Here is a 72,089-nt window from a genome sequence, read left to right on the forward strand (position 1 = left end):
AAGAGGGATGCTCCAGACCTCTGATCATCCTTGTGGCCCTCCCCTGGACCCTTTCCAGTAGTTCCTTATCTTTCTTGTACTGAAGAGCCCAGCACTGGACACAGTACTCCAGATGTGACCTCACTAGGTCAAGCAGAAGGGAAAGATCACCTCCCTCTAACCTGCAGGCCACACTCCAGGATATTCTTGTCCCTCCTGGCCACAAGGACACACTGCCAGTTCATAGACAGCTCATCAGCCACCAATACTCCCAGGTCCTTCTCAGCTGAACTGCTCTCTACTAGGTCAGCCACCAACAGTGCTGCTGCTGTAGGCTTCAGCAAGAAGAAATGTGCCAATGCCCTGGAAGAAAATCTTATGATGCTACACACAGGTCCAGCATGATACAACAGCAGAGCAAGGTGACTGGGAAAGATAATCCTCGTGGATAACATGTAGGCATTACGCTCTGGGTGAATTCACAATTAACTGCAAGTTTTGTGTGAAAATACTCTGCCAAATATGTAAGTAGAAATTACCAGCAATAACAAAAGATAGTGTCTGGCTTCAGTTGATTCCAAATGTTTAGACACTTCAGGGGACACCTGTCTCAATATTTGTTTCAGCTGTCACTTGGTAGGGCTGTTACAGATTTTACGTTTCATCTGTTGATTCTGAAATATTTGCAGTATGATGCCCTAAGCAAAGCTATGGATTGCTCACCCTTGCCTTATTTATATAGCTAAACCTAGATCCCACCTCATTAAAACATGCTAAGATCACTGAAGGTAAAGAGTTAATTCATGGAATCCTACAATGGTTTGGGTTGGAAGGGACCTGAAAGATCATCTAGTTCCACCTCTCTGCCATGGGCAGACACCTTCCACTAGACCAGGTTGCTCAAAGCCTCATCCAGCCTGGCCTTGAACAGTGCCAGGGATGGGGTAGCTACACATTCTCATTTAAAACTCTGAATCAGAACAAACAAGCCCCCAAACCCTTAAGCAGCAGCCTGTTATTACAAAGCATACCTAGAGGCCTGTATTTGCTGTCAGCCAAGCTACAACACTTCCTCAAGGAATTGCTCTAAATCTGAGCTAATCATTTGTAACATGAAGTGGTGACAGTAACATCATAAACAGAACAATCCAAACTGACACATACACAGAAAAATATCCTGGTTTGAAATGTGCCAGAAAATAGACTGTTGTAAAGCTACAGGTAGATATTCTATGAGTAAAAACTTCACCTTGGGTTTTTCTTTAGGTTTAAGGACCTGATGAAAAACTACAATCCAGTCCTTTACTGAGGCTTATGGGAGAATATAAACATATACTTTTTGGTTCTTATTCAATTCAGAATATTTCTGTAGACTTAATGGAATTGTAGTTCATCTGAAGATGGAAATACAAAATCAAAGACCCCAGCATTTCCGGTTCTAGACATCTAAATTCTCTTCATAGTGTCACTCTTGTGAGGTATCTACAATACCACGTATTTTCCCTTTATAACCTACATGTCAAATAAAGCCAAATTAACTAATGGGAAGTGATACTAACAAAGCATAGAGTAAAAGGAGAGCATCACCTGAAAAATTCAGACTTTATGCTCAAACCCCTTTTGGAGCAAGAGCTTTGTTATCAGGACAGAAATCATACATAGCTAAAGCTGAATATTAGATTAATGTCATTTTAAGACTGTAGATCAGAGAAAGCAACAAGATGCAAAATTTGGAGAAAGCAGAGCTATTTCACACCTTCAGCAGTTACCTTCACATTTAAATGCTGAATTATATATGGCTGGCATTTAGATGCAAAAATGTTCCCTTACCACTTCTCCAAACAACAGGGAAGTTTGTATAATTACAGATTTGCTGGCTGGCTTGCCACCTGCAGGGATGTCAAACAGGAAGGGGAACAGCCTTTGTACATCTGTGACAATCTGCACACTGGTGAGTTCAGAAACAGTCTATACAAAGGAGGCAGGGTACTACAGTATGCTACACTAGTTCTGATAGCATTGCAAAAATAATAAAAGGCAGTTTTAAAGCTAACTCACTGGTCTTATCTTGTGTGCATTTGTGACTTTAATGAGTCAAGCAGATATTTTATTCACCTGTTATTGGAAAGAATGAAGTGAAAAAAAGGCACAAGCAAAATATAACCAACCTTCTTCCAACTTCTTAACCCTGACTTCCTGCAAGCCCATTTGAGAGGCTCCACAGGTGAACTCTAACTCAGGAAATGTTTCAAGTCAAACACATCCTACCCAATGTGAATCATTAGGGAAGACCAATGACAGGAAAACAACTGAAAGGCTGTTTTTGCTCTTTGCACCATCTGGAAGCAATCTCCATCTGCAGATCACATGAACTTAAGTTTTGCAGGAGCCTCCTCCTCATCAAACATTATCAGTATGTTTACCACAGTAAGCAAGCATTCTGGGGAATTCTTCTTACCCTGCATGTAGCCAAATAAAGGCAACACAAATGACATCGCACTTGATTGCATGCAGGTTTATATAATTCCAAGGCTGTTTTCAAATCTGTCCACTCAATAAGCTCTGCATGAGTAAGAACACCATCAGCTGTGTTCCCTTACTGTGCTGCCCTGCTTCACAGAAGTTGTAGTTCATCTGACTTACACTATTCTTTCCTTTACCCCAATAACCCTAACTGAACTACATCCAATTTGGCCTTTAGATTGTGATTTACCTAAGGGTTTATCTTCTTTTTGAAATGCCTAGTGCTAAATTCAGGACACAGTGTGCTGCATTTGTAATTTTCTTCATAGTAGCTGGTATGGGATTATGTTTTGGATTTCTGCTGGAAACAGTGTTGATAATTTGGATGTTTAGTTATTGCTGAGCAGTGATTACACATCATCAAGGCCGACTGGGTTTCTCATACTGCCCCACCAAGCAGGCTGGGAGTGCAGAAGGGAGGAGACACAGCAACAACAGCTGACCTTAACTGACACAGGAGCTATCCTGTACTGTCTGCTTGGCATATAAAGCTGGAAGAAGAAGGAAGGGGAAGAATGTTCAGAGTTACAGCATTCTTCTTCCCAAGTAACTGTTAAGCATGCTGGAGCTTTGCTTGCCTGGAGGTGGCTGAACACCTGCCTGCACATGGAAAGTGCTGAATGAATTCCCTGCTCCACTTGTGTGTGTGGCTTTTGCTTTACCTATTAAACTGTCTTTACCTTAATCCATGAGTTTTCTCACTTTTCTGTTTTTCTCCCCCACCCCACCGGATCAGGGAGGGGGGGTGCGGGGGGAACAACAACAGTGAGTGGGTAGCTGTGTGGAGCTCAGCTGCTGACAACACTGCAGACCAGAACCATGGAGAAAGACTCAGAGTCCACCACAGCTCCTGTACTACCTGGCATACTGGATAACATGGTCTGTGATCCAGGAGTAAGGTGCTGCTGCAATTTTCAGGGTCACTGTTATCTATCAAGAGCTACTGCTTCTTCCAGGAATGCAAAGAGAAGGGAGTACATACAACAATTCAGACGTGCTCCTGGCACGTCAAACACATTGAGACCCTGCTTCTTCTGCATGTACTGAAATGGAAAACGTTGGATGAAAGTTAGGGTGTTAGAAAAGTGGCTTTGGGATGGTTTTGAAAAGTGTTCACAGCATCATCTTTCATTTCTCCTCTGCTTTGTCCTCAATTATTTAATTCCTTTGTTCTTCAGATTCCCTGAGCTCTCAAAGTTCTCACACAGCTTACTCATTCTTAGCCCTAGACCTCTTTGTCTTGCAATCCATTTCTATGTCATTGCTCTCACCTCCACATTTCAGATATTGAACTTTACAAGTACTTTGCAGTTGACAGATGTGAATTATGACACTAGTTCAGTGACTGTTACTGAGAAATAGTTAGAATTTCTGCTAAGTTCACAGAATCATTTAGGATGGAAGAGACTCTTATGGTCATCAGGTCCTACCATTAACTGTCAAGTCCATCACTAAACCATGTCCCTAAGTGACACACCTACATGTCTTTTAAATACCTCCAGGAATGGTGACTCCACTACTTCCCTGGGTAGCCTGCTCCAACAGTTTAAGTCCTTCCAGTGAAGAAATTTTTCCATATAGCCAATCTAAACCTCCCCTGGCACAGCTTGAGGCCATTACCTCTTGTCCTTTTCAGACTTCCAGACACTTCACCAGCTTCATTGCTCTTCTTTGGATGTGCATTTAAAGTTAAGTCTGTTACAGAAACTAATAGTCTACCACAGCAAATCATCACCTGTGCAAGGTGGTAAGACATTCCTTTGCTACCTGATAAGCCAAGCCCTCCCATTCCAATGTTACTGTTACTCCTTACTTTAAAAATAAGAGGGAAAGGATAGTATGGACTACATAGCTCTAAAAACTTACACTTACCTGTGAAAACTTCCACAGTAATTTCCTAGGAAGTTATTCAATTTAATACTCATTTTGAATCAGTATGAAAAACATGGAAAAGAGGAAACAAAGGATAATATGTAGTGTTATACCATAGTAACAGGGAGAAGAAGCTGTCGGGTCAGGGGAGTGAAATCTCACCAGTTTCTGACTGATAGAGCCCCTGAGTCTTAAGAAACCACAGATTCTCCTGGACAATTTAGAACAAATCAGCTAATTTTCATGGTCTGAAAATGCTGCATCATGTACATTTGATCTCATTGAGGATGATGAAGAGTGTCCTAGGAAATAAAGCTTTTAAACTTTTCAACTTATATAAACGCATGTCAGACAAGCCGTAACAAAATCCAAAAGTATATACATACTTTACTATATGCCTTTCCCATGTTAATGAAAAAATAAAAGAATGAGAAATACAGAACTTGTAAATTAAATGGAAAATAAGATGCACAGGAATTGGGAAGCCCCTCCATACTGTACAGATCTCCATGCACTAGGCAGTCCCAAAGTCAGTCACATATTTGGTTATGTACATCAGCTTAAACATAAGTGGCAGCATTTTATTACTGTATATGTTTCTTCTTTTTAATCTTCTGAGACTGCCTTAGTTCCTCAGTCCCATGAGCATATGGGCAGGATTCAGAAGGCAAAGAACAACCATCAGGATGATGAATGAAAAACCAACAGAGACGTGTTTTAAATGCTTCAGCTGAAAGGCGGCGTTTCACTTCAGGCTTAGTTTTCCTTGATGGTTTCTCTTTTCTCCAGTCACGAATATGAACTCTCCCATTTAGAACTAAGATTCAGAAACAAACAAAAACCAGCTGTGAATAGACAGTCATGGGAATTATACTGGAAAAAACACACAGTGACAGTCTGTGAATAAAATATATGTTCCTCAAATGGATCACTCAGGCAAAACCAAATGTGCCATGTGCACAGGAACGGAAAGAACTATACAACAAACCAAGATGATATAGACATGGTCTAAAGCAGAACTGACTGTTTTCCCTGTGAGATGTTTTATTGTGATGCTGAATAGTTTGAGGCACCTTTGTATCAACTTTGTAGACGCTTATTTCAAATACAGCAGTTAGGATCATTTAGACTAAAACCATCTGAATTTAGACTGCAAATCCTGACAAAGGAGTTTCAACTTCAAGAACTGTAATCCTTCCTGTGTTCAAATTACCCCACATTTGAAATATGATTAACAGTAAAAATCTAGTAAGAGTCTTCTATTACTTCTTCACTACATAGCAATGCTTTTGCAAAGACAATGGTTTACTGACCCAAAAAATACACTGCACCAAGGAAATGAAAAGTCTAATCCTTCTTATGAACCAACAGGAATTGTAATTCATCACTTTGGGCACTTTTTTTAATTCATCTGCTGCATTAGGATCACAAACTGCACACACACATTTGGGAACCTTTGCCAGCTCCTTAAATGTGTGAACAAAACAGAATAAAAGTTATTGAGAAGGAAAAACAAGATTAAAAACAACAGTGAAAATGAGGAGGAAGAATCTGCCACTTCTAAGTTGCCATGATTTATTTTCACATCCTGCTTCAATCATACCTTCTGTATCACATACTTGTATCAGTTAACTGATACAATTGTGCATTCTGATAACTGCTATTCCAAAGGTAGCAAGTCAAGTGCAAGCTTAATATCACACACTTAGGCCTGGATGAATTCGTTCCTCAAGGTTTCCCTGTGATATACAAATAGATCTGAACTCATACAAAGGCAATCCAGGAGTGCATTCAGCTTTAACATCTCTCTCAAACGATGAAGAAAAATGAGCAGATCTAGTGCTATTTATGATCAAGAATTTTTAACTAGAAAACCAGACCTGTATCGGACAAGATGCCAGATCAAAAGAAACTGCCACAGATCAGCCACTCTAAGCCCCTTTTTGTGTGTGTGTGCGTGTGTGTGTGTGTGCATCCATCCGTTTTCCCTAACTCTAAAAGAAATACACTTTAGAAAAAATGACAAAAAAAGCTGCAGCCATGTTCTTCTCTGTTGTCTTTGGCATGAGCAATGTCCTTGTAGACCACTTGCTGCTAGAAATCACTTGTTATGGTGACATGGTGAAGGAAAGAATCAAACGGTCCCTACTGAAGCCCCATGGAGCTTCCATGTGATGTAAATTGCTAAGAAAGATATGGCCTTAATCCTATTCTTCAGAGGTAATGTGCAGACAGCATCCATGCCAAATTAAAATGCTCATTCCACTTAACAGGTTGTAAATCTATTCCACCTATCCCTAATGACAGGGAATCCAATTCAGACACATAATGAATGCAGTGTGACCAGCTCTTTTCAGTGGATGGCAATTAAAAAGGTTTTCTGTATGGCTCCACATTTTGTAATTGCCACGTTTACAGAAATCCTTAGTGGATGCTACACTTGCCTAAGATGACCACTGGAAGCAACTAGGTCGCATTCTTAGGACTACTTGCCATGGATTAATTGATCAACATTTACAACTGATGTGGAACTGTTGGGAAACAAGAAGTTAACCCACTTTCAAATCTGAAGCAGCCTTGACACTGATAAAACCTTGAAGATCTTTTATTACTGCAAAGCTAGACCTTACTTTTGAGAAAGAGAACCAAAATCAAAGCAAACAAAAAATAAAAAGCTCCAAACAAAACAACAAAAACCCCACAACAGAACCCTCAATAAAAGCAGACAAAAGAAAACACACCCCAAAACTCACACAGAACACACAACCATAATGGGGAAAAATACCCCAAACAAACATACAAGCAACAAAACAATTATTGACAAACCCGGGCAACCACAGGAACTTGCTACTGAATTCTTTCTGCCATGCCACCACAGCCTATGTAAGCACATCAAGCCTCACAGTTAACAGATACTCATGAAGACTGGTTTTGTGTCAGCATTTACACTGTGAATCTTGATAAGGCCAGACAGATATTCAAAGTGGTTAACGCCCCCCCCCCAATTTTCCAGGTGTGTTTAACTGCATATAGAGGAGACAAAATAAATTATTAAAGAAAACCAAACCAAAATCAAAACTCCCTTCTTTACCTTCAAATACTTGATGATTGTTCTTAAGAAGTGTTTGCAGGCCTCCATATTCATTTTTTAGCCTTTTTAAAGTCTCTTGATGTAAGTGTTCTGCTACTTCTTTCAAGGAAAGGCTTTCTGCAATAAATAATGATGTAGCTATTAAAATGTATATATATGTAGAAGTTAAATTTTCTTAGGACTTTATAAGTTAACGATTATGAGCAGAATCTATTAATTATTTACCACTACTGCATCAACTTTGTACTCCTGATATTATGCATGATATATATTTTATATGTATATTGTCTGTAAAATAGCAGTTTTAATTCTACAGGACTCAAGTCAGAGTTTCCACAGTAAGGCATTTTTTATTTTCCTCCTTTTTTTGTAGTCACAAATAACCCTCATTGCAATAAGCACCATTTACATGCATGTATTTAGACAAAAGAGAATGACTCAAGGGATATCCTGTAACAGTAACATATGACAAACAACGAGTAAATAATAAAAATGGAAGGAGGAAAATGGAAAGATGGTAGTGAGAATGCTTATAAAATTAATAACATCTGTTCTTTTTCTTCCTAAGATTAAACTAAAAATTTCTAATCATGTCATAATCAAATAGCACTTCAAAGCACTTATTACACGATTCTCACAAAATTATAGCTGACAGCTATGTTAGAAAACTTACTATTCTCCACAGACAGATGTAGATGTTCCGCTTTAGTACAGAGGGAGGAGTTGTGGGTTTGGTTTGACTTTTGTAACAAAAATTGATGCAGGCCCAGTATTTAAGTGTACAGCAAAAAAGCCCACACCAATTCCAAAATATTCTTATAAGAATTCTTATAGTAACTTACAAACTTATGCTTTATCAGCAGCTTAGTGTGCAATAAAACATTGCAGAATAAAAAAAAAGCGCCTTTAATTGCTACTGTACTGCTCTTGGTATTGCCTAAAAACCACTCCTCACTTGGAGTACTGTGTGCAGTTCTGGTACCCTCAACATAAAAAGGACATGGAACTGTTAGAACAAGTCCAGAGGAGGCCACGAGGATGATCAGGGGACTGGAGCACCTCCCATATGAAGACAGGCTGAGAAAGTTGGGGCTGTTCAGCCTGGAGAAGAGAAGGCTGCGTGGAGACCTCATAGTAGCCTTCCAGTATCTGAAGGGGGCCTATAAGGATGCTGGGGAGGGACTCTTCGTTAGGGATCGTAGTGATGGGACAAGGGGTAGCAGGTTAAAACTTAAACAGGGGAAGTTTAGACTGGATATAAGGAAGAAGTTCTTTGCTGTTAGGGTGGGGAGGCACTGGAATGGGTTGCCCAGGGAAGTTGTGAATGCTCCACCCCTGGTGGTGTTCAAGGCCAGGTTGGACAGAGCCTTGGGTGGCATGGTTTAGTGTGAGGTGCTCCAGCCCATGGCAGGGGGATTGGCACTAGATGATCTTAAGGTCCTTTCCAACCCTAACTACGATGCTATTTCAGTAAGTTTAAAAACTGTCAATGCATTGGAAAAGACAGCTTCTACAAGCAAAAGATAATGAAAGCAAAGACAATCTCACCTCCTTGATTCCAGGTATTTGTATTTCCATCATGCATATCAGAACATGATTTTTGGGAGGTTGCATTTAACAGCAAGTTTGCCACACTGAGAACCACATCATCCACAAAATCCCGAGGGAGGGAAGCACAGTTTCTGATTTGTTCTACTTTTTCTCTGGGTTGAAATCCAGGCATCCAAATTGTACCAGCAGTCTCAGTCTCATTTTCAGAAACTTCAGAGCTGGCTTCTTTGCACATATCATCAGAATGATCCTTATGATTACATGCAACTTTTCTGTTACACATGACCACAGCACAGGCCTGACGATTATTAATATACTGTGTTATCTGCTTGTCAATCAGAGCATGCTCTGCAGGTGGATAGGTCCTGCTTTTTCCAATAAGGCTTACCTATTTTGGAGGAATAGATAAATAACTATTTAAACAGACTCCAATACACACGGCCTTCCAACGCACACATCTTACACAGGCTTCTAAATCTACCTACAGGAGATACCCATTCAAACCCAATGCTCATTAGCATCTGAGGATTTTTTGATTTTAGTTTCCAAATATTGCTGCCACAGAAGAAATCCAGTAATCAAGACCATAAGCCATCATGCTATAAAAGCACAGAGCAAAAAGATTACTTCTGGCCCTCAGATTATTTATAAAATTAAAGCTGGATACCTCTTTTTACTCTGAGAACATTCCACTTTGAATTTCATGGACTTGGAAAAGAGAAAAATTAAGTTCAAATAATGCAACACAGGCAGCTGGGAAAATTAAGGCAAAGGAAAAAAAAAAAGCTTCATAGGTTTTCCATCCTGTAGCCTGGCAAAAGAAATAAACATAAAACCTTCCCTTTCTGAGTATTTATACTATCTCTGCAGAGCATACTGTCTCAAGTAATGCAACTGACAATAGTCTGATCTTAGGACAATAATGAACAAACATCCATATGCTTCAGACAGCTAGCAGCTTAAAGTAGTAGTAATTAAAAAGACAAAAGCCCTACATAGTCTAAAATTACCCTCTTTGTTGATGGAATTCTAAGGCAATCTTCCTCCACATTAAAGCCGCATACAAATCCCACTTGGGCAACAAAATCAAGATATTCTCTGTACTGGGTTTTCTGGCTTTGTCTTCGGCTGTATTTTCCATAGAAATCAAAGAAGCAACAGGGTAGCACAAAGTAGCGACATGAATAGGAAGACCTGCAAGAAGGATAACAAACTGCTGAACAGAATGCTCCTTCAGGGAATACACAAATTTAACAAATAATCCATTAGATACAATAATGGGAATTTTCATTAAGTGAGAGCTGCATGAAATAGTATTTATATGTCCCTCTTTTAGTAGATCTATTATCAAAATCAAAAATACTGTTTCACAAAGTATTTGCTATAGCAAATGACTGTGCCAAATTGGGCTGCAGGAATAAAGCTGCAGATATTAAGGTATTGCAGCTGGTTGCAAAGGGCACAACGGTTCAAAGTAAGGCAGAACCAACCACAATTTTAAAAACAAATAAAGAACAGAAAAAAACTCCACACTACAAAACCAAACAACAGATTCAAATCAGTTCTGGGGTTTGAACTTGAAAAGCAAAATGCTGTACTGAATTCTATAAGAAAGTAAATACTACATCTGTGCTTTTCCACAGGAAATGAAATTATGTAGAAATAATCAACTGCCATCAAAGCAGCAAGGATAGCAGATGTGGCAGCAAAGTAACAGTTTACACCAAGCCCACATATGTAATTATGCTTTGGTTTGTTTAATTCCTTCCCTCCCATTTCCCTCCCTCTGCAGATACCTAGCTGCAATTACAGGTATCCATGGTGTTAATTCATCTGAATGATTTCCTATGAGCCAGTCAGTGTCTGGAAAGAGATGAGTGTCACCAGGCATGATTGTAGATTCCTAAAACAAACCAAAAACCCAAACAATACATTTAGTGAATTATATTACAGGTTCCTTTTAATCCACTTTATTTGTTAATAAAAGAACTAAGCAACAATATAAAATTATACAAGCTTACATATACAAGGTGAACGAGAACCACAGACAGGAATGTTTTTCCGCAAACTGCAAGTATGCCAAGTAGTAATTTGTTACAGCTATAAAGAAGTAAGTTAGTGACACTGGTTGGACAAAGAGTGGAATAACAGTTTTGGTTAAGGTATCTGGCACCCTAAAGATGGAGTCTTGGGTGACATGGTTTAGTGCAAGGTGCCCCTGCCCATGGCAGGGGGATTGGAACTAGATGATCTTAGGGTCCTTTTCAACCTGGACTATTTTATGATTCTATTAAGTATCATATATTGGATTAGGATTGCTTGCCATTCTCCTCCTGTCACATGTTATGTATGGACTTGATTTGGCAGAAAGCCACTACTTGGTATGTCTTAGAGACGTAGGACTCACATAGCAACTAATCAGAACACAGCTTTATTATAATCTTATTCACAGATTCTTCCCAAAGCAAATCCTAACAGACAGAACATCACCCTTCACACCTAATCATTCACAATAGAAGAAACCTAAGCCAGCCTAACACTTTCCATCGTCTGTGTTGCCATTCCATCCCCTGCTGAGTTGCACCAAAACTACCTTATGATACATGCGAAATCAGGAGCAAAAATAGGAAACAATAGATTAGAAAAAGAAGGTTTCTTTGGTGGGCTTTGGAATAGTATTTTGCCTCATGGAATTTCAGTATATATGGACTGAGGAGGCATCAGCACAGAAGTCTTCCCAAAACAGTACTGACTCACAGAATAGTTTTCATACCTTCAACCAAGTTAAGCAAAGAAAGTACTCAAAGACTTTGATACCATGGAAGTACATACTCTTCTCCAAAACCCTGTATGAACCTCAAAATAATTATGTGCAGATTTGAGAAAAAGTTTTGAATTAACTCTGAGACCTTTTGAAAAGCCCTGAAAATGAGCCCTGCATATTCTTTCTATAGAGAAAATGCGTGTTTTACAAGTTCAAAATTCATATGTATATACAAAGTAGTATCTATATAGGAAGTAAATAAAAACACCAATCAAACAAAAAACCTAATAAAGACCAAAAAACACTTACTAGAGAATTTCAGAAATTTTATACTACCTCAATTACATCCCAGTTTCCCTCTTTGGAAACAAAATACCTTTTGTTAGGTGTTTTAAGTATTAGTACAGTGTATTACTGCTCCCCTTAAATACAACATGTCTAACCATTTTTATTTACATATATATACTTTTAGATATTATATGTAGCATTTCTTTTTGGCAGGTTAGTAGATGTTAAATCAAATGTCTGGTAAGATTTTCTTACAGTTGATTAAATAAGTTACTCCTACATTACTGTTCAGTTTTGATTGTTCAATTTAGGCATAGATGAATTATCAGTGCCACGCTCCACATTTTTACAGTGACCTGTAATCAAATTTGTATTCACCATGTCTGACAGCAGTTTGGCAATGTGTAACACCACCTGTTACATCAATTTATATTGTTAGTATTGGCAGCGAGTGTCACAGATGGCAATATTAATCCTGCAACTCATGCTTTAAGTAAAGATCACAACTAAATTAGCTTTGAAGCTAACAAAAAGCTGTGAGTAGGTGCTTTCTCCGTCTGTGGCTCCTGTAGCTACTGGAGCCTTGCAAAAATCATTTCACCCTTGCTGTTCATTATATAACTCCTTCCCTCATAAATTAGCATTTTCTTGATATATATATTTTGGATATTTTCATTGTTTTGTGTCTGGATTTTTCAAGTGTTCTCTGAAGTCTTTTTTTTTCTTTTAAAAAGACAAAACATGTTCTTTTGTATTTTGTTGCCTCATGCTGCAGAGAGGGACAGCTGATGCTCAGAAGTTTCCTTATGAGTCAAGAAATTTGAGAAACTGTAAACAGCCAGACCTTAATACAAAATGAATGTCCAAAATTCAACAATCTCCATGATACTGAAACACAGGCAGAAAAAATAATATATAAAACAGGAAGGAAAAGAGAAGAAACTGTTTAGTATGATCAGAACTAACATAGTGTAATAGTGAGACCCTGGCAGAGGTTGTCCAGAGAAGCTGCGGATGCTTCATCCCTGGAAGTGCTGAAGGCCAGGTTGGACGGGACTTGGAGCAATGTGATCTAGTGGAAGGTGTCTCTGCCCATGGCAGGGGGTTGGAACTGGATGAGCTTTAAGGTCCCTTCCAACCCAAACCATTCTAGTATTCTATGATTCTGTAACAGGAATGAAGGCTTACCACAGCTTTATGTTTCAGATTGTTTCTTGAAGCTTTGCAGTACAATCTGCTTGCAGAGCGCTGCAAAGGAATCTGTCAGTTTTGGCAATCTGCACCCAAAATGGCAGGGTGGCAAAGAGGAGGCTGCACAAGGCTGTGAAAGCTCCACGTCCCATCTGTGAAAACTGCTGCTCTTTTACTGATTTAACACAAGATGTTAGCATTCAAAGATATCCTGAATTAACTTTTAAACAAAACTACTAGAAAATGACTACAGGTAGAAAATTCTAATATATTTGAAGCTGCCAATTTTTGAGAGAAAAGAGAAATTTCATGAGTCTAGAGAACAAGAAGCCACAAACTTCACCTTCAAAGGGCAACTGTTCATCAGTACCACACTTTGACAAATATCTGACCAAGAACAGATGGAGTTAGTGAATGTTCTTATGCTCACAAAAATGCTAATGTGGAACTTGAAATATAATTCCTCTTTCAGACTCATTTTCCTGTTCATTTTTTTATGAAAACTATTATTGCTATTATTTACCATAAGCTCAGTAAAGCAGAGATTGGCTCCTTTGAGGTTCAACAATTTTGTCCCCAAAACAGCACACAGCACTAGAAGGTCAGAATCACTTTCAGAAATAAACTGTGCACAACTCCGGATATTAATATGTTTTATGAGGTACAGTGGTGCGAACAAAGCTCCTTAATACTGATCTTCCAGTAAAATCAAAGGTTGTTGTCTGGTGTGCATGTCTGTATATGCAGAGGGAAATCAAGACAGTCTTCTCAGCTGAAAAATAAGTAAGTTGCAAATATACAAGCATTGCTCTCCTAATTCCCTTAACAATGTACAATCCCACAAGACATATGTGTGTCATCATCCCAAACCCACAGATCACTTTAGAGAACTGTCTGCAACCTTGTATGTTTGATTACATTTGCATCAGCACAACCTGAAGCAATGAATAAATGGATAAAAGTTACAAATCAGTAAAATTCACATACATTTGCATAATACCTCTAAATGAGTTCCTGGTCCATACATGTCCCATATTTTTCTTCTCCTCACATCAATTCCTCTACCTGAATGCTGAAATATTTGAACAAGGAAAAGTATCACTTTTAAGTACTACTTTTAGCAGAAACTGTCAAACAGCCTCACTAAATGTACATATAAATACTGATTATTTCATTCATAGTAAAATTTAGACACATAATGAAGCACAGCCTCACGATTTTGGGTAGAAGCTTTTTCTTTGCTTTTAAAATACCAAAACCTATCCCAAGGTGAGTATTGCTGTATCACCTACAGGGCTCAGGGAAGAGGGCTACTCTAAGCTGTTCTTGCTGGAAAGCCACCCTTCAGCTACTGAAGTCAATTAGACTGCTGGAGTCCAAACACACTTTTCCCTGTGTGAACTGATGAGAAGAGGAAACAAGACTGGAAACTAAAGTAAGACATAAAAATGCATAACTTGCAGTATTTGAATTTCAATAATCCAGTGCAGAACTAACCAAAATCAGGTAACAAGTCTCATATAACTCTCACACATGATTTCTTGCCAGTCAACAATGTTTGTCAGTGCTATAGCAGTGATGACCTAACGATGTACAAAAAGAAACCTCCCCAGGGAAAATAGTGGTTTACAGCAAATCAATTTTTCTGGCCACACAAGGATAGAAAACTTGTGCTAGGAGAACTTGGGACTTTTTCCTACTCCCAATGACATCTATCGATCAAATAGGAGGTACTGATTTCCTCTACACACTTTAACATGTTATCCCAAAAGTGGAAAATACAATTTTCTGAAACAGACTCAACTTCGCTGGGTTTTGTTCAATCTCACTTTCTTTTCTGTTTCAGAAACTATGCCTCAAGCGACTGAATTTTGCTGTTGCCACATTTTCACTCCCAAAAGCACATTACATTGATAGGCATTTTCACAATTAAAAGATCACAGGATGGTTTCTAAAGATACAGAAAAACATTTTCAGGGCATGACAAGTAGAATTCAATTTCAATAAAATTAAGTTCATGGAAAGCATCTCACTAGAGAGAATCTCTATATTAAGATTCACCATTCATTTTTGCTTTGTCTAGAGCATAACTAAATTATATAATCACTTCTTATTTTCCCTCTTAGTGTCTTACCTCTGAAAACCAGCCTGGAATTGAAGTGAATTACACTAATAAGAACAGATAAAAAAGTGAAAGGTTTCTGAAGCTCTGCTAGAATTTTATCCTGGTAACTCAAGTGACAAATGTCCTAATTTAGCAACATGAATTAACAATTTTGGCTATCTGCATGCCAGATAAAAGAAAACATAACAAGACTACTGATTATCTCTGTATTTTAACTATTATTTAAAAAGCACTCTATTTACCCCTTCATTATTTAGAATATGAACCAGCAGACCATTTCCACATCCAAGATCTACAAATGACTGCTTCTTAGTCAACCCTTTTTCCTTTCTCTCTTCTTCCCAAAGAATCTAAGACAAGAAAAGAAAACATTTTAGACTTCTGCTCTCAGCTCTCCTGTAAGAAACCAGCAGAGGTTATTGGAAATTAAAGGAGAAAGATTGAAGAGAATGCAGATGTGACAGAAGAGATTCCCTGTAGTCACAGAAAAAATAACTTGACAGGTGGTGAAAAAAAAACCCAAACAAACAACAAAACCATAAACTGTTTACAGAGAGGGGCAGGAATTATGTGTTCATCAAAACACAGAATAGCTAGGGCTTAAGATCACCTAGTTCCAACGCCCCTGACATGGACCATGTCAGCCAAGACTCCATCTAACCTGGCCTTCAACACTGGTGAAGGGGTGGATCATTTAGCACTTCTTTGGGTTATTCCCGTGACTCACCACCCTCACAGTAAAGAACTTCCTTATATCTATCCTGCACTTTCCCTAAGTAAGTTTAAACCCATTACCCCTTGTCCTGTCACTACAGTCCCTAATGAAGAGTCCCTTTCTTAACAACCTTGTAGGCCCCCTCCAAATACTGGAAGGCTGCTATGAGGTCTCCACGCAGCCTTCTCCAGGCTGAACAGCCCCAACTTTCTCAGCCTATCTTCATATGGGAGGTGCTCCAGTCCCCTGATCGTCCTCGTGGCCTCCTCTGGACTTGTTCCAACAGTTCCATGTCCTTTCTATGTTGAGGACACAAGAACTGTACACAATACTCCAAGTGAGGTGTCATGAGAGCAGAGTATAGAGGGGCAGGATCACTTCCTTTGACCTGTCATTATACTCCTTTTGATGCAGCCCAGCACACGGTTGGGTTTCTGGGCTGTGAGCACACACACTGACAGCTCATGTTCAATTTCTCACCAACCAACAAACTATCAACCATTTTCTAAGTGCTAAGCACATATTCCAATTTCTTCTGAGTCACTGGAAGTTGAAATTAATCAAGGCTATACAGCCTTGGGCTAGACTGAGTATAAATGTAAAGTAACTTCCAAAAACAAAGGCAGACATGGATAAACAGAGGAAGCGGCAAGTAAACTTCAACAGTGTCTCTGCAAGTAACACCACAGAAGCATTTATAACCACAGTATTAAAGAACTGGTGGCAGAGCTGAAAATAAATCCAAAAATGCTCTTTGCAATCAACTGGCTATATATTGGCACATGTAACATTCTTCCTATACTTAAAGGGTGCCTACAAGAAAGATGAAGAGGGACATTTTAAAAAGACATGTGACAGGACAAGGGAGAATGGCTTTAAATTGGAAGAGAAAATATTTACATTAAACATTAGGAAGAATCCTTTACTGTGATGGTGCTGAGAAGCTGTGCCCAGAGAAGCTGTGGCTGCCCCATCCCTGGCAGTGTTCAAGGCCAGGTTGGACACAGGGGCTTGGAGCAAGCTGCTCTAGTGGAAGGTGTCCCTCTCTGTGGCAAGGGGATTGGAACTGGATGATCTTTAAGGTCCCTTCCAACTTAAAACACTCTATAATTCTATGATTCTACTGAAACCCATATACCCCAGACTGTTTCTCCCAACCTCTTCATTTTGCCCTGCATGCCTGTAACAACTTCAGGTCATTCTATTTAAAAAAATGCAAGAAATATAAAACGAAAATTCTGATTTTCTGTAGGAAAATTCTATTACTGAGCAATAGAAACTTATAGAATAATCTTAGGGAAGGCAGTTCCCTACCAGCAAGTAAGTGGCAATGGCAACATCTTCATAAACAAATTTCTCAGGATCTGTCACTTCAGGCCACACCTTCAAAGAAAGAAGAGAAAAATTATTTTCTGCACCATCTGAAACGACTTCAAAAAGTGCTCAGAGCAATCCAGATACTCATCCATTTCAACAGACTTTTGCACTTCACGAATTCTGTATTTTAATCTCATTAAAAATATACACAAAGAATCTAAATAAAGACTATCTGATTTTGTGAGTCACACAAAGAATTTGTGGCACAGAGAATGTCTGCTGTCATCCAATCAAGTAAACAGCTACAGCTGTTCTGTAACAGAGCATGCATCCTTTTGCTTGACTCAGAAGAAAAATACTTGCATTATTCCTGAAACACTGATAACACGAACATTTGTAAATGTATTTTCAAAAACATAATAGACACAGAATTATCGTGGCACAACAGAATATGAAGAATCAAAATCTGAAGTAGGAAGACAAAGTATTATCCCTATTTTGTGAACAAGAGAACTGAAACGAAGATTAAAATGCTCCAACACTACACTAATTCTATTGCAAAGCTAAAGACTGAACCATTACCTTTACCCAGAAATCCAATTTTTCTCTCATTATATCTATTAGTGCAGAAATATCAACAATGAAACCTTTCAACATTTTCACAGTATATTTTACAAAATCATTTTCCAATTTTTCTTGCTTGCAGCTACAGTCTGGTGTAGAGGCATTAATTCATACAGCAATTAAGATGATCACAGTCATTTTTCAGCATCCCCAGGGTAAATAATAATACAACATTGCACCTGTAACTGAAACACATACTAACATAGCATCCAAATTTGAGTAATAGTAAGTTCAAACTATTTGCTATCCAGGGCTGCTTCCAGACTAAGCTTTTGGAGAAGGGCTTTATTTATGCTTTCTAGTGCGAATGACTTCGTATTTAAATCCGCTGCTTGTGCATTTAGTGAAAGAAGCAGCTTCACTAAACAAACTACAAAAAATATAAGAAAGCATAGGAAAACATATTATTACTGCATTTACTAAATTTACCTTTACCATCTCCTTGTATTTTTCTTTAAGGTCTTGATAAACCTTGCTGTATTTTGCTACAGAAATGAGCGAGAGTGTACTTTTAAACTCACTGGGCTTTTGCTCCACAGACCATTTAGCCAATTTGGACAAAAGTTCATTTTCAAGCCATGCTAGTTTAGGGTATGCAATTCCATCTGAAAACCAGTCTTCTGGAAATGGAGCTACAACAGAAACAGACCTTTAAAATAAAATAAAAACTTCGTATAAATACAGCATATTTAATAATTTCAGCTACGTCAGAAAGAATATAAAGATTAAGTGGATAAAAAAAGGCAAATCAGAGATATAAAAGTAGACTGGAGAATAAGAAAATACATAATACACAAAACCAAAATAAAATAGTGAAGTTACTGAATAATGGAACAGTCTCCCCTGAATTTTGTTAGACAGCTTAATATCTGCCTATGCAAACACTGCACGAGAGTCCTTGCTGCATTTAACACATGAACCAAAGTCTCACATACGATGAAAAACCTAATTTAGTAATATGTCCAAACACTAACTAGTGAATTAATAAAATTTTCATGAAAACAACAATAAAATTTAGAAGGAAAATATATCAGTTGGTGTGTTTGATTATTTCATCATCTCCAGCTTTACTCATATTTCACTAGAGCTATGCCTGCTCAGGACCAAGCTGCAATGGTCTATGTTTCAATGACTGTAGCTCAATAAGTTCACAGCAGTTCTAGTCTGACCCTCAACCTTACCAACACTCTCAGAACCTGAGCACTCACAGGCATAGCTAGCTCTTCATGATCAGAATATGCATACTTTCTTTTAGACCTCACATGAGTACATTCAGTGTACACATTCAAAGTTGAAACAGATTTGTGTTGTTTTGGGTATTGTAGATGTTTAACAATCACTACTGTCACTTACTTAATCAAGCAGGAAATTACCTACATACCAATACTAAAACATGGTGTGATCCTTGCTATAATTCAGGGTTTGCTTCCTCTCTTGCTTCCAGCACTTACCATTCATCATCTTTTATGTACAGAAGTTGAATTTGATAAATATTGCACTTTTTAATCTCATATTTTCCTTCACTATTTTCCTCCAAAGGCAGAAAGGTCACAGTTCCATTGTAAACATCTGAAAAGGTACATAAATAGCGATAGGTTATCCCACAGTTTAAACCACCCTTTTAAGCACCACTTTATTTCTTTACTATGTTAAGTGCAAATTAGTGAAGCAATATCTAGGACAACAGCAAAAAATCACAGTGCTAAGAATAAATCCATTTCTTGGTGTTTTTGACATTTAAAACTACTATCCTGTTTGAATTCCCAAAATTTAGCATTCTGCTGCGTGATCTTCTCAGGACATCCAAAGCTGATTGCCAAGACCATTTTCTTCAAACCCATTTCAATAAAGTAAAAGCTAGACAATGAGATTTTTCTGCCACAAAACTGGTGCCTTCCCCTACCCCACAGTAAATCCATAATTCTGGGAAGTACATTCCAAATTAACTGAAACTTTTCTTAGATTAATAAAAACTAAAAAACTAATTAAAAAATCAGTTCAGTATTAATAATCAATATTATTAATATCTATCAATTTTGCCATGTTCAAGAATGGGATCTATTTATTGTGTGAACTATTCTATGATTATAATTGAGGAGAGATACCTTCCTCACTGTCATGCAGCTTTCCCAAATAGAGTTCCTGGATTAGGCACTGTAAAAACCATATTATCTATTCCTAAATTAGCATCTCATAACTCTGAAGGCAGATAATCTGATAAGATCTGGTTTTAGGTGAAGGTGCATGAATTATGTTAACATGTTATGTTTCAGCAACAGGACTACTGATCTTAACAGTATTAATCACCTGTAGAATAACAGATTCTAAACACTAGAGATTCTGGAAGAGTTGAAATGGGCTAACAGCTGGCAATGTACTTGAATGCCTATGTTATATTTCAAGAAGATATTCTGCAACTTTACCACATTTCATTCTTTAATATCAAACATACACGTACCATAACTAACTCTCACACAATCAAAAAGAGAGACTTGTGTCCTTTTGAAATAACTTACAAACAAAAAGGCAGCTGCAGCAGAGTGTGAACTGCATGATAAAGCCTAGTACTCACATGCTACTGATTTATTTTTAATCCTAATAACTAATTCCCTATATCCTTCCTATAAAGCGACTGTAAAAGCATTCACTTTTACGTATTTTATGGCACACAATATGTATGCATTATTGTTTTATAAAACACTTGCAAAAACCTTTTTAGATGTTTATCCAGGGTGACTTCTTCAGAATAACTTGCTCTCATTTTGAAAACATTCTGACAAATGCAAATCTTCAAACCAAGAATGCTGCATTGGCTGAGTAATCAAATTTCAATGGACAATTTTCTGAGACAGGAAAGGATAAATGAGTAATAGAGCAAACATTAAGTCTATCTTGGCCCATCCTTACCCAATTCCCTCTCTTTCTTTAAACTTTTCTTTTAAATTTTATTTTTACTAATAAAATTATTCTCCCAAGCTTTTTGTTACAAACAGGCTCTCTAGATGTAGCTCAGGAACATCTTAACATCAAAGGAAAGAACATACACTTCCTTTTGATTTGAAGGCATCAGAGTAAGAATTATAGGCCCCAAGAGCATCCCATAAATGACTACAGGTCTTTTTGACCTGTAAATTTAATTGCTTCCAAAATTCTAATTCTTTTCAAAGCTTTACTATCAGAATTTACTCCTCATCCATACTTCTCCCCAAATTTATCTTAAAAAGGTGTCAACTTCTACCTTATATGTTTCTTAACGAGTAGGATTTACTGCAGTGTATTACCATCATGCAATGTAAAAAACAAAACCAAACCCAACCAAAACCAAAGAAAAAAAAATAGCTTCAACTTTAAGCAATAGTAAGCAATAAGTCAACACAAACAGCTCAGCTTGCCCAGAGAGGTGCCACACCTGCCTACTTTTTTCATTAAGTGCATTTCTGAAGGCTACCATCATTAGGTGTGCATCACAAGCAGCATTTTTGGTATGGGCAGATTACGCAGGACAGAAGCATGCCGGATGACAGCCCTTCTTACCTCCTCAAAGAAAAAAAGATGAGCAATCTTCTATACCTTTTCTTCAGGAGCAGAGTACCTAACTTCCCTAAGTACTTTCCTCATCTCAGCAACACCTTACACATAACACATTAGCTCCTCCCTTACTCTGCCTCCCTAAAGCTGTAGATGGGGCTGTTTAAACAGGAGTCCTACAGGTGTTTGTCTCTGTAATTGGTATTTCAACTGCTGACACTCCCCAGCACTACAGAAAAAAAAGAGGTAAAAATAATACCTAAGCACACAACAACAAACCTGCGCTCCCACAAGTAGGAACAAAGTGGGTTTTATCTGACTTGCGAGACAACCTCGGCCGGGTCCGCAGCGAACACCACAACCCCACACCGCGCCCGGCATGGCGGTGCTCCGCTGCCCTCTGCCCTCCCTCTCCGCCGAGCCCCCGCTCACCTTGGACCGCCAGCTCCTTCACCGGCGGGGCGGGAGGACCGGCGGGGCGCGCCCGGGGCAGCAGCGTCCTCAGCACTGCGCGGAGCTCGGGGAGCGGATCCGACCCAGCCCACGGCGTGAGAGGCGGCGGCAGATGCCCGTGTCCCGGCGACAGCTGGGCGCAGACCTCCCTCCAGAGCCGGCCCAGCTCCGCAGCCCCGGCAGACGCCACTCGCTCCCCCTGTTCCTCGCTTCTCCGTACGGCAGCGAAGGAAGAAGACTCCTCCCCGCCCTCCCCAAACGCCACCGTTCCCTCCGCCTCAATGGCGGAGCCGCACAGCCGCCTGTTGGCCACTTGCGGCTTCTCCAGCCAGACACGCACCGCCGCCCAGAAGCCGTGGGGCAGCGCGGCCCCACCGTCCCGCACACTCACTGTCCGCACCGGCCCCATGGCCCACACCGCCGCCTCGCAGGAGCAGGAAGCGGAGCGCGTCGCAGGCTGCTTCCGTCAGTTCCTGAGGCGGGGACGGAGACGGCAGCGGCGCAGGTAGGAACCGCGTCCGTTCAGCCCAGGTCGGGACTCTGAAGCCCAAGTGGGGCGGGCGGGTGGGCAGTGCCTCCCGTTTACCCTCCCCGGGAGCCGCAGCGGCCGCTGTGTGAGGGGCGGCGGGTAACTGCTGCGGGTATTGCAGGTGGGAGACACGGGGCTCCCTCTGTATCCAGAACGAGCGTGGGCTGGGGCACTTACTGTGTTTATAGCGTGTGTTTGAGGGAGGGCTGTATCGTTGTGCTAGCGGCTGGTGCATCAGCATAAAAACACCTTGAAAGCGGACTCAAAGTTGGAGGCACCCATCTGCCCGGTGTTTAAGGAATTAAATCTCGGTATATTTTTTGTAGTAAAAATGGTACATTAGATGTTACTTAGTTTTCTTCCTGAGGGCCCGCTCCGAAGTGGGGCAGTTCCTATAGCGGTTGTGCAGTGAAACCTCAAGGACTCTTAACAAGTGATTTCATTCGCTGCTTTTAACTTATCCGGTGTTGTCTTTCTCTGGGCAACTTCCATCAGTAGCTCTTAATTTCATTTTCTAGCGGTTCTGCATATGCGAGTGTTTCTGACAGCATGATGGCACAATATCGTTATTGAGGATGATTAATGGTAATACACAGCAAACGAAAGGACTCCCTCGTGATTTGCACGTTGTTGTCCAGTCGCAGATCTGAGTTCCTTGCAGGAGCACCTTCCACGTATAGATGTTTTCGACTTGGCATTTCTAGTGAAGCTGCAGCAGGTCTCAGCAAGTTGCAAATAACACGAGTTAGTGCTGCCACATCCCCAGGCAGAGTGTGGAATATCAGTGCAAGGCTGCAGTTAACACAGACATCATTCCTCAGGGCAGTCTTTTGCTACTTTCCTATTGTAACTGCCTGCTTTGGTTTCCTAATTAGTTTTGAAACTGTTTGCTTGGAGCCAAATTGTTTGTGTAAGGACAGACAAATGTAATTCTTTTCTGGAAGTACAGGATCCTTTTTTACGAGCAATTCTGTTTTCTCATTTGAGCAATCTCAGGGAGTTACAGTGTAAATAAAGTTAGATGCAAAACCTGCAATGTAAATTTTTGTATGTTGTGAGCCAGAAGCTTTGACCTCCTGCCTGGTTTACCTGGTTTCACATTAGAAGAGTGATGTCTGTTTATTTAGCTTCAGGTTGAAATGCTCTTTCACAATGCCTCCCCCCTCCACCGCCTGCTCTCTTTTCAAACCTGTTGCTCAGTACTGGAGCAGCACCTTCCTAGAAACGATGTAGAAGTCATGCAGAAGTGCTACCTTTCAGTCCTCTTCTACTATGTCTGTACTGTCCAGAAGCAGAAAATGACCTTCATAAGGGTATTAGGTTGAAAGAAAAGAGATATAGCAAGGAGATATATCAAGATAATGGGGGGGGGGGGGGAGAGAAAAAGACAGAAAAAGTAGTATGTCAACCTAGTAGTTTCTGTGCTTTTATTGTTCAAAGTCCATCCTGAGCCCTTGGCCAGCCCTGGGCCTGGGTACCCTTCTAGTACCCTTGAGAAATGTTTTTGCCAGCCAGTCCGCTTTTTATAACGTGGCCAGCTTCTGTTTCCCTGCCCAACCATTTTTGCATTTTACAAATACAACGCGCACCTCGGCCGCCTGCCTGAAGTGACAGAAATTGCTGGGTGTGATACAAGCAGGTAGCAGCAGAGGGCACTCCGACATTGGTTCTGGAAGAGGTATAGCAGGGGAATAAGCTTTTGCTCTTTGGGCCTGGTTCTAAAACAAAGCGAGATTCCCCTTCTCTCCAAAACCAATGCGGTTGTACCTACTGATAATGAAATCCTGCTGGTTCTGTGAAGTTTTGCAATCAAAATGCCATCAGACTTAATAGGGCCTCACTGCTTTTGATCATGTACATATGAGGTCAACTCAGCACAGAAAAAAGTGTATTTGGAAAAAAATGTATAGTGGGAAGACAGACTAAAAATGTGACAAGCCATCACATAACAGTGTTGTGGTTTAACCCCAGCTGGCAAGTACTGGGGTTACAATGTGGCTGTTTGCTCATTCCATCCCCCAGTGGGATGGGGAGAGCAGTCAAAAAAAGGTAAAACCTGCTGGTTGAGAGATGAACAATTTAATAATTGAAATAAGGTAAAATGTAATAATAACAATAATAATAATAATAGTAGGAAAAAGAGAGAGAACCCAGGAGAGACAAGTGACATAAAATACAACTGCTCACCACCTGCTAACTGATGCCCAGCTTGACCCTGGGTAGTGATTGTCCCAGGATGGGTGACTCCCCCCAGTTTCTATACCGGGCATGACGTGCTATGGTATGGAATACTGCTTTAGCTAGTTTGGGTCGGGTGTCTTGTCTCTTCTCTCTCCTGGCTTCTTGTGCCCCACCTCACTGGCAGAGCATAAGACTGAAAAGCCCTTAATCAGTATAAGCACTGCTTAGCAGCAACTAAAACATCCGTGTGTTACCAACATTACTTTCACACTAAATCCAAAACACAGCACTGTACCAGCTACCAAAAAAAGAAATTATCCCAACAAAAAACCAGGACAAATAGGAATGAAAATTCGAATTTTAGGGAAGAAAGATAGAAAGGTCAAGTTTAAGTATTGTTGCAAAGATTATACCTTATTTTAAATTTGTTCTTGAGTATGGCAATATGACACATAAGAGAAGTGCATATTTATAATTTGGTCAAAGGCTTTTTTTCCCTAGGTTGTACCAAGCCAAGTGAATTAGGAAACTAAAAGGGCAATCTTAGTTAGCTCTGCACTGTTGTACTCATTCATTTGAAAAAATATGTGGATTTAGTTTTGTTTAGCAACCCTTTTGATTTCTTTTTATTATTAAAAAAATAGGCATCTGTGGTGCTTCAGTTTGTGATGTATCTTTTCTTGTTTGGTGCAGTTTAGCTAAAAATGACACCCACACCGAAAGAAGCCACTGGCAACCAAAGCTCATGGGATACTTTGCTACCAGATTTACCTAAAGGGCCACTTTGCAGATATTGCCGGAAAGCTTCCTTCAACTGGAAGGAGATGGCAGTGTTCCTAGATGGTGAAGATATCATCCAGCTGAAGGTAAACTTTGCAGGAATTGTAAGCATGTTTTAATTTGGGGAATATATGATTTTCAAAGGGAGAGTATTTATACTCTGTAGATACGGAGCATGAAGAAATTGATTTTGCACATCCAGTTTCCAGAACAGAACTTTTAAGCAAACTACTTAAACTGTCTCATTACCGAACACCAGTACAGACGAGACCAGGAGGTGCTATATTGCAGAAATTGATTTCAAACTGAGAACTATATTCTCCCATATTTCTTTACTGTACTGTTTGCATTAAGTTATATATTCTATGCTTTTACAATGCACATGATGAGCTAACTGTCAAACATAGTATTTCTGTCTTCCTTTGACCTGACTTAATTTCTTACAGTCTCCTGTGCTTGCCTTCATGCTTATGTGGCTTTGCAGTTGGACAGATTAGCATACCTACCTTGCTGAATGCTAACCCTGTCATAAAGAGAAATTAATTGCAGCACAAGTGACATACCATTTAAATACATTTTTTATCTCTCTGGAATTTTGGCTTTATATATTTAAGTTTTCTATCAGACAATTGTAGTTTGAGGCCTAGTATTATCCCAGAAGAATGTTAACTTGTTTTGCTAATAATTTTAAGTTAACAGTATCATGTCATTTTTTCCACCTCAAGGACAGAATCTTCTCTGCTCTGGAAAGCGATCCTCTATTTGCACATCATCCTGGAGAAGATTTATGCCGTGAAAAATATCAGGAGCTGACATTCCTGCGCTGTAAAAGGTTCTTTGAGTATGATTTTCTTACTCTGCAAGAGATCAGAGAGAACCCATTAAAGATATTTTGTCTGGTGAGCTGTATAGGAATGTATGATTGGTCTTCATCTCTCCAGTACTTCTTACATTGCGGTGTAAGTACAGTTCAAAGGGTATAGGGGTGTAAATTTGAATTTAAGTGTCTGAATAACAGTATTCCGTAGTTTTCTGCCAGTTTTATTAAAACTGTACCTTTTCCCCAGTCCTTTGTTTTAAAAAATTTAATTCAGTTCAACTGTTTAGAAGAATCAGAGAGCTGTGGGATAAAGTTAGCACATCTTTGTCATTAAGCCCTGTCTCCACTTGAATCTCACTGGGAAAGTAAAGTGGAGCAGTATAGACTGGGCTACAGAAGGATATATTTGATGCCTACAGCTCCACTTTCTTTTGTCCACTCTTCTGCCTTCTCTCTAGCATAGTGGGAGCCAAAGAAATTGGTTTTTAGGGCCTGTATGGTGGCTATGTCTTTACCTTTGAAACTGCTTTGCCTAACCCCCAGTGGCTTGATTCAGGGTAGAATCCAGAAGGAATGTGAAGTTTCTTACTGACATCAGTGTTTGGGATTCTATTCATCAGTTGCTGCTTAGTCTCTCAAGAAGAATACTTGACATAGCTGGTCAAATAATATTAGTTGAATTAATTATTACTATTGATATGGCAGAGAAGTTGTAGTTTTGTTATGTGAATACCTATCTAGAAAAAACAAAGGAAGCTTTAAAACCAGTGTCTGATCTTGAAGCAGCTATCTTCAGTTGTAGTAAAATGAACTAGAATAGTCGTAAAGTTTTACTTTACTCAAGGAGACATTAGGACCAGTGGAAAGTGAGGCCATAAGGCGTTTTTAAGAGCTTGCAATGAAGTCTTGATCAGGTTAGAGCTGTAGAAAGTTCAGTCCTCTGCAAAGGGGCCTTGACACAACCAAATCCTGACTTACTTCCTCCAGCTATAGTCTAAACAGTAGTTTACTGTGCAGCCTACTTTCCCTGGTCTCTTTAATGGACATCACTATTACAAATTATTATGTATGAGCAATTTGTGCTTTCTGTCAGAAGGTTACAGAATTCATTCATAATTCTCTGTTTTTACAGGTGTTTGCAGGTCCAATTTTGAGTGCTTCTGAGAGGTTTGCAGAGTTTGTGAAGCAAATTTATAAAATGGAGGTAATTTTTTTTAATAACTTGTGAGAAATGGGCACAATCAGAACTGTGGCACCTCCTGCACCTTTGTTTTATTTCTGATCTCTTTATGTACCTAGGTACTTCTAAACAGCAAAAGAAAAGACTAAGGAGCAGATTCAAGCACTGAGCCCTGACTGCCTTCACTGCTAGCTGTTATGCCACTTCCTAGTTCTGTTTTAGACTGTCCAAGTTAACATGCAGACAAAGTGTAGGGACTTCACCCAAAAGGCAGTACAGATGACACCAATTTGTTCTCCATCCACATTCATTTAAGAATACGCTAGCAAGTTTTGCATGCTCAAACACTCCCTCCTCCCACATCTACGTCATACACTGTGCAAAACATACCCTTGGCCTGATGCTATGAAAATTACATTCTGAATAATGTCTTAATGCCACAGAAACACCACATGGAGTCCAGTGGAGACTCAGGACCAAGTACCTTGCAGAGTAAGTGCAGCTTATCTGATATAGAAGGAGCCAATCCTAAACAGTTTCTCTTGTCTATGCCGTTTGGCCATGTGGACAGCATTCACTGTCCAGCCTGACCCTTTTCGATTTTGCACAGTCTATATGGATACCCCATACTGAAGATGAGGATGAATTGTTTTAATGACTCTCAGTGAAAGCAAAGGCTTAGGATATGTATTTGTCAGAATAATTTTGCCTCAAGCTTCAGATTTTTTTTGTTTTGTTTTTTTATTCTCATTTGTTTTTCAAAGGTCTGTTACAGGAGAGTATACTACAGTCCAAACCAGTCTAGTGTAAGGAGATGCAGAACGCAAATCTCAGTGTGGCTTTGGTCAGACGGTGTTCCCAAATGCTGCTGAGAACCAAGCGTAGCCATACATTGGTCTGATATAAATTGATCCCCTTCAATAATTAAAGCTATTTACAGTTTTAAAAATAAAACAGCCCCATTCTGGTTTTCCTCTAACTTGTTCCCAGAACTGCTTGTAATGCAAGGAGACTTGGAGATTTTCAACATGCAACAGTTGTTTCAACACAGACAGCTGAGAATTGGTCAGTGAATGTAACAATCTGTACTTGCCTGGATGAGTCAGCCATCAGAAAATGAAAAAAACCACCTTTAACTCTACCATAGGCATGATGTCGTAGGCTTAGGGTGGCATTTAACTGGTTTCTTGCAATTGCAGGTTACTTTCAACAGCTTAATTTGCAATCATTCAGTACTGTTACCATTTTAATTGCTATGACAAAGTGGTCTTGAACTGTGCCTTTTATCTCCTTATGTAGGTTTTTGGATGTTTTGCTCTGACTGAGCTCAGCCATGGAACTAATACCAAAGGCATACGGACTACTGCCACATTTGATCCTAGCACTCAGGTTAGTCCTTTATGCACAGGAATAATGTTTGACATTTAAGCTCTGATATTTACTAACAGAGCAGAATGATTCCGGGATTTCTTTGTTTAACAAGAAAGAATCTGTTCAACTCCAAATGTAAAAAAAAAACAAAAAACAAAACTCATACATTTACATTATTATAAATAATTAAAATAAACCCAGCAATTTCTGGTTTTTTACTTTCACTTCTGATTGTGATATAAAGTAAGGATAGCAGCCTTCTTTGTTGGGTCTGTACAGGAATAGTTGGACATGCAGATTATACCGCCTTTTGTCTTTAAATACAAAGGCTTTATATACAAAGATTAGCATTATTTCCTGAGGATGAGAAAAAGAAATACAAAAAAGACATAACATGACTATGAAAGAGACCCAAAGAGGAAAGCAATAAACTGCTCTTTCCATTAGGATAGTGCTTACTGCTAATAATTTGTTTTCTGAAAATAACATTACTGCAGAAATAAATTAATTGTCCTCACATTTATTCAGAAATTATTGTAGTTTTGTATTAAGGGAGAAGTTAAGAGGGGAGACTGATAGAACTTTCTGTTTCTTTTTGCCATCTGCATGCAGCATTTATGCCAAATTGAATTTAGAATGTGTTATTTAATGTCCCAAGAAGGTAGGCTTATCGTGTTCCCCAAAGACTCTGGCTTTTTATTGCACTGTAATATACAGAACTGGGTGCTATTACTATCAACAATGTCACATCTTGAAGTGACTTCGCAAGAATGAGAAACAAGAATCATAGGTTTGAAATATAACATTTTGTATTCTTCAGGACAACATTCCCACCTGCACTTTTTCATATACAGGCAATTCAGTGAGCATTTGTGCAACCTGAAGGATCATATTTCTTTCCAGAAAAACAAACAAGCTAACTTATGAAATTGACAGCATGCAGAGCTTCATTTAAATAAATTGAATTTTAGGCTGGTGATGAGTGCACTGCAGCAAAAAGTGGCTGAAATGACTAAATCTGTTCATGATCGCGAAGCTCTGAGCTCCAATTTCTTTTATATCCAGAACGTACGCAGGTTGAAGTCTAAAATTCTGAATGCTGAAGCTATGTCTGAATATCAGGATACACATATTCTTCAGAATTCCTGCCACATGGTCCCCCAGTTGTCCAAACTTGGAATCGTGCTGCCTTTTGCACTGTTAACCAGGCTTCCTTTCCATACAAAACTGTATAAGGAGGTGGTCCCTGCATAGGCTTCAGCCCTCAAGCTGAAACAGCCTTCAGTCTTTCACATGGACCACACCTCAGCTTAACATGAGGTCTCGGAAATGCTTCTGAGTCCATCAGTATGCTTTACTTTTTTTAACTGCTTAAATGACTAATAATAAGGCTGAATTTCAGGCTTTACAATGAAGTAATGAACTTTTTCAGCTCCAAATTCTTACTAGCTTCTCTCCAAAGTTGAATACTGTAAGAGAGATCTTAGCTGTGGGAGTGGAGCACAGAATGAAATCCTGGCAGCTAATGGATATTTCCAAAACATTACCATGGTCATATAAAAAAAAAGGAGAATAGCTGTGTGTTGATTTTTAGGATTTATATCATTTGCTACTTTCTTTCTTGGATACAGGAATTTATCATTCATACTCCCGACTTTGAAGCTGCAAAGTTCTGGGTTGGTAATATGGGGAAACATGCCACTCATGCAGTTGTGTATGCTCAGCTTTATACTCCTGACGGACAGTGCCATGGACTACATTCCTTTATTGTACAGGTAAGGGCCAATTCTTTTCTTTGTTTGTTTTCCTTTTGGGAGGAGTGGGTTCAACTTGATAACTTTCTGTTACACTGTTATTTGTTATTTATGTCTGACCAAACAATTCTTTAATTAATGCCTTTAGCATTCATTTATTGCAGTTGTAATGAGGATTCTGGTTTTCAGTGTTCGTCAATTTTCTGGTGGTGTTACAGCCAGTTTTATACTCACAGTTTTCTGCAAAAAACTGAAAAATACAAATGAGCTCCAGAAAAGCCTTGAGATTATCACATTATTTATGCAGTTAGAACTAACCTGTGCTATATGAAATCCTGAAAGTGTGGGTGAGGCTTAAGATGATTTATGTCTGCCAGTGCTGCAGGCTGATCTGCATGAAATCTTCAGGTTTCTGCCACAGATACCAATTTCTAAGATTAAAGGCATTGTTGCACAGCAGTGCAAAATAGAATTTGTACTGAGTAAAATGAAATAGTCACAGACTGAGTAGAATTTATTACAAAATTAGGGAATATCTCAAAGCTGGGTGCTACATAGAAGTTCCATTGATTCCTGCTATGTTTGTGTACACCTGAAGAAGGTTTCAATGGTAGTCTGATAAAAGCAGTCATCAGTGTTAAGGCATATTTAACACACAGATGTCATTAGTGTCATATTGCCAAAGTAATTTACATCAAGGAGTCTGTATCCTGAACGCGTATAAGTTATATCCAGGGTTATGTGCTTGAGAAAAAAAACAGAGCGTTTTCTTCAGCATAATAGCGGAATACAAGTTGGGAATATTGTCACTTTTTGAAAAGTTCTGCCAGTAACTATTCATCGTTCCACAACTGAAATAATGTTTTGTTCCACTTCTATGCAGATTCGAGATACAAAATCTCTCCTGCCAGTGCCAGGTGTGATGGTAGGTGACATAGGAATGAAACTTGGGCAGAATGGGTTGGATAATGGGTAAGTCAAACTGTTTGAAGTAGGAAGCATTCTAGATTATATTACACTCTGGTGGTGCAAATATGCTCCTGTGTCAGTTCTATCTTCTGAGATATTCACTAGTGGTTTCAAATTGTTGGTATTTCTAAAAGAACCCAAGCACCGGATTGAATACTCTTGAATTTCAGTACTTTCTATCTGAATAACCATCAGCTTCTCTGACATTTTAGAATGTGAGCTGCCTCTGATGCTCTGTGAATATCTCCAAATGTTCTTTCAGTTATAGACTCTGCAACAGTAATAATGAAAATAAAGAAACTGAAAACCCCAACAGAATTCCACTAAGTCCTGAGTAAAGAACTGAGTCAGCCTTTCCACCCATCTGGGTGTAAGCTTTAATTATTTTGTCTGTTGATTTCCAGACGGCTGTAAGTCTAACAGAGGTCCACAGGCAAGGATTATTCTTAGTAAAGATATAAGATTAGTGAGACCCAGTTGAGAAACTAGATGTCTTGTTTAAATCATGGGATTTCTTGACCAATCCTGCTCACTGCAGGAGAGATGGAGAAGGTTAGTTATTTTTTTCTGTATTCTCTGTGTAAAGTTGAAATAAAAAAGTACCTGGGCTCCTTTCTGAGTCATGGACTTCAATGGCTTCACTGTGTCTCTGCTTTACTAACCAAAGGTGTCTAATGGGGAGGAGAAACAGTGAGAAAATCGTGGTAGACTTCTGTATTAAAACAGCCGTTATATAAATATTGTGATTTAAACCCCTGTATGAGTTATGTAGCTCTGTGTAAAGTCAGAGCTCAAAATTGTAAGGTGAGGGTGGGCTGACACTTCTTTTGCCTCAGATTTACCTTTCTGTATTGATTCGGTTAATTACAGATACATGTATTGTCCTTCATAACATGCTGTTTCAGTAAATAAAGCATAGACATCCTGAGGTTTATCCTGCTTTCAAATGCTTTGGCTTTCCACAAGGTCATAGTTCTGTAGTTGTCTATACCAACATCTTCCTGATGTCCCACGTAGCCTGTAGTGACAAAAATAGCGTTGACTTTTATGTCTAGATAGCTCATTTTCATTTATGCTTTTTTGCCTGAAGACACATGAAATAAAAAAAAAATCAGAAAATTAAGTTTTATAAAGGAAAAACATTAAAAGATTTGGAAAAGAAGGGGAGGGAGGATATACTTCGATATTTTTGTCTGCATCTGCGTTACAAACTAGTACCCACCAGATGGCACAGTAACATGGGCCTGAGCATTTAAATGTAGTTCAACTTCGTATTTCTGTAGAAATATTCAAATTCTTCTTTTTATTCTTAATTTGCAGCAGTTTTATGTGCAACACAAGGAAGAGTGTGCTTGTCACATAACAGCAAAGTGCATGTTATTTAAAAATCCACTTATCCCTTGATCTACTGCGGAAAAATAGAGCATATCTTAAAATAGCAGTAGCAACTGAATAATCTGAAACTGTAATACACTTAATATATAATGTAAATAAGAGATACCAGTGACTTCCTATCTTAGTGTCAGATGGGGCCCCTTACCTTAGTTATGGCATCACATGTCATTTGAAGCAGTCATAGGGCATTCTAACCGTTCTGTTTACTTTGCTTTAGAAATAATTATCATTTTCTGCTAACAGCAATGCCTCAGTTTAAGGCAGCACCTGAGGATTAAGATAGAGGGGCTAGGGAGCATAAGTTTACCAACAAATAACCTTCATTCAGCTGAAAACTCTAGGAACCTGTGTTCCTCATCAGCCTCTGCTATTTTCTCTGGAGGTCTGAGGCTAGATGCCAACATTGTTCATAAGAACCAGCAGACTAGTTTTTGGTTTGCAACATTTCTGCTCACACTGAGCTGTCAAAAATGTGAGGACTTGTACACCTTGTTCTTCAGAGATACATGAAGGCCTAGATGAGGACTGCAGAGATCATAGCTACCATCAGCACTTAGTAAATCAGGTCTATTTCCATGTAGTTACACTGAGGATAAATGGTTAGAGTGAAAATCAGAGCCTGACATCTCTGACAGAGACAGGAAATTTTGTTCCTGTACTTTACAGCTACTGATTTTCAGTATGAGCAGAGAGACTTAAGCTTCTGAGCACTTATGAAAGACATGGGGAAGAAATTCCAGAACTTCCTTGGAAAATGCTATTGTTTTATGCTATATAAGAAAACTCAGAAGGAGATTGTAACTGTCCCTTTCGGCTTTGGAAAACAATTAATCTCTTGGTTGTTTGGCTGAAAGCTGGTTTCCTGCCAATGCAGAGTGTAATGTTTTCAGTAACAAAAGAATTTCAGAAGTAATGTAGGAATTTATGCAGTGTAAATCCAATTGACTAGCCTGCTGCTTCCAAGTTTGTCTTTCCTAATAATTCTCATAGTTTCCCAATTGGAACGTCCAAAAATCCCATGGGTTTTACAAGCCTTGGTAACTTCAGCTACCCTGACAAAAATGACAAAATCACTTTAAAATGTTTTTCTTTCTCTCTGTTGTTTGCAAAAGTCTGTGTAATCAATACATAAATGATTAAAAACAGGACTCCAGTTTTTCTCATGTGGATCTTAGATTGGTCTTTTTGTTACCAGAAAATAAATCAGACTGCCACCAGGGGATGTACCTGCTTCACTCTTTAGTTTTATAATGCAAAAATGTCCACCTGTTGCTAGTGCTCTGGCAGTCTTTGAAATATGCTGTTCTCTAAGGTCCCAAAACAAAGTAGCAAAAACAACCACTGGAAAACCTCTGGGTATTTGGGATCGAGGGGCATTTTAGTGAAGTGCATGGTAGGTGCAAGAAGAGGGACATAAAGGAAAAGCTTGTGTAAGTGCTGATGTGCATTTCTCTTTTTTCCCATTGGTGTTTCTTTTGTTTTGTTGCCTACCCTGGCTGGTGTACAAAGTACCCAAGACAAAATGGATAGAAGGGATTTATTGGGCAGAATAGCAACAAAGAGTGTAAATGAATCCATCCTGGAAAGAGACAGCTGAAAGTCCTCACAACAGTTCCTTGGGTACTGGTGAAAATGGCGTACATCACACAACTTCCAGGTCTTTACAGATGACTTTTAAATGGTTAATTCCTATTAATTCTTTGTTACTATTTCAGTATCAGTGCCAATAATACATTAAGATTCTGCTACTGCTAGTTTAAGGGCAGACCAATGAAAGTCTTGTCCTTCAAGGGTTTTAGTCTCCTAGTATTTATCCTCCTGACTTTTAGATTTTGCAATGGTTGCAGTTGTTTCACTAGAAGATAGGAGCTGTAATGCATGGTTGAAGCCTAAATAGTTTTTGGAACTTCATCTTCCAATCTGAAGCAGTAGTTCTGTGAAGATAATCATCATACTCACCTTCTTTGGCTGTTTGCTTCTACTCCCACACTGCCTTTTTCTTAGTGCTGGGACAGACATTCATGTAGCAGTATAGAGGACTCAACTGAGGAACTGGAAATGCCTGGAAACTAATCTGACAAAAAGAACTCAACATAACTCGGCTCTCTTCAACCGGATCATTTGTCAGGTCTGGTTCATTACAAGGCCACAGAAGAGGCTGTTCCAGTACAGCGAAAGAAACAGTACAGACATGTGAATAAGAAAGCAAATGTAGAAATCAGTCCTGCTTCTCACATAAACAAGATTATGCTTATCTGTTGTCTTGTTTTGATTGTCTTGCAGCCTCTGATCAGAGTCACAAACAATTACAACAGTAACAAAGCAGCTATAAAATAAAACTTAATCTTAAAAATGCCTTTTCCTGTACTTACATTATCTGAATACAGTATCATCAATATTTCACCCCTTGTGAACGCTAATGCCACTTTCACAGTTAAATGAAATATTTTGCAAGATAAATCTTGTAGATTTGCAATTTAGGTCAAAACAATTTTTTTATGGTAGAAGTGTTGATACTTCCCTGTTTTGACCTATTCACTTGGTCTTGACAGTCAAGGCTAAACACTGTATGGGTATACACAGTATTATGCACAACAGCTGAGATGTAGTCACATTGCTGAAGAGTGCTGCTTTATCTCCTCAGTTTTGTCACTCACATGTACCTTAAAACTGTGCAGCCAAAGGCAATTCACACTGACAGGTACTTGGTGGTGCTAATGGGGAAAGGTAGATTCAGATCTGATAAAGCAAATGTGTGACCAACCACAGAAATACAGCCTCACATCTGCAATGGACTTCAAATACCTTTTTTTCTTCCTTATCAGAACACTGTCAGCTCTTGACAATTGCAGGATTCTGTACATCCAAAACTCCTTGCACAACTTGCACTTAGACTACAAGAATTTCAGCATGAGCTGGTCTTTGTGTGTCCATGAAGTACATTAAGATAGGATTAGCAGGCATATAAAATGCAATGCTACTGAGCATTACTATGACAGAGTTACATTCTTAGTTTAAAGGCTTGATTGTAGAAACTAGAGCTAATATTTCGCTTTACCATTTTCTCCAGCTTCTCTGTAACTTCTCAGCTCTAACCTTTCTGTGAGTTTCAGCCTGGAATATGTGGCTGTTCTCTTTCCTTCTGCAAGTTTTTCACCAAACCTCTCAAGTGTTATTCTTCTCAAGGTTTACTGTATCCCATAAACAGCCATGAGATCATTTCATGCTTAGCCTTCCAATACCGTTCACCTGCTTTCTGTTTCTGGCTGGAAGGACTGAAGGAACTGTCACTGCACCATCTCTAACGTAGTCAATAACAAAAGCTGGCAGGAAAGGCATTTTAGTGAGTCTGAAATTCACCAAAGCATGTTTGAGCTATTTGTACTATAGGTAACCGCTTATTAATTCAGTACTGGCAGAAGGAGCTCATAGCTGTTCCAACTGCCTCTTTTTTATCAGTGTTACTGCACACCAGATGAACTACTCTTGCATGATTTAAAGTCATTAAGATCAACTTTGCTTGAAATATTCCCTAAACCACTGGCCGAAGGACCCAGACAAGAATGCTGCTATTGGAATAGTGCTTCCCTCTGCTCAGCTAGTCTAGGTAGAAATCTATGTGCTACAGGCTTTTTTTACCTGTGGACTGCATGATGCAAAATTACACATTGCTGTAGAGCCCTGTGATACATGTTTAAAGTGGCAGATATCTATCTTGCTGAGAAGTCTTAATCTCAGTCACACTACTTGCTATGCAGCAGAGGCCCGAAGTAGGGTAGCTTTCAAACCTATGGTCTTGTCATCACCATGTGAAATGTAGCCATTTCCCAAACTTGCTGGTACATGATATCCCCAGAACTGTGTATGCAGTTCCATTATTGTAAGATACTGCTTCAATGCTTTAAGGAGATTTTTCTCCTGAATGAGTTGACAGATGTGGACCATGTTATTCACTGGGCATTCTAGGCTAATAACCAGTAGAAATGTGATCGTTGACTTCATTAAATCTTGCTATTTATTTTTAATGTGTTCCGATATCAAGTTCAAATTGGCCAGTATGTCAAGCAGTTTCACACAGCAAAGTTCCTGGAGAAGGAGCGTAACAGCAGTTGGCAGTGATCTCATGAGGTCACCTAACTCCCAGGTCCTTTAAGATTCTGCTATTATTTTCAACACTGGTGCTTATAGGCAATATATCTTATTGCTTTACACATAGGAATTTTCTGTGTGATTTTTAATGGCTAGTTCTGTCTTTCTTGCTTCTTAAAGTTTTTTGCCATCTTGTATGCATTTTTTTTGATAGTTTACAGAAAAAAAAAAGAAGGAAATAATGTCTCTGTAATGGACAATATTAAGGGAAAAATCTAAACTTTCAAAAGCTCTTACTTGAACTATTTTGACTTTTAAGAAACTAGGTTGTTATATAATGGCTGGAAATGTGTTCTGGTTCACTAGCTGTGAAAAATGTTATAAAAAGGGTATACATGTGGGTTTTAATCAAAATAATTCTAAGTAATCTTTTATGTGGTACAGAATTAGCTACATTATATTTATGTCAGACAAATTATAATAAAACTTTCCACAATAATTTTTGCTCTTTCCAACAAAGGATTTCCTCTAGATTTAACTATTTGGGATTGTATCACAACAGGTGAAAGTGGGTAAAACAGCTTAGGTCATTTTGGGAGCTGTTCCGTTCAGCACACATCTGCCACATGTTCAATATTAGTGGGCTTGAATTTCCTAAAAGTAGGTTATTCATATATAGATTTATATATTAGTAGATTGGAATTTGCTTTTTAAGATCTCTAGCATTTCAAGCACATATCAATATAAGTTATTTTCAGCAACTGCAGAGGTTTGCTGAATGAATTGAACTAATCACTGCAGTGTAAACCACAGAAGGACATTTTGCCACCTCGTTCATTGTTATTACTACCACGAATCTTACTGTTCATTACACGTAGGACTAAATATGTTCCAAATATGTATTGCCAAAGAGAAGGCCTAAGAGCTGGAGGCCTTTGAAACTTCTTAATCTGTGTCCCAAAGGTTGTATCATCTCTCTGTTAGGTCAGCTCTTCCTTTAGTCTGGATTATGATTCCAGTTTTATCACCTATTCAGTAGCTTTAAACGTAATATTTCATTGCTTTCTTCCGTGCATCTTTTCCTACTTGGGATTGTTTATAAATGTCCATGAAGCTCCCTTACTTTCACCACTTAGATTTCTCCTTAAAATTCACATTTGCTCTAATGACTTATAAAACAATACCAACACTTAGCTGCCAATGTGCTGTGGCTGGCAGGTATCATATGAAGAAAATATCCTTCAGTACTTAGTGTCTGCTCACCAGAACTTTGAACACACTTGTAGCTTCTTGCCTTATGCTTGGATTGTAAGCTTCTAGGAGGAAGCACCTGCTTGTAATTCTATGGATGTCACTAGGAAAAGAGAGTGCTAAACTCGGGACCTAAATCTTGCCATACACTCTCTTCCATAAGTAAAGTAATGAGTAATAATAATTAAAAAAGCTCAAGTTCTGACATGCATGCTATTGTTTAAAAATATTGGGATTGCAATGCAGTTTTAGTTGTGGTGGATTTTACTTGTGATACAGGGAACAGAGAAACTGAATTTAAGCAAAAGGTCTTTTTTGAATGACATTTTTTATTTTCACTGATATGAAAAATCTATTAACAAAGATGATTTTTTTTTAAATTCTGAATTTGCTTCTGTTTTACAAAGCAGAGTCTCACTGAAACTGGCACTTCATAAATCTCTTTTTAGCATCATCAAGGCATCTGGTTCTTGGTTAGGATAGCACACTTTTCTCTATGGCTAAGTCTGAAAACACAGTGTATCTCTAAGGCTGAATAAATTTGGTATGCAGATATGTTTCCTTGGAAACAACTTGTAATTTTAAAGTGCATGCAGCCATACAGGCCTTATGTAATTTATTAATGTGAAAGACCTGGCTCTCGTGAGCCTTGTTAAATAGATCAGCCTGTATTGGCAGGAAAAAGGAATTTGCTTTGATTACAAATGCAGCTTTTCAAGTGCTATTAGATACTGAGGTATTCATGCTTGGAGCTGATATTGCTGCTACTGTGCCAAGTTGTGTTGCCCGTTTGGGTGAAACAGTTCATACGCTTTCTTCCTGAAGAATACCAATATTCAGGACATTCTGCCTATTCTGAAAGACTTTGATCTCCCAGGCATACTCTCCTTAAACTGCCACCTGGCTTGATGAGCACTGTTTTCAGTTCAGTGATATTCCTGAGGTCATTGTGCAAGCATGTCTTCATTGTGACTTTTTTTTTCTGCACTGTAGACACCTCAGACCATGTCAGGGTAGATTTTACATTACTTGTGTATTTGTTGCAACAGGTTTGCCATGTTCCACAATGTCAGGATACCTAAAGAAAACATACTGAATATGACTGGAGATATCACACCTGAGGGGAAGTACTCCAGTTCAGTCAAGGTATGAATCAAGGTTATCAAGGTTTTGTTTCATTAATGCAGTTCATTACATATACAAAGGTATAAGTAGGTTAAGAGAGGAGCATAGGCCTCTCATGTTGGGAAGTCCTAGATACCTGAACTTAGATAGGGCTGTTGTCAATTTCACAAGATAGTCAGAATGCTGGGTTTTTAATTGCCTTCCAGGGATGTCTCAACTCACTGATTTTACTGACTTCATGCTCTTTTTATTGAGTAGCTTAGAGAAACTACTTTGAATCTTACCTGAACATCATATCTGCATGTGTCAAAGACCAAAATTGGCCAATCCAGTGGGCTTCTGATCCTGCTGCCAGAGTTGTATGTTCATAGGGGATGTAAACAAAACATTAGCCTCACCACTCAGTCTGTGCCTTTTATTCATTCAGGATGTTAAAGAGCGTTTTAGTGCAGCTCTGGGATCCTTGTCCACTGGCAGAATTTTCATCACAGCAATTTCCATTACCAATTTAAAGCTTGCCCTATCAATAGCCATTCGCTTCTCAGCAGCTCGCCGTCAGTTTGGACCAACTGATGATGAAGAAATACCTGTTCTTGAATATCAAATGCAGGTAAGTACTTTGGAATCCACATCTGCAGACCTTCATATAATTAAACTCAGATTCAGAGCTACTGCAAATCAAAATAACAACACTGAAGTTAGTGAAATTAAAGTTGTCTATGTCATCTGAAGTGTCATTCCTAGCGCAGCTAGGGGAGTTCTAGACAATGTCTAGAACCAATGTCCAACTCAAGACATTCTCTTGGCACAATCAGGCTTTTGACATAAGTTCTTGGAATAACAAACCCCAAAAACATTCTATAATAGTAACCTTTTCAAAGGAAGACTGTCTTCTACACACACATGAAAGTACTGCAGATGTAAAAACTACTATTTGTGTAAAAATGTTAGTGCCTCTTTTGCTGCTATACTAATTTTCTCTTAACATTTATGCTTTGAAAGTATAGAACTCAATGGCGCTCACTGTGGTAAAATCTAAGATAGCACTTATTTTGAGAGGAATAGAACCAACGTTTGCAGATTTTGCAGATGAAAAACACATTTTGCTCTGAAAAAATAGAACAAGAGTATGTAGGGTAATTGGGAAATAGAGAAAACTCAGCTCTGCTGAATGAGAAAGGTTAATGTATAAGAAGTGCTGAGAACAAAAAAGTGGGTGTTTTTTCCCAAGTTTGCACTTAGTCTTGCAACTTTGAAAGATTTCATGGGTTTCTAAAAACTGGTGAAAGCTGCCTTCTTTTCACCTCTGCTGTATAAGTCAGGATCTGCTTCCTACTGTTCTCAAAGTCTCTGTTGTTCTCAGTTTTGGCTTGTTCCATGGGCTCTACTTGCTGAATACCTCATTCCCTTACTGCTCTACCAAAAAAGCTTCCTCAAGCAGTTTGTCTTTTCTCATGAAGGACTTTGAGTTGCATGGAGCAGCAAAGATGCTTTTTTCTCTGCTTCCCAGACTTGGGTTTTTTTTCCACAGAATGCACCCAGCACTAATGCACATTCAGTACTGAACAGGCAAGTAAAGCAGTTACAACCTCTGTCATGCTGGTATGAAGAAACACATAAATCATGACTGGCCCCAGCATGCCAGACATTGTATAAACACAGTGCAAAAATTCATTGTAGGTCCCCAAACCTTCAGTGAACTTTTTCACTGGTTTAACAGGATGGTTATCACAAATTCATAAAATGCATGAATTAGAGTAACGTAACTGTGACTTGTGTATGGTTACACTTCATTATGTTTATAGACGGTTATATTTATGTTATCTCCATAAAAGAGATTTCCAATTTGAACAAAGTAAAACCAAATAGGTTGGTTCACTATTATAAGATACTTACATGTATAAAACTAAAAAATATATATTGATTTGCAATCAAATCTGTTTAATTTCTATTCTAGCAATGGCGTCTCCTTCCTTATCTGGCTGCTGCGTATGCCTTAGATTATTTCTGCAAGTCCCTGCTTGAGAACTTTGTAGAATTTTTTGCAGGTTTATTGACAAAACAAAGGAGTCAGAGACAGGTGAGATATTTACATGCTTCTTCGCTGAGTTCTTGCTAAAATAAACATGAAATTGTTAAATGAAGGACCTACTTAGACGTTGTAGGCTACCTTAAAATCAAGATTTCACAGTATCTCAGAAATGTGGGAGATACAAAGTAGTGATTAAAGTTGCATTCAGAAAAGCATCCAGATTAGTTTTGATGGAATGGTTAAAGTTTTATTGATTTGTGTGGGATTTAAGGTTTTGTTTATCATAAATGTGTGATGGTAATGCAAATTCAACTATATAACTTTTAAATGATACCTCAGAAGGCATATATCAAAGACTCTCTGAAATGAGACTGTTCTTAATTTCTGCACAGACTAGGACTCCGACTTGCGTTCACAATTCATATTCCTGTGTTAGGGTAAATATTTTTGGAGAACAAGGTTAAGACTGTTGAGTCTCAATGCTGAATTTTTCATCCACAATCACCATTCGATGTAAACGTCACCCCTTTCCAGAGGAAATAGTTTAATCTATCTGTCTCTGCAAGGACTGATTCTCAACCAATAACCACAGTGTGCTTTTTTATGGTATATAAATTTGACTTATTTTTTAAATGTTCAACAGTATTAATCCCTAGGGCCTTTGTGCTGCCTCTGTATTGATCAGATCTCACTTAAACACTCAGGCTTTTTTTGAGCTAAAATAAAACTAATGAAAGATTTGTCTACTAATGTCTGGGTGTTCTGATTTCTTCTTTATGCACGAACCTCAGAAGAATCTGTTTGATGTTTTTAATTTGATATTTTACCTCTGGAGGTCTCAATTGCCATCACTAATCTTAGGCAAAACTATGGCTATCACAAAAGAAATCATGATAGAAAAAAATCTTATTGTTCGCAATGTTAAGAATGTAATCCTTATGAATTCCTTTGTTTTACAAGAGATATCAAACAAACAAACAACTTAAAAACAAGCTTTGGCACTATTAACCCAGTATCTCCAGAAATTGGAGTTCCAAACACATTTTCATAGAAGGGCTAACACAGTTAGTGCAAGTGCAGGTTACTGTGATTCTCTGGAACTTGAGGGGGTGCATTTAAGTTTTCCTACCCTGCAAAAATTGCTGCTTGAAAGGTTAATGAAAACCATGTAAGGCAGTAAATGTTATATCCCATTGCTGACTGGGGAGAGAGGGATTGCTTATGTCAAAGGAGATAGGAACTTTCTCTGGACATGCCACCTTCAACCACTTTCCATCTTTGGGAGGAAAAGGTTGGCAAGCAGTGAACTATCCCATGCAGTGCATGTCAGCTGCACATCTGAGCTAACATACACCCATGTGTCCATTGCATGGCACAAATTATTGCTGTCCTATACAAGAAAGTTATTGCTGAAGGTTTTTCAATTGTGGCAGGTTTTTATTGTGGCAGCAATATATATATACTCTTATATAGATCTCAAAAAACTGTATGTATGTATTGCTGGTAACTCTTCATTATAAAGCAGCACATGTAGCTGTGGCCTTAATTGGCCATAAACTTGTGTAAAAGTTATTACTCATTTGTAACTTGTTTTCACACAGGTTGATTTGGGACGTGAGATTCATGCCTTATGTGCGGCCAGCAAACCACTGGCTTCTTGGACTGCTCAGCAGGCAGTCCAGGAATGCCGAGAAGCTTGTGGAGGACATGGTTACCTTGCCAGTAAGTTGCAGACTACTGCATATGCTGATCAGAAGGAGAACGGTTATGTTCATGTGTTCTTTGAATGTTGTTGTATTCATGGTGTCTGAGTATTAGGAATATGTTTAGAAAGGTTTTTTTTCCTCATGTCCATGTTTTTAAAGTTCCTTTTATACCTTATACCACAAAAACCCCCACTAAATCCATGCAGCCTCTGCACCAGCATTTGGACAGGCTGTACATGTGATTCAGTCTTCCAAAAATAATGATACAGACTTCATATATGAAAACTCCTTTTGTAAGATGAATGCCACACTTTAGCTTGCGAAAATTGATATGTTGGAAAGAATTGATTAAACAGTGAGCTTTCAAGCTGATCTGTTGGTATCAATAGCTATACATATAGAAATAGACAACTGTCTTGGATTATGCCACAGAATAATTATTTAATAACAGCTCTTTAGCTTCCATTAATACACTGCAATATATAGAATTGCACACTTGTTCTTATTAAGTGAACCGCCTGGGTGTTATCCGAAATGACAATGATCCAAACTGCACATATGAGGGAGATAACAACGTCCTACTTCAGCAAACCAGCAACTACTTAATGAGCTGGATGAATTGCATAAGAGGAGGTAAGTTTTTGTTGCTGAATCCTGTGCTCGACCCAACAGTGTGTAGCTAATGGAATTAGGAGGCAATTTCATACTGAAAGCAATTGACAGTCATTTAATAATTTTTTAGAGCATAAATAATGTGCTACAGACTCCATCATATGATACATTCACAATACAAAGGTATTTGCTGCAAGAAATATTCTTTCTCCTAAGTCTTGCAGAAACTAGCTATCCCTAGTTTTACTATCCCTAGTTAGGCCAAGTAGTATCTTACTCCTTGAAAAGTGCGGTTTAGTTCAATGAACCTACTCCTACAGTTAGTGTAAGTCTGGGTACCCTCTCCTCATTGTACTTAAAATTGTTTGTATTGCCCAGCTTGGTAGCAATATCCATTTTGTAGTTCTCTAGATTTTGTTTTCACTTTCTAGTAGGGCATTTTACCAAGATCTTGCAGAACTGGAAAACTCAGCAATAGGAGTTGAATCTTATGGGGCTACCCATCACTACCTATAGGTAGTGATGTCAGGTCTTTCCGTACTTGTCCACCAGTCCTCGTTTGGCTAGACTAGGCCAGAATAAAATAAATGTTAGGGTCAAATTGCATCTGGCCTATCAATTGTATGCATGGCTTTGTACTAGGCTTTTAGTTCCAAAGGCTCTGATTTATTTTCTCATAAATATTTTTTATTTTCTTTTGTATTTCAGATAAAGCTCCTTTTGAATCCCCTTTGGGAACAATAAATGTTTTGCAAGACTACCATCATATCCTTGGCTGGAAATTCACAGCCAATAGTGTTGAAGATTGCATGGACTCCTCAGGTAACCTTCTGCTGTTGTTAAACTGATTCTAGAATCTTAAATTCGTCTCCAGAGTAAAGGATCCATAAATTCGAGATTCAGCCTCTGCTATATATTAGATATTTGTCCTGTTACTGTTTGCTGAATTTCTTTGTGTTATGTGCATTTCAGTTTACTAAGAAGATAATTTGCATTTCAAAGTATGTCCTATTGCCCCCAGCTTCAATTCTAAAATGGGGGATATTATCAGATATTTTTCTTCCATTTTTGTTCCTCTAAAATGGCATTTGTGGTCTAGGTTTGTTTGCCACTGTATTGTTGTTGTCAAGTGAAACTGTTGCAAGGAGCACTGATTGTCACTACCTTGTTATCACTAAAATATCCTATTTTAAAAAACTATACAAGCAATTCAGAAATGCGTTGAAAAGGCTTTAAGCATGTCTGCTTTTGATAATTGCTTTTGGTTGCATAGAGGGAAATGAGTAATGGTGAAAGAAAATTCCCTGCAGTTTTCCTGGCTTACTCTGCTATAATCAAATGGAGTATGACATTAGATACTGTTCCCACTTTTGTATCACTGTGAGCCCAGACTGGAGGCAAAAATTAACAAAGTAATGAGCAGATAATGAGATAGTGACAAGGCATTGAGCAAAAGTGAGTCTGAGAAGCTGAGAACATACTAGGGGAGGAAACTCCAGTTGTAATATATAAGGGGCAATCTAGTTGATTTCTAGAATTCGGTGACCACTTCAGTGCTCAAGTAATTGCAAAAAAAGCTGAACTTTGGATAATGATGCATAGTACCAAGTGAGATAGTATCATAATAGCTATGGGGTAAAATCTGAATAACTCAAAATACAAAAGCTTATAAGACAAAGACTAGCTCAAAACAAATGCTTGCGTTCTTCATTGTTGTATGTCTCCAACTTGTGAAACCCAGGAGAGCACAAACTGATACTTAAACACATATTCCCTCTTGTCTTGTAATACTTACTGTACAAGGCGATAGTTTAAAAAATATCTGAATCTGTTTGTTTTTCCATTCTGTTAGAAACTGGACTGTTAATTTTGGTGTCTAAATTTAGGCAGCATATGAACACTCACAATTGCCTAAATAATATACATTAAATCTTAAGGTAAGACACAAGCAAGCAGAATTCATAAAAGGACTTTATGCTGTAGTATTTTTTTCCTTATGAGTTCCAGACTAATCTAAAAATGTAACACATTTATGTGTTACAAAGCAGGTCATTTAAATGTGATTACATTTAGCCACTTTTGCAATGCTAGCAGTCATGTGCTTCCACTAAATGTGGACTGCCTTCTGTTCTTGTATTCTCCTAAGCAACTTAGTACCTTGCAGACCTAACTCTTAATACGGGAAGAAAATAATAACCTGAAAATATTTGATCAAGTCTGAAATCTAAATTGGGCTGTGGATTTACCTTGTCTTTTAGCTTGGAGTCGGTTTGAGCTAGTGTATGGTTTGTCTTCACTGTACAGTTACAATCTGATTATCTTACCCAGGTGTTATTTATTGCATATACAGTAATGCTCAACATGTCATGTTAATAGATTGGTTAATGAACACTTTCATCTTGGATAACAAAAACTGAGACTGCCGTAGAATCCTCATGTGAGTTCTTACATTATAAATGTGAAGGCTGAGGATTTTGATTATCTCTCTTTTACAGTTCCTTTAGCAGCATATAAATGGCTGGTTTGCTACCTGCTCCAAGAAAGTGACCTAAAGCTCAGGAAGGAGAAGCAGTCTGGACGAAGTGATTTTGAGGCAAAAAACAACTGTCAGGTGATACTTGTTCAGCTTTCTTATTTTATTTACTTGTTTCCATCCAAGTCTGTCAGATCCTCTTAATTTTACATTCTTGTGTCAAGTATCATTTCTTCAAACGTAAAGTCAAATAACTAACTAATAAAATGTAATACCTGTCCATTGTATAGGACATGATAGCAGGAGGACAGTAACCATTAGCAGAAGTCTTCCAGGACATATTTCCATTCAGAAAAGTTGCAGACATGTGCTGTGTTGTGTCTGTAATTTTGATAGCAACTTCTGAAGACTAAATCTACTACTATTAAATCTACTGCAGCATGTGATTATTACATCTCCATATGCTCTTGTGGCCAAATGCGTACTGTAGGAAAGAATCTTGCTCTGGCAGGTAGGTAAACTAGATGACCTAATAGGTCTTTTCCATCTCTAATTTCTATAGTGCAAAGTACTCATGAAAGATACCAAACTGACAGTATTGGAACCTGAAAAGGAAACATTGACAATCTACATATAGCAGATCCGCTCTCTCACCAGAGAGTTTCAATAGCTAGGGATGGCTTAACTCCAAATTTCAGTGTATATAGCCATGCTCCCCAAATTCTTCCATTCATTCCATGAGAAAATCTGTCTCATATCCAAGGAAAGAGCACTTGTCATTTGTCACCGAGGAGAGATCTGTTCCCTGAAGATGGCTGGTGTCATTCACCTTATCTGCAAAGCTCATTAAAAGCAGGAAGGAATATTCAACTCTGCACCTAGAAAGAGCCAGCCTAGCTTCAGCTAGGGGATGATCTGTGTGAAACCACTGGTAGAGTGGAAGAAACCTTTCCTGGTTTTTACCCTAGAAGCAGATTGTTAGAGAAACTCCTCAGGGTCAAATTCAGAATGTGAATTGCCAGGAATTCAAGTCTGATTGCCTGACAATTGGCCAGCTCTTGGGAGGCTGGTGCCAGGGCCAGTGTGTTAGAGAATGCTTTACTCAGAAGTATGAAAGTTCTCTTTTATGTTCAGATGTGCTAAAATTTACTTAGGCACACAGCTGCTTTTGAGATAGGCATTGATCTACCTTAGGTCATTAGCTTTTCTTCCTACAATTCATCTTCAGGACAGTGGGAATTTTTATTTTAAATGGCATGCCTCAAAAACATCTGAAAATGATTTGCAAGCTTTGCTTTAAATATGTATGCATATTTGATTTAAAACTTTCTGGGCATGAAGGAGCACTTTTCTGTCATCCCAGTGGCTGACTGACATATAATATTTGTTCTTGCTATGGGATATCTGGAAAAGATTCATAGCTTATCCCAAGGTTATTTTGGTTTGGGGATGGCTTGATAGAAACACTACAGAAGTGCAAGCAAAGGTAAAGAAGGAAATAGAGTTATAGCACGGAAGAATAGGCACTTAATGCTTCATTTGGGATGTTAAGATTTATTTCATTTGGACTAAGCAATTGACATTCATATCTAAAAAAGTCCATCTAGCAAGGGGGAAGTCCTTCATAAACTTGCAGAGGATAGCTCTGCATTTTGAATTTCATGCTTGTATCTGAGTTTGAACATAAGTATGTCACTGAACATTGTTGAGAGAGATGGTGATCTTTGGAATATGCCTTTTTTAAATGCCACAGTGGATTTAAGTGCAAGGATGATACAAGTATTTAAAATAAAGAAAGGAAAACTAATCAACTAATTCTAAATGAAACAAAACAAAACAAGTGAAAAACTCAAACAACCCACTCCTAAACATATGGGCTAAAACCAAACACCAGTTTACAGCATTGTAAGAAATTGGCCACAAGAGTAGCAGTTTCTTATTCCCTTCTGTTCACTGACTAGAATGTTTTCAGCCAGCAGTCTTGTGATAGGACGTATGCCATGATCCCGCAAAGGTGGAATATATAAAAGTAGGCATACGTTCCCATGTGAGTACAGTTCCTTAAGGTTTTATACTCCATATTGACAGTAACTGGTGATTTGCCTTTCTGATCAGAGAGTTGGCAAGGATTAGCTGGATAGTTCTTTCAAAACATATTACAATCTATTGCAGTCCATAAACAGAATTCACTCATGCTGACATGATGATATTGTTTATTATTTGAAGGGACCGTAATATGTTTTCAATAGGTTACTGAACCACTTTGCAGATTTTATCTTCTTCATAAAGCTGTGTATAATATTAAATGAATGTAAACCTGCAATGGTTTACACTGGTCTTCTTCAACAAACCTAACTTGGCATGGTCTTCTCTCTGATGAAGAGATCCCTGTCTGGGTGTAGCTGTCAAATTACACTAGTAATGCGTGTACAATCTGTGCTCCCTTTGGTGTAAGACAGTACTCAAGCTGGAACACAGTAGAAAATTTGGATCTTATTTCTGGAAGGTATTTCATGATGCATTTCATGACTAACCTTTGCAAAGACATTGTAGATGGTTTTATCCTAGAGTTTCTTCGTAGGCTTTCTTTAGTCTCAAGGTAGATCACCAGATCTAAATCAACAAATCTCCACTAACTTCAAAAGAGCAATGCAGTTTTGTACCAGCTGATGATTGGTTTCTTGTATTTTGTCACTCAGTGATATTTTCTGTTTCCTAAGGTGTACTACTGTCGATCATTAGCCATTGCTTTTATTGAACAAACAGTCTTACAAAGATATCATGACTACACTCATGATCCCAGCATACCATCTACTCTACAGCCAGTGCTTAAGAAACTCAGTGCTCTCTATGGACTCTGGTCTTTAAGTAAACATCTGGCTGTGCTCTACCAAGGTGAGATCAGCTACCTGAAAGTACTGTGCATGTCAATTTATAAAAGTCTTTTGGTAGGGGGAAAGAATCCTCATTAGATTTAGATTAGAGCATTTCCTTATTGCCTGTGTAATAAAAACAATTATTCAGGGTAAAATTTTCAGGAGCAGGAATCTGGAGTGACAAAATAACCAAACAGACTCTTAGCTCAGAGATGATGGAGGGCTCACAAGTTTTGCTGTGATCTAGTGTTTGGGGAGAGGATAAGGGATGGGCACCAAGATGCTGTAGTGTAGCTTGTTAGTGGAAAAGGCTCCAAATGTCTTTGATCAATGATTTTGCAGCCAACTCCAGTTACACAGGAGCATCTATTTAGTCTCATGGAAACTCACCTCATTAACTTCTTTGTAAAAGGACTGTATCCGTGTAACTGTAAGTGGCATAAGCTTCTTTGTGAATGTATTTGCAGGTGGCTATGCTTCAGGTGAACAAGCTGGTAAATTTATTCAGGATGCCATTCTGGAGCTGTGCTACAGGGTAAGCCCTGATTATTGTTTGTTGTGATTAAATAATGATATAGTCTATGAGTAATGAAAAAAGGATGTATCAGTTATTCTGTACTTCAAGAGGTAAATTAGAAATGTATTACATCAATAGTTTCTGTATAACTTCATGTAAAGTTTAGTAACTCATTGACCCTGAATCTAGTCATAGTTTATTTATCCAAAACTGAAAAGAATATATAACTTACTAAATAACACTAATTTGTGTTATTTTATATATAACATAATCATTTGTGGCCTTACAATCTTAATTGGAAAGTGGTGAAATACTGCAGTCCAGTTCTATTATTTTGTTCTATACATTTTTTGTTAACTCATGAATTCTTAACACTGGTTTGTATTCTTCACAGGTAATTAAATTTCAAAGAAGAATCTGGACATTGTTTTTAGAGTTCAAAAATATGGGGTTTTATGTATGTAAACAGTACCATCTTGATTAAAACCACATTTTAGAAGGAAGGAAAACATTTAAAAATTGGTCTCTTGGCAGTTACCCTGTCAAAAGGAGATAAAAAAGCAAAATAAATCCAGACTTCTTGCATGGATTTCTTTTAAGTTAACAATACCTGGTTCTTTATGAAAATAATCTTTATGCCACTCTCTAGCTCACAGGTAACCACAGACAACTACAGGAGTTGCCAAATGCATGTTTTCTCTTTTTAAACAGCTGAAGGATGATGCAGTTGCCCTGGTTGATGTCTTTGCTCCTCCAGACTTCATTCTCAACTCTCCCATTGGTAAAGCTAATGGAGAGGTAAGAAAATCCATTATGTAATTTGTAAGTTTAATCATTAAGAAGAGTATTGCCTTTAGCCGTAACACTTCACAGCTGCAAAAGAAAAGAAAGACACTTTTCCAGTGGAAAGTACTAGAGTTAAATTGATGTCACCAGAAAGTAACATTTTGCATTTGCTGGAGGTAGTCTTCGATGGGAAATTCATATTGCATTGCTTTAATTTGCTCTTGTGGGCATCTGTGCTGCTGAACAACAACAACAGCAACAGCAACAAGATCATACCACCTCCTAAGATTCCTTAAGTAGTAACATGTCTTTAGTATACAGCTTAATACCTTGGAGATTTAGTAAGGTGTATTTCTTCTCTGCCTAGGACTTTTTGCTGCCATTATCAGTATTCACATTATACCCAGTTTGTGTGATGTACATGTAAATGGTGTAGAAATTATTTCTTTCTTTTAATTCTTCATAAAATGTGCATTTTAATAAGAGAAAGAAAAATGTGAAACTCGTTCCAGCTAAAAATTGTCAGAAATTGCACAATTCTTTGAGAATTCTGTTTATCCAGTAGGAATATAGAGAGTACCTTGTACTAACCAGGGACAAGATTATCCAAGGGAGCTCAGTAAATCTTAATACAAACTGGAAGGATGCAGTTTTGTTAGCACCTCTCTTTGCCTTAATAAAGATACAATCCATCCTTGTTAAGCCTGAGAGATATTTTTTGTATAGTCTAAATTACAAAAAAAAAGGAGTTGAATTAGGAGCATAAGAATGGCCATACTGGATCCAGTTCACAGAATACTCTGTAACTGACAGAGAAGGATGGCCAAGGAGAACACTGTATGAAACAGATGAAATATTGAGGTGTTCTTTCCCTGGTGTCTCAGCTGTTGGCAGTTAGTGGTTTAAGAGATACCTCATGCTTGTACCTCATAGTTGTACTTGAATCACTCTGTTTAATAGCCACAGATGTATCTATCCTCCATTCATTTTTCCCATCCATTTCCAAATTCAGCTGTCTTTTGGCTTCCAAGACATAATAATTTCCATAATTTAAGTATGAGCATTGTGAAAAAATACCTCCTAGTCCCACCCTGTATACATTTATTATCTGTGGAGGCCTTTTAATTCCTCTGACAGGACTTATTTTCCTTCTGTCTTGCCTGGTTCTGCCATATCCTTTCTGAGGTGTCATAACCAGACCTACAGGCACGACTCAGGATGTGGTTGCACCATGGATTTGGCTATACTCAGTCATGGTCCTCTCTGCTTTTTTTTCCTTGACATATTCAAAGATCTGTATTTCATTCCAAAGTCTCAGCAAACCAAAATTCTTGCTTACTGGCCAACCCTACTTAGCAGGGCCAAGTCGTGGGATTACTGTTATGCAGAGACTAGTGTCACAGTAGGGTAGTTTGGTTTAGTGTGGGTAGACCCTGTAGAGAATCAGTAGAGCCTGGGGAGACTGCCAGGATCTTTGACAGGGTTGCTGAGTCAAGTGTACTCAGTGCTCTTCAGTACTCTCTGTGTCTTCACATCTAAAGTTGTCCATCGTTCCCATGGTGATCAAGCGATACAAAAGGCAGCCCAGATGTTTCTAATGAGATGCTGACCTAACAAAGTGATTACTTTGGTAACACAGTCCCTACAAATAAAGGAGGAAAGGCTGGCTCTAGGTACACAGCCATCTCAACAAGAAGGCAGTGATCATTACTGGAAACTTTGTTTCTGTATATTTTGGAAGATTAAATTAGTGAAAGAGGTCAAGAGGCAAGCTGTGAGGGTAACTCTAAGAGAAGGAACATCATTTGTAAGAATGTTAAGGCTATCTGCATTGGCCAAAAGCCCATTTTTACAATTACTCTGTCTCTAACAGAAGCTGTGAGCAGATGCTATAAACAAGAATATAAAATATGGTGCAAGTACACAGAGATCTGTTCCTAGAATACTACCCTCTTTCTAACAGTCAGCTGGAGATTTCTTATCAGCAGCTGATAAAGCTGTCATGTAATGGATTTGGCTATCTACTCTTTGGCTCGCTCTTAACTCACACAAACAAGGAAGCCACAGAGGCTTACTAATATTAGAGACTAATTTTAGAGTTTAATATTAGGAATATAATATGAGACACATGCAGATAGGACTCTAAAAAATACTAATTTCCTTGTATACACATATTTGGTAAAGTTTCTTCAAATTCATTGAGTCATATTGAGAAAATAATTTCAGCAGTGGTATCCAAACCATGTTCTGCAGAATTCAGGAAGGTTTTCTGAACTGCCTTTAAGCTTGTGGTTTTCAACTTGTGTAAATATTTCCAACTGAAATTTGAAAAAGGCTGCCAATCCCTCACCCAAAAGAAAATAATGAAGCTCCTTGTCTCCTGGCTGTTTATATTTAATTCATCGCTACCTTTGCAACTTCTAAACCCCAATGCAAACGTTTAGTTAAAATTACAGTATGATAAAGAATAGATTATCCAATCATAACACGGAAATTATTTTAAGTCAGGGTAACCTACATTGTACTGCAGTGCAGTGCCTTGCACCAAGAGCCACAGATCAAGATCAGAACAGAAGAAAAGCTTGCAAATTTGTTATGGGAGGATTTAAGCACTAAATAAGAATTCAGAGTCTCTTTGAAAGAAACTTCGCTGGTGTGAACAGCATTTCCCCATAGAAGCTTTGACAATTTCAGCTTATATGCAAAGTTCTCACCATATCTATTTCAAGATTAATTCTAAACTGTTAGATAATATTAAATCAAACTTGGAATGGAATAAATAGTTAACACTAGTCCATGTAATCAAGGTAAAAATGTATTTTATATTCATTATATGGGCTGCATCAAAAGGAGCGTGACCAGCAGATCAAAGGAGGTGATCCTGCTCCTCTACTCTGCTCTTGTGAGACCTCACCTGGAGTATTGTGTGCAGTTGTGGTGTTCTCAACATAAAAAGGACACGGAACTGTTGGAACAAGTCCAGAGGAGGCCACAAGGATGATCAGGGGACTGGAGCACCTCCTGTATGAAGACAGGCTGAGAAAGTTGGGGCTGTTCAGCCTGGAGAAGATAAGGCTGCGTGGAGACCTCATAGCAGCCTTCCAGTACCTGAAGGGAGCCTATAGGGATGCTGGGTAGGAACTCTTCATTAGGGACTGTAGTGATAGGACAAGGGGTAACAGGTTATAACTTAAACAGGGGGAGTTTAGATTGGATATAAGGAAGAAATTCTTTACTGTGAGGGTGGTGAGGCACTTGGAATGGGTTGCGCAGGGAGGTTGTGAATACTCCATCCCTGGCAGTGTTCAAGGTTGAGTTGGACAGAGCCTCGGGTGACTTGGTCTAGAGCAGGCCTCCCCTGCCCATAGCAAGGGGAGGTTGGCACTAGATGACCTTAAGGTCCTTTCCAACCCTAACTACTCTATGATTCTGTGATACAGAGCTAAGCCATCTTTTGCTGTTGAAGAAAGGCTTTTCACTTCATGTCACTAGCTGCTTTTGTGCTATCTTAATATGATATAGTGTACTGCAGCTTACTGCTGAATATAAGGCCTTTCCTCATATTTCTATGATGTTATTTAAAGTCTTAAGCTTCGGTTAATTAGGAGCTGCCAAATATTGCTAAGATTATACTTTTGCAGAACTTACTTCCCATATGCCTTTTTAAAACTGTTCCACATAAAATTGAAAATTGATGAAGATGATGAATTAACAATCTGCTTATGAGAGAAGAATTTCTTAGGCTCAGATCAAACAGTTCACATATGGGAGAGAAGTTATGTTACTTTCCAGAAATATGTTGAAATAAAGGTAAAACCAGACATACACGACTACTTTCAGACACAGTCTTCGGGTTTGGAGAGAACAAAGATTAGCTTAATATAACCTGGCTTCCAAATTGCTACCTTTGATAATACAACTCATGTCAAGTTGAAAACAAGAAATTGTAAAGGTTACTGTTTTCCTGTTCTCATGCCAAGGATGGCCTAAATGATTTTCACAGATACCTGATTATCGTACTTAGAAATTTTGTGTTTGTTCTTGCCTGTACAGAATTGCTCACATTTATTATCTAGAAATTCAATCAAAATCTCATTTTTAACCAATAAGTTAGATAATTTCTCTTACAGACTTTTTCTTTGGTTTATTTTCCATATGAACTAATCCTTTTTTATTATTATTTTGCAGCTATATAAAAATCTGTGGGCAGAGATCCTTCAAGGCAGAAAAACTCTGAACAGACCTTCATGGTGGGCAGAATTATGTATTAATAAACCTGTTATAGGCAGGCTGAGGTCAAGATTGTAAACCAAACACCTTGCAAGAGGCTGGATGGGCCCAAGATGGATACTTAATTTCAAACATCATGAGGAAATGAGACCATATGTCGAACACTGAAAATGAAGGAGATTTTCATAGGGAAGTGCCAAGTTTTAAAGTAACTTTGAAATCAATTCCAACTTGGTCTCAGGCACTGTTAACATAATAATGACAGGAGCAAGGGTAGAACATACAGTCATGGAATGAATCATAGAATGATTTGCATTGGAAGGGGCCTTAAAGAGCATCTGGTTCTAAGCCTCTGCCATGGGCAGGGGTACCTTTCACTAGACCAGGTTACTCAAAGCATCTGCACACTTAATTAAATACAAAATCACAAAAAATATGATTTATTATGATCATTGCTTTGCAAGGTTTCTATAAAAAATGTTCCAACCAGTCTCTTGACTTTACTGTTATATTACAGAAGTTGAGTGATTAAAAAACATTTCCCACCAGGGATTATGAATAAACTGAACAAAAGCAAGAAACAGTTTAGGACAGGCTGTATAGAAGCTTTATTATGATAATACTGGGAGAACACTGAAAGCTATCTCCCCCTCAGCTCTCCTGTTGTCAGCCAACTGATTGCAGAGACCCAACCTATATACTTTCAGACAAAAAGGGAAGTAAAAATTGAGGAAGAGCAATCATTTTGATGTTAACAAAGCCAGATATCCATCCCTAGAGGGTACTCCTTTGGTAGCTTGCTAACTGCCACAGTTCCAGGGAATCAAACAGTAAATAACATGACAATATGATGAGATGGCGCTTAGTGGAGCCTGTATTAGTGACACAGCCCATTTTATCTTAGCTCAGAAGTGGGCAGTTGGAAACTATCACAGACTGCTAGCTTTTAATGAAGATAATTTCCTAGCCAGACATCTTGATCTTAAATGTTGATAATTTTACCACCAGAAGTTCAAGGTCAGTTAAAGATGATTACCCTCAAAACAGAGCAGTAAAAATAACAAGCAAAGAAAAACCTCAAACTGATGAAACTTATGTTGGAAAAATTAATAAAAATGATCTTGTTAAACCTTACCTCTCTTTTTTTAATGAACTTTTTTCTTTGCCAGAGATAGTCAGTGTTGCCTGTGTTTCTTCTGCCTTTATTCTTTCTTCTTTTCTAATGAGGTACCATAATTCAGGATGTCTAGTTATTGAACTGTGGAAAACAGTCAAAAGTTTAGCCTTCTTTGCTTTGAACTGTTTTGCCTCTTTTAATGATGACCAATAGGTGGCATCATCCCATGGGAAAAAAAGAAAAAATAGATCCATGCAGCTAAATACCTATGGTTAGATACTATGGAATCATGGAGTCTCGTGATTATTTATTTTCTGTATCAATAGACAATCCAGGAAGTGTCTCCTGCTTGCATTTGTGCAGACTTGAAAGAAGTAGTGAGAGCACATTATGTCCGATATCCAGTGTGACCACTGGATATCTCTGACAGTGAGAAGGGCAAATGGGGAGGAGATGCCCCTCTACATAAAACACAGAGACCACTAGCATTGATCTGTCACTCCACATTTTGTACTATCAGTCAATCAGCAGCATTATTTCAGTGTCTTACATGTGTACAACTTTGCCATCACCTCTGACCTCTTCATAAGCGATATGGTCTTATCCTGCCTCTTTCCTTGTGGCTGGGAAACAGATTTACTGTATGTAAATCTCGCATATAAACTGTAACTCTTATTTATGAGGCATTTGTGGCCTAGAGGAAAAAACAAAGGTGTTTGACACGTAGCTGAAGCCACCTTTATCAAACCCTGAGAAATCAGCCATGTCACAGTAGAACAGAACTGAAGACCCAGGAAGCCCCAAGGATACCCACCAAGCACATGGCAGGATAAACAGACACCCTGTGGAAATATATACCTAAGCTGTTCCTGCTAATCTTGTTTATTATGACTAGTCAATATCCAAATTCCCTGATAAAAGCTGAGCCCCTACATGCTGATAAGGACTGTGCAAACGGTCAGGGAAGTGTGCTGTTTGTCCTGAAAAGCTTCCAACTTCAGCTAGGGCAAGCAGTGCAGGGCAGTGTAAGGCAAGGAGTGCATCGTCAAGATCATTATTATGGGTAGGCAAAACTAAGCTTAAGCTTTATGGCATCTTTGGATATCCACACAGTTAATGGCAAAAGTTAGAAGGCTGCACACCAAAGCTGAAATAAGTAAAAGCAAAGCAGGCCTGTGAGGCCTTGGGATTTTACTCTGTATATAACACTACACATCTCTGTACCCCAGCTCTGGGTGCTGGTAGTTCCTCACCAAGACTGTTTGCAAGCTAATGCAGGTGTTCAGCAGCTGTTGGGCTTTATATGCTGCCAGCAAAGGCTATCTCCATTTACTCTCACACCCAGTGCAATGCCACAGCGCAGCAAAGCCCGGCTCATTCTACAGGACAGAGCCATGCTGTACTCAGTATTGTCAAAACTCTACTATTTTCTGTATGAATATCTGGATAACCATTCTTTAATCAGTTACGACTATGAATTTCTGACCTGTATGTTAAGCCAGACCTGTGTAATTAAAGGAGCAAAATATCCTTTGCCTCTGAAGTCAACAATAAGCCAAAGGTTCTAGAGGTTTTCTCCATCCAGCTTCTCAGAGCAGCTGGAATTGTATGAACTTGCAGAGCTGCAGCATGAAGGAAGAAAGATGTAATGAAATTTGGCATCCAATTATCTACTAAATCATAGGGCAATAATTCAACCACTACCACAAGATGTCATGATCATATGCAGTTTGTTCCTCTTCATAGGACATTAAATAAAAGAGGCCTCTGGCAGAACAGGAAAGTCATTTCCCTCCCGGATCACGTGCCAAAGTTGGATGTGTCATTTTAGCTTGGTTGGGGAGCTGCATCAAAGGCTGTCAAATAGCTTCAGTCCAAAACACTTTGGCCATGGCAATCTGTCCTTTCAAGCTGCCATATGAAGGCATCACAAGGTTGAATCCAAGTAGGCTGAAAGATCCCTAACCTTCTGCTTCCCCTGTGCCCATGATGATCTCTCTCCTGGATAGTGGCATTTTTTGTCTCCATGACTTTATCAACCATCCACCTGCCAAGGGTATTTCGAGCTGGTTTCTTCCATGCTGATGTATTTCTGTTGATGTGAGTCAGTTAAAGAAAAATACCTCTTTTCTAACAGAAAAAAACCCAACAATAACCACATTGTTTATGTGCTTTAGGACACTGAATGCACATGCTTCCCTCGCTGATGTGGTGAGATAAATACATGAGTTTTTCACATCACCTTTTGTAGGAGTGGTGATGTCAGGAGAAAGGTTTAGTGAGCCAGATGGAAGCTTTGCATCTTTACAGCTGCAGTTCTATGGATGCAGGTTTCCCCAGGGTGCTTGTTTTCTGCAGAGATAAGTAGACTCATACGCTGCCATTTCTGTCTGAAAGCCTGTTTCCTACTGTAATAAATGATTTTTCATGTGTTCTGCAGGGTAGCAAGTTCCTCTTCTGATTGTCTTTAGTCATGTATTTTCTTTACTGACTTAATGTGTTTTCAGACCTGAGTGGTGATTTAATACTAACACATGCTATCAGCATGACCAGTCTCTCTAAGATGCAACCATACAGACATCAGGGAAACCTGTGTGTCCTCTCATAGCACTGCACCTTCATGGACCTCAGCAGTGTTTTGTTATTTCCAATTCTCATCATCCTGTGATCAGAGTAGGCCTCCAGAATATCTTAGCTCGGTTCACTGAACTGAGGAGCACCTTAAGCAAAGGGGAACTCACTGCATGAGACATCCATGTGATAGTATAATATGAGACAGGCGGATCCAGCCAAGCGATGGTCAGCTGTGAGCACAGCGGGCTGCCCACAACACTGTCAAATACAAGGAGAGCATTTCACATTGTTTCCTTTCAGAGGCAGAAGGAGATAATGCAGCTTCTGCTGAGAGCAACAGTTCTACTGACTACCTTGCCTTTTTCTTTCCCAAATTTTTGCAGACTGGTTGCATTTGTTCAGCATTCCCACAGCATGAATCTTTCTTGAATAAATGGAGACTTCCATCAGGATTTTCTTCCCCATGTTTGTCAAATAGACCAGCAAGCGTGTTGCTAGAAGAATTCCCCATGGATTTCCTGAAGAAAATTTGCATGTGTTTTATGTTTTTGTTTGAGAACTATGGTCAACTTCAGCATCCAGCATCTGCTGAGGTTTGCAGAAGACTCCAAAGATCCAGTGTCAGTGCCTTCACCTGTCCATGTTCTTCCATCCTCCTGCAGAGTGCCCTCCCCAGCTCATTTAACTTATTTGTCATCTTCTCTGTACTCAAAACTTTGCTAAAAATTCATTTTTGCCGTCATAAAATATCCATTTTTATCCCTCCTTTTCTGAAAAGAATAGTTTAAAATTTAAGTCCTTTGACAAGAGAAAATCCCTCAGTTCACAATGGCAATTTTGTTCAGATGGGCGACTGCTTGCAGTGTATTTGCTATGGAGAGATTACCAGAACAAGAGCCCGTGAAAGGATCAACATGGCACTCTATTATGGTCAGATCTATGACTGATAGAGACATGCCTCATGCTTTCAGCAGGTGATTCATTGGCCAGGACACCTTCGAAGTCATCCAGAGAAAAGCAACCCTACTGCCAGAGTGCTGTGCAGCAGACACTGCACCCTACCACCTCCACAGGTAGTGGTGGTGAACAACCTTTTGGGGCAGCCTGCACATAAGCAATGGATGAGCATTGCCTGAGAACAAATCCTCTTTAACAAACAGTGTAATGCATTCTTTACATATAATGTAAGAATCAATAGACAGACATCATTCCCTGTAGCAAAAATACAAGCTGTGATGATAGAATTGTTTATAATGAGGAAAAAAAATGTACTCAACAAATAGTTCTGCACTGTATTTCCTTGCTTTTATCACCGAGATGTGATGAAACACTTTCCCTTACTAAGACAGGAGTATGTTAAGCAGCACATACTATGATGGACACTTTAAAATCAGCAGACCCATGTAACTGGAAAGAAAAGATTATGAAGGCTTGACTAGTAAATCTTGACTGTCCTACTCATACTCATTTCTGTTATATTTCTGAGTATCAAAGAAATCCCACTAGATTAGTTTGCTGGCTATTGTACCATTATTTTAACAGGGGAAAAAAGTGGTGAACATGATTCTATTGCAAGCAAGAATAATGGAAAACATGAGGGAGGATTCAGCTAATAAAAGAATTAGCATCCAGCAATACTGTAAGTACCAATTGGAGATCTTATTGAAATTAGACTTTTGTCAGTCAAACCAGATTTCATTCTTGGAAGAGTTCCAGGTATACTTGAACCCTGTTTTTTGAATGTACATGGCACACAATGTACATGTTTACCTCTAAGACATCATAGTTCATGTCGCATGACACTGAGTGAAAAAATCAGCATTCCATCTATCAGTAAAACACACTTCAATTGAATTAGGAACTTCCTGACCGACAAGATCTCAGGAAGCCATCCATGGAGAAATCATTATGTGTACTTCAGGGATGTTATTAAGGATAATCCTAGACCTGCCACTGCTTATTACTTTCCTCGGCAAGCTGGAAGTAATTGTAAAATCTCTCATTAAAATGTGCAGAATTGGTGGACTGGTAAGAAAAGATGATGAAAGCAGACTGGACACACAGCACAGTCTGAAATGCTTACTAAGTTTAAACAAGCCTGGGTTTAATGACCTAAGTATGCAGCAGCTCCTTCAAAAATATAGGGATGAAGAGAGATTCTGTCATTCTAGGCCAGACAGAGCTGAGACAAAGTGAGTGCTTTCCTCTCCGCAATGGCTGATTGCTCTCATCGAGAGCTGACCTACATTGATGTATTAGGGAGAGAATTACAATTGTTTTAAAGGTCACAGGAAGAGTAAGAAAACGTAGGATCCCTACAACCATGAGCAGAGAATTGTCTCTTGCCCAGCCCTGTTTTTAAGAAAGCCACATCCAGATGCTGCCCTGCCTGTGGAAACTGTGCTGTGCAAAAAGAGCTTCTACAAGTAACTCTGCTTTAGTCTGTGCTTGCTGAAACCAGGTGCCAGAGTACTGCTTCCTCAGGGCACAGACCAGTAAAGGATGCAAAAAGGAGCAACAATATTGACTTCAAAGCTGGAGAAAAGTGTGTACACTGGGAAACTGGACAAACTCAATGTTTAAAACATCAGATGTGCTTAAAGTAGGATGCAATTACAGTATTATCAGCTTGTCCAGAAGTGGAATAAAGTATTGAATGTCAAAACAAATGCAATTTGTATCCCAGCACTAGGGAGAGATTTCAGGAAATGGTTGACTTTGGAGGAAAACATGTACATATATACACATATTTTTGGGGATGACCAACAGTGGTATATGGTTTTATTATATGCTGCACTAAGATCCTTTAAATCTCCTTTTCAGAACAGCTGGTGCCATTTGAACTGCCCTCCAAAGAAGTCCTTCTCTGAGTGTCATTAAATAATGATTATTTTTAAGCCCACACAAACACTTGGCTTTTCCATCTGGTTTATCGATGACGAGTGTTTGCAAAGTCCGGAACCGAGCACCGGCTGTATTTCACTAGCATCATGAAGGAGCCAGGGAAAACATATGTCCTGGGGAGTATTATCCGTTGTAAATTTACTTTTGACACATATAGGGTGGAATTGGGTTTCTGTGCTTGTTTTGATCTCCTTACAGATTCTTATTAATAAATGTCTTCAAGCTCCACAGGAATAACATATCCCGTTCCAATCCTAAAGCTGTAGAAAAGTCCCACAGCCCGAAGTGCAGGGCAATGGGAGAAACACTCAAGTGCCTGAGACGCTGAACAAGTGGTAGGCCAGTTCTTTGCTCAACACATGTCTATTCACAGGGTTGAGCTATAGTCTATAGCAGATGGAAACCATGCACAGCAGCGGGTTGCACTGAACGTTGTTTACCCAAGGCACAACCCATCAACATGGATCCAGTCAGAGCCACTCTCACTGGTGGGCTCTGTTCTGCGGTGTCCCCATGAAAGTCACCAGATACTTTGGATGTGCTGTAGTGCTCATCCAAGAGAAATCCACTCTCAGCCTGCAGAGTCCATCACAGTTATAACAGGAGCATGTCTTCGGGGAATTTCTCTCTGGCTTTGGTTCACTTTTTGTTTTGGATTTTAATTGTGTTTTTCTTGTCAGGGAGCAAGAATTCTATCCACCAGTTTGTCTGTTTTGGTAGGCACAGCATTACTTAGCCATGTTATGCTTTCTTCCCAGTGTCTGTCTAGTGTCTCATTATACTTCAGCTGCAAGGCCAGTTCCACAACAAAAGTTGGAGCATTTGCAGTTTTACTTCTGTTGCCAGGCTCCCTGTCCATTGTGGGAGGATTCCATATGCAATCAGAGGATGATTTTCCTCTGTGTTAAGAAATAGTCCTGGCAATGAACTGTTTGAGTCATCTTTCTGTTTGCTTGACTTCTCCCATAATAATATTATCCAAAAATTGATTCACCAGCTAATCTCACAAGACAGGATTTTAGATGTTTAAAGAAAAAAAAAAATCTTCCCTTGTTTTTTCATTTTGACCCAAGAAAGCTCAGAGTTGAAGGCTGCATTTTGCTTCAGTTAGAGCAAAAACTTCTACAGAAAGGTACACACCTAACATGTTTAATTTGCAACATAGAATCATAGAATAGTTAGGGTTGGAAAGGACCTTAAGATTATCTAGTTCCAACCCCCTGCCATGGCAGGGGTTATGTTTTTTTTTATTTGGGAGTAACATGGTAACATCATCCTTAGTAGTGAGGTGTGTCTTACTACTTCTCAGAACCATCATGTTACCTCTGAATAACCAGAATGATTCTCTCGTATGGGAATGGTAACTTCCCATTGCAACTTCCCATTCAAGGGTGCAACAGCAGTTCAAGAAAAACAATTAAAAGGTCCCATACAGACTCACTCACAGATGCTCCTCCACCATTAGAGTTGATATCATCTCGTCAAATGCTATTCTTCAAGACAAGATTAACTGTATCCATGTTAGTCCTTAAATCTGGCATTTTCTTGAATACAGATTCAATGTTAAATTATAATTAACATACTGGAACAGGCAGGCATGGCTGTTACTCTAGAAATCTAGTATCATCACATGGTTTTGTAGATTCTGGTAGAGAGAGGTGGAGGACATAAGAGATGACCCTGAAGATGAGAGTCTGACCATCCCAAGTGCTGTACAAAGCTCTTACAAACACATCTCCAAAACCTTGCACTTTGAATGGAAGATGAGAAATAACACGCTATGAACAAACCAATATGTCTGTACTTCATAGCACTATGTGCAGCCTCTCACTGTTCCAGTTGTCATTTTTAACCATATATTTTTATAAGCATGGTGACAGAGCAGTTCCAGGCTGCTTCGTTTAAGCTAACGGGAATTTACCTGGGCATTTTCTGAGAGCTTCCTAATTTAGAAAGGAAGCTTATGAGCAAATAAGTAGCCAGCTAGCCAGCACATGGCATGAAGGATGGCATCGTGGAGGCTGAAGTAAATGTCCTACCAGTGAACAAAATTAGGATTAGGCTATGATGTGTCTTGTGAATAAAGACCAAGAATTTATACTTGATGTAATGTAGAAGACAGTGGAAAGACACAGAAAGCAAAGGACAGTGCCAAAGTCCTGTGCTAAGAGAAAGTGAAAATCATCTCTTGTATTCGTCATGGAAATGATAAGGACAGAGGTGCCTTTGCCAAGGACAGAGGAAAGGAAGCAATGGGTGCATACTTTTATGAGTAAATTTTGCTGTAAGAGAGAGGGAAGTAAATAGTTTTTGCAGAAAACTTAAAAGTTTCAAAATTTAGATATACTCTGGCCATAAGGACCAGGCTGACTGACACTAAGTGCTCATCCACAGTGGTTGAACCACTACTTTAAGTAATTACATCTGTTGCAAGTTTTCTTCCATTATTTTTGCTTCCATACGTCTCTAGGCAACACCTGGAATGATAATATTCTCTAAAAACTTCTCAAATCCAGGGGTTTATTGCAACGTGTTGCAACATTGTCGTTTTAGAAATACAGATTTCATACACACACAGAGACACAGACACACATTTACAAAACTCAATCTCCGTACGTGTGTTCAGATGCAAAAATAAACAACTCTTAAGCAGGCTCAGTCCGTTTTCCCTCAGGGTGTTACTTCTTTTTGTCAGAATTTAGCCAGAAATAAATGTGTAAAGCTAGGTGTGTGTATATAGTTTTGAACATGAAGTCATAACACTACCACAGTAATCAGCTCCTTATGAAAGCATTATGAATGGCAAAGAGATAATAAGGAACTCTTTCTGATATGGTGTATTAATTATAATTATAATGAAAGTAAGACCATTATCTTGAGTTATACTGTAAAATGTGGGAGAGGGAATTCTCTCACTACATTCAAGATTTGGAGCAGAACTGCAAGTGTATTTTACATTTTAAGTTTATGGGGAAAAAAGGGATAATCTCATTTGTCTAATGAAGCTGCAGTCATATCTTTGAGTAATAAAGTCATGTAGGGGAATTACTGTAACTTTAACAATTGCATCCTACAGAAGATATTATCATTCTAATTACCTCAAGATGTTTAGAGCTAGTTCCTTTTAATTAAAAATCAGAGGACCTAATAGCAGTGGTATGCCTAAATAGCCCAGGGAAATCATTTGTTGATCTGCAGTTGCTATGGGAATATTCAGAACTATACATTGTCTGTGGATTAACATATAGCTATGTAAACTACAACTGCTTTGAAAGATTTAATGCAGACTACATTTTGATGCATACTTTTAGATGAGTACATTGTACTATTTCCACACTTCAAAGGCAAAATCTGTCTAAAGCCCTTCCTTATGAATTTCCCTACACAGTGCACCTATACAAACTCTGCTGCCCCATGCAGGTTACAGTGTGTGTGTGGCAAAGCAGGCAAGTCAACATTTAAACCACACAAAAACTCCACCACTGAATAGTCTATGGTAAGCAGTGGCTTCTGAGCCAAAGGTTTTCAGCTTATTCAGGGTCCAGGGATGTCAGAAGATTCTCGGTGCATTGGAAGCTGCCTCCATAGCCCCATGGGTGTGCACTGGCCAACCCAATGTGCTTTGCTGCAGAAGACCCAGGACAACAGCTCCATAAAAACAGGACTTCCTTGTCATCTATCTGAGCCATGGTATACAGACAAGCCACATTCACTTGTCATCTGCTGATCTACCAGTTTGGGAAGTGTTGTGTTTCTTTGTCCTGAAACTTCATGAAGTACGTGAGCAATGGGGTATAAAACTGGTTAAATCTGGCCAAGGTCACAGATACGGGTTAAATCTCAGCAGCAATAGCTTGTGCTTTGGAAGAGTTGCAAGGGGAGTGTTAAGAAGACAAGCTGTGGTTTCCTCCTAGTGTAAAGCATATGGCATGGCCAGAGCCCAGCACCTCTGGCCATGTGTTTTGACAGCACCTGCCCGTCCTCAGTGGTCCAGACAAGAACAACATCTGCAGAGGCCAGGGCTGAAACATCTGCACCACACTCCATAAACACATCTTACCATATGTGATCAGATTTCCAGAGAAGCCTGTGATTCAAGGGGAGGACTTCCGATGAAAGCAGAGGAAGAGAGTATGCAAAACCCCTTTTTATCTATGCTGCAGCATGACCAGAAGCAGATTTATAATTGCATTAAATTATTTACACAGCGAAGTCACAACCGACACAGCTGTTTTCTCCTCCCACTTGTCAAATACCATTTTATTTTGGGCTATTTTGACATTTTGGTTATTTTGATGAAATACATTTTACCAGATTGTATCTTCCCTGATTTGCCTCATGATTTAAAGGCACTGCAAAATGATTAAAGTCCCAATGATGGCTAAATTGGCATCTATACCATTACATCTTCCTCAGTGGTGAAAGAAACACGGATTTATAGCCAGAATTCATCCCTTTCAGGGGGCTCAGCTAAGCACAGGAAGAAATCTCTGTTTTGAGCTACCACTTTGCAAAACTAAGTAAAGCCCCCCCAATGACATTACACCAGCAGCACAGTATGATGAAGCAAAGTTCAGCCTTGTCTATCACATCTCCTAAAAATATCCCTATCTACAGGAAACATCTCAGAAACTACTCTTCCTCTGTTGCCAGCCATCATTTTTGTCTCAGTAGAAAAGCCAGAAGAAAGCCATGAAGGCTGAAAAGCAAGATTTGTGTGCAGTTTTGGTCCAATTTGAGCAATTATCATGGGTTTGTTTCTAATCTAATTTCCCACAAACAACAACTCAGAAAATCAGTTGCAGAATCACTGCTACGTGGTCTTACAGAAACTACGTTCCAAAATCCTCCTACTCCCTTGAAACTGGCCTGCTGTTGTGTCACAAGATCTCACAAGCTCCTCTGAGTAAAATGTGGACAGGAGAGAACATTGTTCAGCCTTTCTTCTGTCTCTTCCTTTCATCATCTGTATACCTCCACCTTTCTATAAGCTTACCTTCCTATAGCGATATAAAGGGCAGAGTCATATCCATCAGTGTTGTCACAGATTCATGCTTGTGGGCTATGGGCTCATGTAGCTTGGCTGTAATCTTTTAGCCTGGTTTCTTCTGCTATAACCTTAGTCCACCCTCTCACATCCCTCTCCAATCCTTTAATTTCACAACACAAGGCTATGAATACAATATTTATATACAAAGACACATGATGAAGTGGCTCTGTGGGAACCTTATACCTCAGATCAGGTAACAGATACAAGATACATAGATATAAGGCTGCCTTGTCACAAAGAGGCCAGGACATACTGGCTTATGTGATGGTGAAAGGAGTGCATGGGGGCTTTAGAAGGTTTGCAGTGCTGCACTGAGGGTATATGAGATGCATTCACCAGGGTATATGGTTGTCTGAGGTCATGTGTCAGCCTGGTTTCCTGTACTTGAACTGGTAGTCTGTCTCAAGAGTTTCCACACTGACCCATATGGAAAAGGAAAAGCTAGAAATTCAGTCACCATAGGGTTTTTGATGGGAACTGTGTTTAATATAGTTTCTTCAAAGAGACAGAACAGTAGCATCATCGCATCACCCTGTACACATAATAATAAAAGACAACCCATGAAGAAGCTATTGCCATATTTCTTTCTGCTTCCAAATACTATGAGTAGCTTACTAAGGAAGGACATCCTGAATGCTCCTCTGTGAGTACGGAGCAACTCTTACCACATTACAGATCTTTCTCCTAGTAGGAGCTCTACAGGCACACTAAGCTGAAATTACCTACTCACGTTTGAAAAACCTAAGCACTCACAAGCTAGACACCTGTACTGAATGGCAATGGAAGCATAACCATCACAGGAGGGTTTTTTCAGCATATTAAAGGAGCCGATGACTTGGGCTAAGAGTATACGAATTGATAGTCCCAGTCTCTACGGCAAGATGCTTTTTTATCCAAGATAAAGGTCAAGCACATCTGGAAGATATAATAGCTGCATCCTATAGAGACTACATCAACTATCTTGCTGCCAAAATCTACTATAAACAGGCACAGAGGGCCAATCTTCTGATTTTCCCAGCTGTCTCTGGTTTATTTAAGGGGCTAAGTCAGTTTTCAATTATTTTGTTCTGTTAAGAAAAAAACCCACATCTATTGTGTAAGCTCTGTGCTGAATTACCATTGCTGCATGCTAAATTTCCTTGAATTTTGGAAAGCTCATTTTCTCTTGCCCTATTTATCTCCTTACAATGTAGATAATTATTAAATGGTCCCTAAGATCTTTTAGCTATTTCACACAGCAAGACAAACATATTTCCTTGAAACACTTATAGCAAGAAAGCAGCTTTAAGTCATGTGACCATTTGCTGTCCCAGTCTAAACGGTCCAATGCACCTTTTAAACATGCCAGTATTAATTCTGACATTATTTTTGAAGTGCTGAACTAACTCAGTATTATCACATTACTCAAACCTGTGTGACACAACTACGGGCGAAAAAGGTATCACATGCAAGAGCACAAATATAAGAAGTTGCATATATTATGAACAGGACTTGGTAATAGGGAGGCACACTGCAGAAATCCATCCAAAGCCCTACTCCTCCCTGAAGATACAGACCCTAATTTAATATGGTGGTTGACACCCAGGATACTGCAGAGCCCATAACCCTCTTCTCTGGATAAGGTTGAGTCTTTAAAACGATGCTGCCAGCAAGGAGGTGGCACTTTGAAGTGCTGACTCAGGGAAGGGGAGGACAATGTCCAGCTCCCTCAGCCTGAAAGGCACTTCCCAGGGAAGTGTCTTTACTGCTTGTTCTGAATGGCGCTGGCATCCCTCCCAGTGAAAGTAGGCCTACATTAATCCCAAGGTGTCAGAAGCAGATCTGCAGCTCAGCAGTTGAAGTTTAGACTTGGTCTGTGGTCTCTACCTCCTGCTCTCAACAAAGCCCCCAGCACAGAGCATTTGCTTGGCTGAATGCTGAACAGTAGGAGTGTGCTCAACTGCATTATTGCATCCCATCTCCAGTGAGGCTACACTTCTGACCAGGGTCTCCACCCATTACAGCAATTCCAAGCTCTATCAGTTTATATTCACCAGGCTGAATAGCTTCTGTTTTTAAAAGAAAAATTAGAACAGTCTCAGTCTGATGTTGGTTTGTGCATTTCATCAATCACCTGCAAATTAATACATTGCTGGAGAGCTTAATCATTAGCAAAGGGGTATTAAATGCAGCAAAACATTAACATGGATGTGTGTGTAGCAGCTGCTTTGAATGGACAGGCAGGAGGTGAAGGACATCATCAAGCACTTCTTTATTCCTAGACAGAGCAAGTGAGAAACTGACATTGCAGTTGCTTCTTTTGCACCAGCAATTTTATTCTTTGGAGAAGTAAAGGAAGGAAATAGAAAGAAGATGAGAAAGCAAGAGTCAAATTAACCTTTACTTGTAATTTATTCTAATTAAATGGAAAGACAACGTTTGGTGAAAAACCCACGTCACAGAGTTAGCCGGGGATTTATAGCACTCTGCTGTGCAGCAGCTTCCTTCATACTTACTTGCTTATGGTCTCAACTAAATTTTAGACTGCTACATCCTTTATTTAGCCCTTACTGAACTTTTGTTTGCCCCCAAGCTTAAGTGCTTGACCAGCAATGTAGATATACTGAACGTATGAATACACTGATATATATATAACAAACAAACTTTCTCCCATCAGCACTCTCTAGTCTTTGGCTACACTTTGCTAAAGCAGGAAAAACTGGCCATGTACAGTATATTTATAAAAACCTTTTTCTACTCTTGTTCTTTTCTACAGACTAGATAAACATTTGTGAAAATGATGATTCAGCTCCTTTATTTCCACAGAACTTCTGTAGATCACCAGAGGCGGAGGACTATCAAATGCCTGCCTTATGATGTGATTCACAAAGGACGATTTGTTTTCCTGGGAGCCCTATGCTATTAAAAATGATAGGGTCTGGACTCAGTTCCAGGAGCAAGGGGAAGACCGTATCAGAACACAATGGGAGAGGCTCTAATGAATCAGCACATCAGAGAAGAGCAAACCCAGGCAACCAGTATGTTGACTGGGATCTGTTGGAGCAGCAGGTGCACGTTAGTCAGCATCTACCAGGAATATTCACAAATGCTATCCCTGATGTACTTCATTGGGCACGACTCCAGCTCCCAAAGAACTGCCAAAACTGCCAATTCTGTGATGTGAATGAGTAGGTCTTCCTCAGATGTAAGTCAGGCAGGGTGGGAGGAGAACTTGGGCTCAGTCTGCAAGCTGGACATTGGCCATGGGTCACTGAATACATTGGGTTGTGGAGGGACATGTAGGAGAAATGAAAGATTTAATTTCAGATTTTTATTTCTTTGAAATAGTGCCTGAGTGAGGAAATCACTTATAATCTGCAATACTTCATCAAGCTATGAGCTGAACAACCTTCCATCTAGACCTACATTTAGCACAATGGGTTGGTGTATGAACCAGCCTCTCCTGGCCTTAGGTATCATCTAACTGGATGGTGTACCTGAGGTGATCATCCTGAATCACTTTATAATCACTTAATAGAAACAGGCACCTGAATGGTATGGTTCATATCAGCTGTTTCAGAGATCTATAGCTAGGTGAAATGAGCAGCCTTCTCTGCCGACACTAACAAAGGTACTCCTTTCCAGACTCAAATATTTGTTAGGGCAGATACCTGTAAGTCTGCCTTCACATGTCCCCTTATCTTCTGCACTTGCACCCAACCAGCTCTGGTGAGATCCATAAACAAGCTTGTAAGTTCCTCCTACAGCCTCTTCTGCTTTCAGCTATCATGGGGGAATGAATTGTATCCCACTGATAGAGTGATAGTCCCTGTGTTCCTGAAGCACTGAGAAAAAATATGACTATGAGCCAGAGAGAGAAAGAAGATAAGGGCAAAAACAACATTTCAGGTTAGTCCATTTTTTGTGTCTCAAGAAATGAAAATTCAGTTGCCATCTAAGACCAATCTCCTATATTGGACGTTGGACACATCAGTTAAACTGCAAGTTCTGCAGGACACAACCTGTTTATCTGGAGCCTAACACAAAAGGTATGAGTCAATATGGTGGAGAGCTGTGTGTTCCCAGCCACCTCAGCCCAGCCACTGCTCCAGCAGCTCAATGCCACATCCAGCCACCTCGGCGCCTGTGGCTGGGAGCAGTGCCTGGCATTGATCAGTTGTTTGTAGGAAAGTAACCAGTAAGTGAAAATAGGCATTTAGGAAGAAAGAAATAACACAAAAATAATACTTTCACCTTTGTCTTGGCCTGCAACAAAAAGATTTAAGCAGGAATTTTTGAAACTGAAGCACCCAAATGTATATTGGCTTTTTCTTTGACAACTGTGTATAGAGGAACATCTCTAGTCTATAGAAACACTCTTTAAATTGACTGGGATCATTGGACATCACAGAAGGCAAAGAAGTTTGTCTTTAACAGTGTGCAAATGTGCCTCTGTTTCAGAGCTGGAAAAATGTCCAGTACTCCAGATGGAGAGCAAATTGGAAAACATTCTTTGTTTATATTTATTTACTCAATCTCATGGTGTCCTTGGTTGCCCAGAGGAGCTACTGAGAGTAGTTTCTACTGTGCTGGTGGTTGGAGTTAGATTACACACACTTCTAGAAATTCATCTGTCTGCCACTAATGGATTGTTCAGCGTTTCTTGAGGGTAATGACGCAATTGGCAAAAGGAGGCCAAAATTGTCCCAGGTGAAACTCTGTTGATGTCAATGGTTATATTCTCGATGATGTGCTTGTTCCAGTGTGTCTATAGGCAATATGTAGAAAGAGGAGTCTTGCAAAAGGACTTCTATGGATTTCATTTATCTTTTCTGATACACTGAATAAAATGTAAAATTACAACATCTGCATTGACAGGAGCTATGCATCTCTGTAGACCGACTCACATGTTGAGCACGTTGATAATTATTTCATATTTTTAACCGTATCCTTTACAATTTTACCCACAAACATAAAATAACAGTTGTTCTGTTCCTTGACTACATGCTACTTTCTTGAATCTGCAAAACTAAAGGGAAGCTCCGAAAGCCTTTGCTGTTCCTGGCTGGTTTAGGAATGGGTTTGCTTGACAAGTGTGGTGGTTTAAGCCCAGCTGGCAACCCAGAGCCACACAGCTGCTCACTCACTCTTCCCCCTTCTCCCCCCCTCCCAGACAAATGGGGAGGAGAATTGAAAGAATGTAACTCCTATGGGTTGAGATAAGAACAGTGCCATAACTGAGGTATAACACAAACCCACTGCTGCTACCACCAATAATAATAATGATAAGGGAAATAACAAGGGAAGAGAATACAACAGCTCACCACCTGCCAACCGATACCCAGCCTGACCCGAGCAGTGATCTAGCCCTTTCGGATAACTGCCCCTGGTTTTTACTGGGCATGACGCTCTGTGGTATGGGATACCTCTTTGGCTAGTTTGGGTCAGGTGACCTTCCTCTGCTTCCTCTTGGCTTCCCGTCCTCCTTGGCAGAGCATGAGACTCATGAAGTCCTTGGTCAGAACAAACATTACTGAGCATCAACTAAAAACATTGGTGTTATCAGTGCTGCTCCCAGGATGAAAGTAAAACCATAGCACTGCACCAGCTACTAAGTAGGAGAAAAATGACTGCTATTGCTGAACCCAAGACAAGAAGTTTGGCAGGTGTAAAGAAGGGCAATTTTACCTTCAACTCCCTCCTGACTAGAACACTGTGCAAAAAAAAAACAAAAACAAACAAAACGAAAAACCAACCCCAAAAGGCTT

At 39.1% G+C, this 72,089-nt stretch overlaps 2 protein-coding genes across 2 annotated transcripts; one reads left to right on the plus strand and one right to left on the minus strand.

Moving 5' to 3' along the window:
- Positions 1 to 4,741: 4,741 nt before the first annotated feature.
- On the minus strand, positions 4,742 to 22,452 carry TRMT44 (tRNA methyltransferase 44 homolog). Its single transcript, XM_005148569.2, has 11 exons — positions 22,001 to 22,452; positions 19,492 to 19,609; positions 18,470 to 18,689; positions 17,414 to 17,482; positions 15,627 to 15,734; positions 14,260 to 14,331; positions 10,813 to 10,919; positions 10,027 to 10,210; positions 9,014 to 9,404; positions 7,466 to 7,582; positions 4,742 to 5,191 (listed from the first exon to the last, which is right to left on the minus strand). Exons 1-11 carry the CDS (start codon positions 22,428 to 22,430, stop codon positions 4,959 to 4,961), a joined length of 2,049 nt encoding a protein of 682 aa, XP_005148626.1. The 5' UTR covers positions 22,431 to 22,452; the 3' UTR covers positions 4,742 to 4,958.
- A 48-nt stretch (positions 22,453 to 22,500) lies between these two features.
- Positions 22,501 to 55,831, plus strand: ACOX3 (acyl-CoA oxidase 3, pristanoyl). Its single transcript, XM_013128912.3, has 18 exons — positions 22,501 to 22,526; positions 25,425 to 25,597; positions 26,237 to 26,470; positions 27,464 to 27,535; positions 28,811 to 28,900; positions 30,514 to 30,657; positions 31,520 to 31,608; positions 39,390 to 39,486; positions 39,893 to 40,075; positions 41,423 to 41,545; positions 43,099 to 43,219; positions 43,714 to 43,836; positions 44,524 to 44,637; positions 46,311 to 46,426; positions 49,009 to 49,183; positions 49,632 to 49,699; positions 50,393 to 50,479; positions 54,656 to 55,831. Exons 2-18 carry the CDS (start codon positions 25,436 to 25,438, stop codon positions 54,773 to 54,775), a joined length of 2,118 nt encoding a protein of 705 aa, XP_012984366.2. The 5' UTR covers positions 22,501 to 22,526; positions 25,425 to 25,435; the 3' UTR covers positions 54,776 to 55,831.
- Positions 55,832 to 72,089: the final 16,258 nt, after the last annotated feature.

The sequence above is a fragment of the Melopsittacus undulatus genome, chromosome 7 (genome assembly GCF_012275295.1).
Source record: "Melopsittacus undulatus isolate bMelUnd1 chromosome 7, bMelUnd1.mat.Z, whole genome shotgun sequence".
NCBI lineage: Eukaryota > Metazoa > Chordata > Aves > Psittaciformes > Psittaculidae > Melopsittacus > Melopsittacus undulatus.

Bases quoted from the DNA above. Each gene is read 5' to 3' on its own strand.
- TRMT44 (XM_005148569.2), bottom strand. From the start codon at position 22,430: ATGGGGCCGGTGCGGACAGTGAGTGTGCGGGACGGTGGGGCCGCGCTG. The intron at 14,332-15,626 runs GTAAATAGAGTG...CAAATATTTCAG, and splicing joins ATATTCTAAATAATGAAGGG to CATTCAGGTAGAGGAATTGA. The intron at 7,583-9,013 runs GTGAGATTGTCT...TATTTATTGCAG, and splicing joins AAATACCTGGAATCAAGGAG to AAAGCCTTTCCTTGAAAGAA.
- ACOX3 (XM_013128912.3), top strand. From the start codon at position 25,436: ATGACACCCACACCGAAAGAAGCCACTGGCAACCAAAGCTCATGGGAT. The intron at 26,471-27,463 runs GTAAGTACAGTT...CTGTTTTTACAG, and splicing joins AGTACTTCTTACATTGCGGT to GTGTTTGCAGGTCCAATTTT. The intron at 39,487-39,892 runs GTATGAATCAAG...TTATTCATTCAG, and splicing joins AGTACTCCAGTTCAGTCAAG to GATGTTAAAGAGCGTTTTAG.